Genomic DNA, 57338 nt, shown 5'->3' with positions numbered 1-57338 from the left:
AAAGAAAACCCTTTATCTGGGGGCCTGAGCAACAAAAAGCATTTAATACAATCAAGAAGGCTCTAGTTGAGGCACCTGCTTTAGGACTGCCAGACATAACTAAACCCGTTCTCCTGTATATTCATGAGCAGAAGGGAGTGGCCATCAGAGTTTTAACCCAATCTTGGAATCATGGCATCACCCAATAGCCTGCCTATCAAAGCAACTGGACTCGGCGGCTCAGGATGGCCATCCTGTTTCAAGGCTCTTGCTGCTACAAGTGCTGATAAATTAACTCTGGGAAAGCAGTTAACTGTATGGGTACCACACTCTCTTTTAACACTAATGGAGCAAAGAAGGCGCCATTGGTTGTCAAATCCTAGAATGACCCAATATCAGGGCTTTTATGTAAAAACTCCACATAACCTTAGAAACTATAAACACTCTCAACCCTGCCTCCCTCCTCCCACTGGAAACAGAAGCTCCCCTATCTAACTGTATAGAGACAGTAGATAAAGTATTCTCAAGTAGAACGGATCTTACAGATCGGCCCCTCCAAAATCCAGATGTCAAGTACTTTACAGCTTGTAGCAGCTTTGTAACAGAAGTCAGATGGGCAGGATATGGAGTTGTAACTCTAAATTCAGTGGTAGATGCCCAAAGCCTGCCAACAGGAACCCCAGCCCCCGGAGCAGAGCTAATAGCTTTAACGCAGGCATTGCTGTTAGCAAAAGGTAAAAGAGTCAACATATATACTAATTCAAAGTATGCCTTTGCTATGCTACATGTACATGGGAGCACGTACAAGAAAAAAGGACTCCTAACTGCCCAAGGAACAAGGGTAGGGTATCCAGAAAAAATCCTACAACTTTTAGATGCAGTATGGGATCCTAAGAAAAACAGCTGTTATATATTGCCAAGGCCATCAAAAACGTGGGACCCTAGAGTCAAGAGGCAACAGGAAAGCAAATGCAGAAGCTAGGTGTGCAGCAATGAATACTCCACTTTCCAGCACGGTAGGTAGGAAGGCAGCTACTGCCATGCCTCTCCTCCCAGAACCTTTGCCTAAAGAGAAGCCAAATTACTCCCCAAATGAGAGGACCTGGTTTGCTCAGGAAAACAGAGCTTATACAAAAAAAGGCTGGTGGAGGTTCTCAAACAGAAAATTAGTTTTTCCTGAAGTAATAGCCCTCAGGTTTGTAAAAACAGTTCTACCAAGAAACTCACATGGGAAAACAGCACTAGAAACACTAGTGGGGTGCCACTTCTATGTGCCACTGCTCACTGTCATCTCCCGAGCCGTCTGTAAACAATGCTTAACCTGTGCTCAGAACAACCAACGGCAAGGGTCATTTTGGCCCCTGGGAATTCAAAAAGTGGGAGTAACCCCATGTGAAAACTTGCTTGTAGATTTTACTGAAACGCCCCAAGCAGGAGGCTCTCGGTTTATGCTGGTGCTTGTCTGCACCTACTCCGGGTGGGTAGAAGTTTTCCCCACCTGCACTGAAAAAGCCATGGAGGCAACTCAAGCATTACTAACAGATAGTATTCCTAGGTTTGGGCTGCCTCTGACTCTCAGGTCTGACAATGAACCGGCATTTGTAGCTGAGATTGTTCAAAATCTCTCTCAACTGTTGGAAATCACATACTGCCTACCGTCCCCAGAGTTCGGGGAAGGTAAAGCAAATAAACTGGACACTCAAACAATTCCTAAAGAAACTCTGTCAGGAAACCCACTTACGGTGGGATCAAATCTTGCCCATGGTCCTTCTCCGAGTCAGATGCACCCAACCAAACAGACCTAATATTCACCTTACGAAGTTTTGTTTGGGAAACCACCCCCCACAACCCGGGTAAAAGAAAATCTTTTTTTAAAAAAATAGGAAAAATAAACATTAAGGAGATAAATGCAGGCCCTAGGTAAAGCCATGAAACAAAGCTGGGTACAAAAAAGAAAACCCATAAGTTTAACAATTCCAATCCATTCATTTAAACCCAGAGACTCTGTCTAGGTTAAAAAGTGGAACCCAACCATATTGGGCCCTTTTATTGTAACCTTATCCACCCCCATTGCTGTTAAAGTTGCTAAAGTTGTTCTCTGGATTCATCACAGCCAGTTAAGCAGCAGCCCCAGACAAGTGAACCAGTCAGTCGGATCCAGAATATCCCACCAGGCTAACCTGGAGACATGTCATCGACAAGGACCAGGACCAGCTCGGTCCCGTTCCAGATGCAGACGACCCTGAGAAACTGTCGAGCCCTGCTCTAGTCACACAACCAGAAGCTGACTAGTCAACACGCGGCCGAAGCTCGAGGAAGCTCCACCGGATAAGCAAACATAAACTAAAACCTTAAGCAAAATCTTAAACCTTGTCATTTTAATAATGTTAAGCATCCTCTTACTATGTTGACATTGCTGCAAAGCTTTGCTCCCAGGAGAAAGCATTCCTTGTCCCGTCTTAGTGTAAAAATGTTACCTTTCATTTTGCTCATGTCAGCCCTTATGGTAAATCTACTAAGTGACGAAGTCCTGTATGGGTGTCCTATGTGCACCCACACTACACAAATAGGGAATACACAAGTTAAAACTTTACTATAGCAAACACATTATGAGTGTAAAGGAGCTTCCCTAGGAACTTGCATGTATAATCGAACTACCTATTCAATTTGTAATCCAGGTAATAATAAGTCTTATGTGTGCTAGAACCCCAAACTTTTACCTGGGCTATGGTTTGAGCTCTGTAAAAGAACAGGAAAAGAAACCCTTTACAATCTAACTCGGGTAACCCATTCTCATTAGGGAAGTGTGTCCTTAGATGCCTAACAGGTAGGAAAAACACTTCTTCAAAATAAAAAAAATACTTGTAGCCCCAACTTGTTATAACACCCCTATTAGGAAAGTCCTAATTAGGTGTGCACATGACATAACTGCAAATCCTATAACCCTCAAAAAAAGCAGGCGGTGCTTACTCAAATCCCACTTTGGATTAGTGATGCTATAAGCTGATACAGCTATAATAAATGTACAAATAGGAAACTGAAAAAAACACAGACTGGCCCCCAGAAAAAAATAATTATTATGGCCCAGCCACTTGGGCACCAAAACAGGGCATGGGGATATCACACTCCCATCTATATAATTAACTGCATCATTAGGCTGCAGGCAGTTCTAAAAATCATAACCAGTGAAACATCCAAAGCTTTAAATTTGCTACCTTACAAATTTACAAGCCACATAGATGAGAAATGCCATTTACCAGAAAAAAACTAATATTACATTGTCTTACAGCTTAGCAGAAGAAACAACTTAAGGTAAATAATAGCACTGTTCCTGGAACCACAACACTCTGCAGATCAGGCCCCGGGCCTGTGTTTACTCAAATTCCAACTTTTGAGCTGTTGCCCTGGCTGGCCCTGGGTAGATGACTGGTGAGCTAAAGACAGGTAAGATTCTTCAAAGGAAAGACAACCTAAGACAGGCACAGGCACAAAGGAGCCATCAGGCCTAAAAGATCATTTTGTGCCTCTCATGGCAGGAGAGAAACTCTCAATCCCGTGCTAAAAATTCAACTCAGTGCTGTACGCTTACCATAGCTAACACACCGGCCTCCTGTCCACCAAAAATACAAAGGCGCTCCCAAAAGGGTTGTCTTCAAAAGCTCTGCAACACACCTAAGCCATCGCCCTGACATCCAGCTACAAAAACCAAACAGGCATAAAACTAATAAATAAGCCCATAGGAATACCAAGCGACCTAAACCAAAATTAACTTCCAAATACTAGTGAATGCTGAAAGCAATGCGGTTGTTTCCTATGAAAGAGTTAATAAAAAGCAACAAAGGGGGGAAATGAAGAGGGAAATTAAACAATAACAATGGTAGTCTACAATTGCTGCATAACACAGTTTACTGTGTTGTGTTCAATATAAAATCTAACCCCAGCTCTGCTTAAAATTAACTCCTTAAAACCTATCTTATCTATTCTGCCCACATTCTCAGCAAAGTTCCTAGACATCTCAAGACTCCTGTTTTTCTTGCTGACCAGCTGCAAGGTCACAGGGCAAGATAACACCCAAAGAATGTGTAATGTATTTCTCAAAATGCTATTTTTCAAATGTAACATACATCACAAGACATGTTACAAATTAACTGTTCTTTGTTGTGGCTTCTGCAAACCTGTGTTACATCATCCTGGATATATAAAAAGTATACCATTTTCTTTCTCCTTTGCTCAATCTTGGGATGCTAATCTGCTGAGTCAGTGGCCACCTTAATAAAATCCTCCTGTTTCACCCATTGGTCTCTCTGGTCCCCTGAATATTCTGAAACACCCCAGGTGTGAGTACTGAATCTCCCTCTAAATGCCAGTTTGGAACCCCAGAGAGAAGGTCTCTGTGGGCCCTGCATGAGCTCCCCAAGAGCCCCTCTGAATCTGTCCTTCTGCTAAGCTGCTGTGTCCCCCCTGGAAGTGCCACCACCGATACCATCGCCTGAAGCGGAAAAGTCTGGCTTCCTCTTAATAGGTGCTGGCCAACTAAGGAGCAGAGTCTGATTGGAGCTTGTCACGGCAGCTTCGAGCTGTAGGCTCTTGGGCCATTTGGATTATACTCCAAGTCTCATTCCCAGTCCAGTGCTCCCACACCCAGCAGCTCCCATTCATCTGTCCATGTGCCAAAGAAGGGCCCAGGGCAGTGTGCGGGGCTCAGGGAGGGAGAATGAGGCTCAGGTACATAACTGGGATTCATAACTCATATTTATGCTGAATGTTAGGAGCTGACTTCAATGAAAGAGCATTAGAAAATATATCCTAGCTTTCAAAGAAATATATATCCAAATGTTAAAATCTGTATGCACAGGCATATGAAATAACCATACTTTATTGTTTATTAATAATTTTTGGGAAAGAAATATATATGGAGGGCCAACGACACCAGTTATTTAATTTATGCTCATACTTTAATTTTCGTGACAGAGTCTCACTCTGTCACCAGGCTGGAGTACAATGGCATGATCTCGGCTCACTGCAACTTCCGACTCCCTGGTTCAAGCAATTCTCCCGCCTCAGCCTCCCAAGTAGCTAGGATTACAGGCTCGAGCCACCACGCCCAGCTAACTTTCGTATTTTTAGTGGAGACGGGGTTTCACCATGCTGCCCAGGATGGTGTCAATCTCCTGACCTCATGATCCGCCCACCTCAGTCTTTCAAAGTGCTGGGATTACAGTCGTGAGCTACCGCACCTGGACTATGCTCATATTTCTTTAATAAACTGTGAGGTGTGAGCTTTCTCAATGCAGTGCCGTGTATCAACAACTTTCAGAGTCAATCATGGGTAGCTGTATGGACCTCACCTAGCAGTAGAGGAAAGCAAAATCCAAGACACAGCATTTAGGAAGGTCTAGAAAGTGCCTATTCTGACCGGGTACAGTAGTGGCTCACACCTGTAATCCCAGCACTTTGGGAGGTCGAGGCTGGCAGATAGCTTGAGCTCAGGAGACCAGCCTTAGTAACATGGTGAAACCCTGTCTCTACAAAAAAAAAAATGTAAAAATTAACTGGCTGTCGTGGTGCAAACCTGTAAACCCAGCTACTCAGGAGGCTGAGGTGGGAGGATGACTTCAGCCTGGGAGGCAGAGGTTGCAGTGGGTTGACATGGAACCACTGGACTCCAGCCTGAGTTACAGAGTGACATCCTGGAAAGAAAGGGAAGGGAAAGGAAGAAGGATACGGGAGGGGAAAGGAGGGAAGGGAGAAAGGAGAAAGGGAAGGGGAAAGGAAAAGGAAAGGAGAAAGGAAAAAGGAAAGGAACGGAGAGAAAAAAACAAAAGGAAGGGAAAGGAAGGAGAGAGAGAAAAAGAAAAGAAAGGAAATAAAGGAAAAGGAAAGTAAAGAAAAGGAAAAGGAAAGTAAAGAAAAGGAAAGAGAAAAAGTAAAGGGAAGGGAAGGGAAGAGAAGGGAAAGGGAAAAGAAGCTGATCTAAGTTTCTTTCTTTTTTCAGTCTTCCTTTCTGTCTCTTTTTTCCCTCTTTCTTTCATCCTTTCTTTCTTAGAAAAAGAATCCAAGGAGCCCCACAAAGAGAGATTTCACAGAGAAAGTGGATTTTGTGTTCAATGTTATAATTAAGCTAAGAGGCTACAATTAGGACTCTTAGTAATGAGGAGAAATCCATATGCCTGTTATGTCAAAAATGTAAGTAAGCCAATTACATATTCTAGCACAATAGATCTGTGCTAGAAAGTCAGACAAAATATGAGACCAAGTAACATGAGGCACGACTTTAAACATAAAATGGATGATAAATCTAAACACCCGTTTTCACAGGAAGCAGTTTGACGCAGGGCTGGTATGGATTCATTGTGTCCAATCTTAGGTCTTGGATCCAAAAGGGGGACGTTGCATAATGATATTAGCCTAAATGCTAGTTATTTGTTTTACTTATTTTACTTTTCTGAATCAGCACGTGAAAAACTTAATTGTATTTATAGAAGATATAAAAATAAAACAATTTAAACAAGCGAGAGCTGACAGAATTTGGAGGATAGGTGGGCCAAGGCCATGGAAAGCTGTCAGTGGGGTCTCGGCCACACCACCCTGAACGCGCCCAGTCTCGTCAGATAAGCCAAGTCCAGGGTGATTTTGAGGTCAGCAAGGAGTGTGAGGTTGGTCCAGGAGGAGCCAGTGGGAGAGTGATAAGAAACCAGGTTAGGAGGGCAGCTGGGGTCCAGCCTTTGGGTTTTATTCTGCATGTGATGGAAAACAGTGGAAGCTGAGGGGGCTGGGGAGTCACATGAAGTGGCTCCTGATGGCAGAACAATGAGAAGACCGCTGGGTGCAATGGCTCATGCCTGTAATTCCAGTGCTCTCGGAGGCCGAGAAGGCAGACTGCTTGAGCCCAGAAGTCCAAGATCAGCCTGGGCAACATGGCAAAACCCAGTATCTACTAAAAATACAAAAAATTAGCTGGGTGTGGTGGTGCGTGCCTGTAGTCCCAGCTACTTGGGAGGCTGAAGCAAGAGAATTGCTTGAACCTGGGAGGCGGAGGTTGCAGTGAGCCAAGATTGCACCATTACATTCCAGCCTGAGTGACAACAGGGAAATGTTGTCCATATATATATATATATATGTATAAAATATAGAAATAGGTACTCAATACTCATTCAGATTTAAGTAATCCTGCCTTGTATTTAGGTAATTCCTTCCAGTGTTTTTGTGTGGTGGGTGGACGGGGATAAGACTTCAGGAGGTTAAGAACAACTGTGAGGGGGCAGGGTTTCTAAGGAAGAATAAGGAACAGTTTGCTTGGTGAACTGCCTTGCGGGAGGGGAGCTTAAAAGGGAATGAAACATTTGGTAAACATTGTTTCTAATTCTTTGGGAAGAGTTAGCAGAAACCTTTAAGGTTTCCATTTGTCCCTTCCCTTGTCTTCCCACCCAGCAGCCATAGCCCTTTTCATCTTTAGTCTTTTCTTCTGTTTTTGAGACAAGGTCTCACTCTGTTGTCCAGGCCGCAGTGCAGTGGCGCGGTCATGTCTCACTGCAGCCTCAACCTCTCAAGCTCAAGCAATCCTCCCACCTCAGCGTCCCGAGTAGTTGGGACTAAAGACAGGCACCACCACACCCGGCTAATTTTTGTATTTTCTTTTTGAAAGCAGCTTTAGGTTCACAGAAAAACTGAATACAATGTATAGAGTTCACATATACACCCTGCCTCCACTCATGCACAGTCTTCCCCTCTATCCACATCCCCACCAGACTGGTGTGTTGGTTACAATGGAGGAACCCATGGTGACCTCACACTCACTCAAAGCCCACAGCTGACCCATCCTTGGCATTCCACATCCTATGGGCTTGGGCAGATGGATAACGTCACACACCCACCATTACAGTATCCTTGAGAACAGTGTCGCTGCCCTGAGAACCCTCTGTGCTCTGCCTAGATAATAGATAATATATATTGGCACACACCTCCCAATTAGTTGGGACTACAGGGACACACCACCATGTCTGGATAATTTTTGTATTTTTTGTAGAGATGAGGTTTCACCATGTTGCCCAGGCAGGTCTCAAACTCCTGGATTCTTCCAATATTATATATATATATATATATATGCTGTTTTTTTTTTTTTTTTTTTTTTTTTTTGAGATGCAGGCTGAAGTGCAGCACAGGATCTTAGCTCACTGCAACCTCTGCCTCCCGTCTTCGAGTGATTCTCCTGCCTCAGCTTCCCAAGTTGCTGGGATTACAGGTGCGCACCATGACACCCAGCTAACTTTTGTACTTTTGGCCAGGCTGGTTTCAAACTCCTGACCTTAAGTGATTCACCAGTCTCGGCCTCCCAAAGTGCTTCCATTAAAGGTGTGAGCCACCATGCCTGGCCCATTATATATATTTTAACACAATTTTTAAAATGGAAAAGAATGTGCCTGTTTGTTATTCTTATGTTACTACTATTGTCAATAGATTCTGAATATTAAGTTGAAAAATGACAAGAGTCGGAATCTGAAGCTTCCTGCCGTTACCACACTGTTCTCACCTATGCGGCTTTGTAGGAAGTTTTTGAAATAGGGGATTGTGAGACTTTCAACATGCCTGTGAGCTTTCAAGGTTATTTTGGCTACCCAGGGTCCCCTGATTTTCCATATGAATGTTAGGATGAATTTTTCTTTTTTTTTTTTTTGAGACAAGGTCTCACTCTGTTACCCAGGCTGGAGTGCAGTGGCACAATCATGGCTCATTGCAGCCTCAATCTCCTGGGCTCAAGCGATCCTCCCATCTCAACCTCCCGATTACTTGAGACTACAGGCACACACCACCACGCCTGGATAGTTTTTGTATTTTTTGTAGAGATGGGGTTTCACCATGTTGCCCAAGCAGGTCTCAAACTCCTGGACTCTTGCAATCTGCCTGCCTGTATATGCTGGGATTACAGGCGTAAGCCGTCGTGCCTGGTCAGGTGAAATTAATTTTTAATATTCTCCAAAGCAGCTTTAGGTTCACAGAGAAACTGAGTAGAAAGTATAGAGTTGGCTGGGCATCAGGGCTCAAGCCTGTATTCCCAGCACTTTGGGATGCCAAGGCAGGCGGATCACGAGGTCAGGAGTTCAAGACCAGCCTGGTCAATATGGTAAAACCCAGTCTCTACTAAAAATACAAAAATTAGCCAGGCGTGGTGCCACACGCCTGTAGTCCCAGCTTCCCAGCTCCTTGGGAGGCTGAGGCAGAAGTATCGCTTGAACCCGGGAGGTGGAGGTTGCAGTAAGTTTAGACTGCACCATTGCACTCCAGCCTGGGTGACAAGATCAAAAATCCATCTTAAAAAAAAGAGAGAAAATACAGAGTTCACATATACGCCCTGCCTCTCTTCGTGCACAGCCTCCCCCTCTATCCACATCCCCACCAGATGGGTGTGTTGGTTACAATGGAGGAGCCCATTGTGACCTGACAGTCACTCAAAGCCCACAGCTAACCCACCGTTCGCATTGCACGTCCATTGGGTTTGGACAGATGGATGTCACACATCCACCATTACAGTATCCTTCAGAACAGCATCACTGCCCTAAGAACCCTCTGTGCTCTGCCTAGTCATCTGCCCCACTTTTTTTTTTTTGAGATGGGCTCTCACTCTGTTGCCCAGCTTACTGCAGCCTCCAACTTCTGTGCTCAAGCTATCCTCCCATCTCAGCCTCCCGAGTAGCTGGGACTACAGGCACGTGCCGCCACACCCAGCTAATTTTTGTATTTTCTGTAAAGATGGGTTTCTGCCATATTGCCCAGGCTGGTCTTGAGCACCTGGGCTCAAGACATCCTCCCCTTTTGGCCTCCCAAAGTGCAGGGATTATAGGCATGAGCCATCCGTCTCCAGATTTTTTCTTTTTTTTTTTTTAGACAGAATTTCACTATGTCACCTAGGCCTGAATGCAGTGGACTGATCTCAGTTCACTGCAATCTTTGCCTCCTGGATCCAAATGATTCTCATGCCTCAGCCTCCTGAGGAGCTGGGGTTACAGGTGTGCACCACCACACCCAGCTCATTTTTGCATTTTTAGTAGAGACAAAGTTTTACCGTGTTGGCCAGGCTGGTCTGGAACTGCTGGCCTCATCCACCCACTTCATCCTCCCAAAGTGCTGTGATTACAAGAATGAGCCACTGTGTCCGGCCAACAGTTTCTGATGTTAGACTGACAACACAGGTGTGAATTCCAGCCAGACATTTTACTGACTTTTGCCTTGAGCAAGATACCTGAGCCTCTGTTTTTGATCTAACACATGGGCATCATTTTCGCTACCCCTAGGGTTGTTTTGAGGCTTAGATAGATAATGTGTATGAACAGGCTAGTACATAGTTGGGGTTTAATAAGTAACAATGCCTTCCCTTGATGAGCAGTGTTGGCTACCTCACTAAGACTGGGGGAGTCTGTCCCTCTCAGCAATAATTTCTTGCCTCAGAATTCTGGAGGTTGGCTGGGGATGGTGGCTCACACCTGTAATCCCAGCACTTTGAGGAGCCAAGAAGGAAGGATCACTGGAGGCCAGGAGCTGCCAACTAGCCTGAGCAAAAAGGAGACCTCATCCCTACAAAAAATTAGCTGGGCATGGTGACGTGTGCCTGTAATCCCAGCTACTCAGAAAGCTCAGGTGAGAGGATTGCTTAAGCCCAAGAGTTAGAAGATGGAGTGAAACACCTCAGCACTCCAGCTTGGGTGACAGAAAAAAACCCTGTCTCTTAAAAAAAATAAACTAAAAAAATAATAATAATTCAATCAGTTTTTGAAGTAACCAATATTTTTTAGTCATATTCTACAAAAACCAGCAACAGTAATTAGAGCAATTTTTATTAAACTTACTCGTAATTTTTTGATAAAAGAAAACAGTTCACTCCTACAAAACAAAAATTTTTGAATACACATTTAATAATAGAAATCAAGAAAGAAAATTACAGGTGAAGGTTTATTCTTAATGCTCCAATTCTGCAAGTATGAAAAAGAATGTAATAGTCTATTGTTATACTAACCTAGTAACATTTCTTCCCTGTTTTAATCACATGTGAAGTCTTTAATACTATTCAACCTAAAACACTGCTGATTTTGAATTCTAGTTAATTAAATGATTTCTTAAAGTGACATATAAACAGAAGACATTTCCAAAGGTGGCCATGGCACACAGGTGCATCACAGACGAATACTACAGAACTCCTGAGACTGTCCATCTTTATGATACACAGAATAAAAGTTGATGTTCTTGAAATCAACCCTTAATAGGTTAATAGAATAAATAGGATAAATAGTAAGAAATCAAATGCAACTGACAGAAATATACCAATACATACCGATACATGATACCTAGCGTAGATTCCCTCTGCTTTATTAAACTAACTCTGCCATCATTTCCTCGCTTGTGCTGACTGGACACATTGCAAATTTGAACAACGGCTTCCCAAAGGTCTTTGGCTGTCCGTCTACTTTCTTTAGGGCCTGGAAGCTCTTTGCATGCAGCTGCTAAAAGCTGTCCAAGCTATAACATGAAAAACAAAAAACACAAAAGATAATCTGTAACGTTATGCATATTAGCTCTATTATCAAGGCACACTGGAGGAAAGATGCAACGACTGACTGCCCAGACAGACTAAGCACAGCTATTTTATGCTGTGCATTCTGTACAACTGAGGAATTCAGGGCTCGCTGTCTACTGACAGATCTGAATCTGAGAAAGATCCTCTGGTTCAAGCAGACAAACTTTGTCTCTGAACAATTATAATCTAGTGAAAATGAAAATGAGACAATGCAAACAGACACCTGATTTATCAAGTGCAGAAAAACAAGTTGCTAAATACACATAGTACGATCCCACGTTAGTTACACAGAAAAAAGAAAAGGTGTAATGGAAGGCATACACCAAGATTTTAACTGTAGTAAAAGCCCAGGGGGTGAGATTAAAATAATGCTTAGATTTCTCTCTCTCTCTCTCACAAACACACACACACACACACAGAGCTTTTAATCACTGAAAAAAATTGTTTTAATGAGAAAAATAAGGAAAGGAATAAGGAAACTGAAGTTGCCAGAAATAAGAGATACAGATTTAAAGCAATTTTTCTCTAAGAAAGTTAGTAGTAATTGGGAATGAAGCTACTGTTCATCTGAGGAGGACAGGTAAGTAAGGCAGGACAGGTTACATGAAACGACTGATGTGAATAAAAGCAGCCTCAAGGACCTGAGATGTAGGGAGCACCCAGAAATAAAGAGTAGAAAGGCTAAAAGCAAAAAGCAGAGAAAGACTGACTTACATCAAATTCAGAATTTTTTTTTTTTTTTTTTTTTTTTGAGACAGGGTCTTGCTCTGCACCCAGGCTGGAGTACAGTGGCATGATCTTGGCTCACTGCAACCTCTGCCTCCTAAGCTCAAACAATTCTTGTGCCTCAGCCTCCTGAGTAGCTGGAATTACAGGCATGTGCCACCATGTCCAGCTAATTTCTGTATTTTTGGTAGACATAGGGTTTCACCATGTTAGCCAGGCTGGTCTCGAGCTCCTGGCCTCAAGTGATTCATCCGCCTCAGCCTCTCAAAGTTCTAAGATTACAGGGATGAGCCACAGCACCCAGCCAAATACAGAATTGGGCCCCTTTATCCTTGTTCTTACTAACTTTTACACCCCATGCCTCTTGTAGAGGGTGCAGTAGCGAGCAATTTTGAATTCATCAGGAACCCCTGGTTCCTACTGAAATGGACCTACAAAGTTTTCTAGCGGTCCCTATTGCTTAAGGTGGCTTTTTTAAGGAGGTGGCAAGATTGTGATAAAGACAAAAACTGGCGGTTCTTCCCACATTCTTTTATTATGAAAAATTTTAAACAGAAAAATCAAAAGAATAGTTCAATAAATACCTGACACATTGTGACTATTCTGCCATGCTTGCTTTATATATCTACATAAATTGTTTTGTTAAACCATATTAAACTAAGTTAGGCACAACATTTCATCCCTAAATGCTTCCATATACATCTTCTAAGAACAAGGACATTCTTCTCCATAGCCACAACTCTGTGATCATGAAAATTAACAAGAGTACTGTGGCTTTCCAAAGCTAGTGACAATGACATAAAAACCCTACCTATACTAGGTGAATGGACATGGACCAATAGCCTAGCAGACATTTCAGTCAGCTTGCTCCCCTAACATACTCGTCTCTGACAACTGGGATCACAATACACGCAGCTATTTACTGCAGTGTAATGCCAGGGCTACGGTAGCTCTTAGCTCAAACACTTCTGCTGTTGTCAGTGATCACATGCTTTAGGTCACTAAATTTATTTTTTTATATACTTTATAGCACTTTAGGTCATTAAATTTTATTACATAAGTTTAAAAGAATTTTCAGGGCCGGGCACGGTGGCTCACGACTGTAATCCCAGCACTTTGGGAGGCCGAGGCGGGCAGATCACCTGAGGTCGGGAGTTTGAGACCAGTCTGGCCAACATGGCAAAACCCCATCTCTACTAAAAATACAAAATTAGCCGGACATGGTGGCGCACGCCTGTAATCCCAGCCACCCGCGAGGCTGAGGCAGGAGAATCAATTGAACCTGGGAGGCGGAGGTTGCAGTGAGCTGAGATCATGCCATTGCACTCCAGCCTGGGCAACAAGAGGGAAACTCTGTCTAAAAAAAAAAAAAAAAAAAAAAGAATTTTCAGAGGTGTTAGGCCCCAAACCAATTGAATTCCACAAACATTCCTGAGCACCTACTATGTGCTGGGCATCATGGAAAGCACAACATAAAAATCAAGTGCCCTGAAGCAGCTCATTATTGAGAAGACAAGTGGACAAATAACTTAGTATTCAGCATAAACACAACAAAAGAAGTACCTCAACGGTACAACAGCAGCGCATCAGGACAACAGTACAAAGGCAGCAAAGAGAGGAAGCGAGTCACTCATGTACACAGAAAAGAATATGAGAAAGCATCAGAGAAACCACACGAACAGGCAAAGCTGGGAAGGACATCCAGGCTAAGAAGACAAACATCATGTGCACAGGTGCAGAATGAGAAACATGGCATGGGCATGCTAGTGCTGCCAGCACAGGGCTGGAAGGTCAGGGGGCAGGGGAGCTACACCTGGAGAAGAAGCACGCACACCTTAAGAGGCCTGGCAGGCCACAGGAACAACCTAAGGTTTTAGCCTACACTAGCACCACTGTGACTGCCAACCCCTCCTACTGCTACCTAGACTTTTACCATGAAAGTGCCTATAAATCCTGTGCCCTTCCCATTATGTGGCACTGCCTCCCACTCTGATCCAAGGGGTACACTAGACCATATTATTTGAAAAGGGTGTATTTTAGTCACACGTTTACAAATTTTCTGTTCCTATTTGTGATTACATAATACAAATTCGAGTAAGAAAATATGTAACAGAATAGAAAACATTAAAAGCACCTAATATCCCATTATCCAGAGATAATGGCTGTTAATATCCTTTCAGACTTTTTCCTACATGGGCGTGCGTGTGTGTGTGTGTGTGTGTGTGTGTGTGGCGTGTGTATTCCACACTACATTGGAAGTGTGGAAACTGATCCAAATTGTATTTTGTTCAAAACACAATCCCTCATTCTAAACTTCTTTAATTCCTTTTTCCTTGACATTAACAAGGCAGTGAGGCCAATTATGTATGGAAGGTGGCACACAAAACCCTAACCACCAGATGACATGATGAGACACCTAAGTGACTTTTCTTTAACAAAGTCACCACACATCCTTCCTCTTTTGGACCAGATCAGGGGAACTGCAGGAAGCAGTGAGACAGCCTCTCTCAGAGTTAGGCAACCTACCAAACAATTTCCTGTGTCCTTACACATTGCAGACCCGCAAGCATTCATTACACAATCATATGCCTATCTCTCCTGCTGCACAGCTCCACAGAATTCACTGCCAGAGGTAAAGAGAAAAATTACTACACTGTCTTAGCACTCAACAACAAGCTACAATTCTACATGTAAATGACAGTAACGTTGGAACAAAATGATTCCCTCATCTGATTTTCTTAAGGCTAAGAAAAGACCGTTGGGCATAAGAAGACAAGTGCCCAAGATATTAAGAACTCATATGCCAGAAAGTTCACTAAAGAGATAGGTATGATTCAGGCCAGGCACAGTGGCTATGCCTGTAATTCCAGCACTTTGGGAGGCCCAGGTGGGTGGATCACCTGCGGTCAGGAGTTCGAGACCAGCCATGGCAAAACCCCATCTCTATGGAAAAAAAAAAAAAAAAAAAATAGCCAGGTGTGGTAGTGCACACCTGTCAACCCAGCTACTTAGGAGGCTTAGGCACAAGAATCACTTGAACCTGGAAGGCGCAGGTTGCAGTGAGTCGAGATGGTGCCACTGTACTCCAGCCTGAGCGACAGAGAGGACTCCGTTTCCAAAAAAAAAAAAAAAAAAAAAGATAGATATAATTCAATGTCTGAAATTTCAAAGAAAAGGATAATTCAAGTATGGCAATTTTCCTGAGCAAGTGTAAAGACGACAAAAAGGGGGGTGGGGAAAACTGAAGAAATCAACAAACTCTCAATAAATCCTCAAAGGGTACAAATGAAATGAGCTCAGGTTTTAAAAGGACATACATGAAATATGAAGGAAGAAACAACTAACCAAACACAAATGTTACAAAGTGGTACAGTTTTACAAGAGTTCCCGGATAAACACAGATTTAAAGGATTAAGTATTATTAAAGACAAGTTGGGGCAAATAAGGACAAACAACAAAAGGTAATAGCAACAATTAGAAATAATTAGAAAATCTGAAGGACCAAATACACCCAAAAAGGGAGAGAGGGACTTACTATGTGAAATCCCATGTTTTATTTTTTTAATTATAAGACCAGAAAGTGAGAAAAGTCCACTACTTATTCAGAGTGTGTATAATATTAACATATGAAACATACAATCTTAGCAAATACCTCCAGTTTCTCTTTAGTTTTGGTATTTTCTGTACTCAGAAGCACTTTAGGTTGCAAAGGATATAATTAAAACAACAAAATAAACAACTTACTACTGATTTGCTAAATAAATTATTTCATTACAGGAATAATTACTAATAGCAAACTTGTTAAGAGATTCAGACATATCAAACTTAGAAGGGTAAAATTCTAAAGGAGGGTAAAGTGTTCAAATGGAAACAAGAAGAAGTGCATCCCTGATGGTATCCATCAGTTCTAGAGTATGATTATAGCAACCAAAGCAAAGAAAGTGAATCTCTCACTACCTTAGGATTACACCAATGTGTTGTCTGTCAACTAAATAATCTGTGACTACATGCTCATCAACTATATGGTATTAAAAAATGTATTAGAGCACGACGAAATGCATGAATTATCAAAAACTATCAACCAGCATTTCTCCAATCATTTGTATCATAGAAATTAGACACATGCCCAAAGTAGTGTAAAGTTAAACAAGTATAATAATACTATCCTAATAATCCTTTTATTTAAACATTAATTACCTTCACATATGGATTACTCTGAAGCAAAAATGCAGGAACTTGGAGCGTAAGGTATTCATTTTCCCTCCAGTTTAACATAAAGGCAACACACTCCTCAGCTATAACTTGACGAAGAGGAATATCTAAAAAGCAAAGAAGAAAACAGGTGGAATTACTATCACAACACTAAAGTCAGAACAAAGCAAATACTTGCCCAGAGTTCAACTGAATAAAAAAACTGGCCAGCTATGGTGACTCATACCTGCAATGCCAACACTTTGGGAGGCCAAGGCAGGAGGTTCACTCGAGGCCAGGAGTTTGAGAGCAGCCTGGGCAACAGAGTGAAACCCTGTCTCAAAAACAAACAAAATTTTGAAGAGACAGGGTCTCGCTCTGTCACCCAATATGGCGTACAGTGGTGTGATCATGGATCACTGCAGCCTTGACCTCCCAGGCTCAAGTGATCCTTCCATCTCAACCTCCCCAAGTAGCTGGGACCACAGGTCCCACCACACCTGGCTAATTTTTGCATTTTTGTAGAGATGGGTTCTCATTATGTTGTCCAGGTTGGTCTCGAACTCCTGAGCTCAAGAGATCCACATGCCTCGGCCTCCCAAAGTGCTGAGATTTCAGGTGTGAGCCACCATGCTTGGCGACAAAAAATGTTTTAAAAATTAACCAAGAGTGGTAACATGTGCCTGTATTCGGGAGGCTGAGGCAGGAGGATCTCTGGAGCCCAAAAGTTTCAGGTTACAATGAGCTATGACCATGCCAATGCAGACATCCTGGATGACAGAGCAAGACCCTGTCTCAATCAATCAATCAATAAAATTTGAAAACCAATAGCTACAGAAAAAATAAAAATAAAAAAATACCAACATTTCACACATTTCTGCAAAATTTCCCAACAACAGATTGCATGTTCCCCCCATTAATCAACAAAATCACCGATCGTTAGGAGTCAACATTCCTTTGTGCAAATCTAAGAGTAGACACTTATCTTCCAGAAGTTTATCATTCAAGTGAGCAGACAACAATCACACAAATAAAACAAGTACAAAATAGTATGGAATAAACTTTCAGCACATTTACAGCAAAGTAGGTAAACCATCAAACTGTAATAGAATCTGAGTTGACATATTTATCCTATTTGTTTTGCTGATTAAAATACTCATAAGAGACAAGTTATTCAACAAACATTTACTGCACCAGAAACAATTTTAGGTAAGTAATATGAAAAAAATAACCCAGGCTTATTTTGAACATTACTTCCTTTGAAATAAATAATTGTTAAATATACCCTAATATATTGTGATTTTTTGTGGCTCAAAGTACGTAACATCAGGTTTTAATGTACTTCAGGAAAAAGGCAAAGAAACCAAAATGAATCCTGAATAACAACGTTAAGGCTGAAAATGGGGAGATTTATTAAACGCCTCCTTTTCTAGGGTAACTATATTTCTCAGTTTTTCTAAAAAGATAGGGCCTATGACTATTTATTTAACTCTCAACTTACTCCAAAAGAAAAAAAGATTTGACATAACAAAAAAGATGCATAAGAACACAGCAAAATAAAAATACATTATTTGCATCATCTTCTAAAGAAGGAACAGGCCAGGTGCGGTGACTCACGCCTGTAATCCCAGCTACTAAGGAGGCTGAGGCAGGAGAATCACGTGAACCTATGAGGTGGAGGCTGAAGTGAGCCGAGATCGTGCCACTGTACTCCACCCTGGGTGACAGAGTAAGACTTTGTCTCAAAAAAAAAAAAAAGAAGAAGACAGAAGTGAGATTAGTTCCCCAAATACATGCACATCATTGAGTTCTATACATTTTGCCAAAAGGATTCCTTTCATCATCGGGCACTCTCACTCAAAGCTTCATCACCTGACACTCTGATTAGTAACGCCGGCTGACTAGAGGAATAATTTTTTTTTTTTTTTGAGGTGGAGTCTGGCTCTGTTGCCCAGGCTGAAGTGCAGTGGCACGATCTCGGCTCACTGCAACCTCCACCTCCTGGGCTGAAGCGATTCTTCTGCCTCAACCTCCCGAGTAGCTGGGACAACAGGCACGTGCCACCACACCTGGCTAATTTTTGTATTTTTAGTAGAGATGGGGTTTCACCATATTGATTGGCCAGGCTGGTCTCGAACTCCTGACCTTGTGATCCACCTGCCTCAGCCTCCCAAAGTGCTGGCATTATAGGCACAAGCTACTGTGCCCGGCCTAGAGGAATAATTCTTAAGGGAGAATCAGAATCTAGAAACGGGTCCATGAGTTTGAGACCAGTCTGGGCAACATGGCGAAACTCCGTAACTCCATCGCTACAGAAAAATACAAAAACTAGCCAGTTGTGGTGGTGAACACCTGTAGTCCCAGCTACCAAGGGAGGCTGAGTTGGGAGCCTTGCTTGAGCCCAGGAGGTGGAGACTGCACTCCAGCCAGAGGAATAGAAAGAAGGCCTGGCTCAAAAAAAATTAAAAATTTTAAAATTTTAAAAAAAGGCATCCTACTTAGCTACAAAGGTATTAAAAGTCAAGGTCTCTCTCCAGACATATAACTGGTCTTACAATAAATTTGTAGCCCCCTCATCCTACCTTTTTTTTGAGACAGGGTCTCGCTCTGTCACCCCGGTTGGAGAGCAGTGGTGCCATCTCAGCTCGCTGCGGCCTTGATCTCCCTGGCTCAGACAATTTTCCTAACTCAGCCTCCCTGAGCCTCCATGATAGCTGGGACTCTAGGTACACACTACCATGCCCAGGTTATTTCTGTATTTTTTTGTAGAGACAGTCTCACTATGTTGCCCTGGGTGGTCTCAAACTCCTGGCCTCAAGCTGTGCTCCTGCCTCAGCCTGGGATGAGCTGGAATGATTACAGGGTGAGCAACCACGCCTGGCCCCTTATTTCTATAGTAACTAAAAAGCTGAATTTCTTGTCAGTTAAGATCACTTCTTGTTCCTGATAATAAAGCCAGGTCAACCCATGTAAAAGAGTGCTTCCCCTTCTGTGTTCTACAGAGGGGCATGCATCTAATTCATCCAGAAACCGGCCTTCTATCACTAGGGAATTTTTTTCCTTAAAGGAGAGCAGAAAAGGTGGCAGATGATGCTCTCCATGGAGAGACCATGCCTATCAACCCTGACGCTTTCAGCGGTACTGGAGTACAGAGCTGTGAGAGCATCACAGCCGCGAGGCTATGCCAGACTCAGATAGCTTAGTCCGTAATTGAGGCCTGGTCGAAGTCAAAGACAAGAACTGTACCTGTGGAAAAAGATCATTTTAGTGTTCTTCCTATTTGAAACAATAGCACCTTTCCTTCTTATTTTATTTGTTTTTTTTTTTTGAGACTGAGTTTCAATCTTGTTGCCCAGGCTGGAGAGCAGTGGTAGCGACATCAGCTCACCACAACCTCTGCCTCCTAGGTTCAAGTGATTCTCCTGCCTCAGCCTCCCGAGTAGCTGGAATTACAGGCATGCACCACCACACCCAGCTATTTTTGTATTTTTAGTCGAGACAGGGTTTCTCCATGTTAGCCAGGCTGGTCTCAATCTCCTGGCCTCCAGTGATCTGGCCACCTCGGCCTCCCAAAGTGCTGGGATTACAGGCATAAGCCACCACATCCATACTCCTTCTTATTTTCAGTACTGTTTTTTTTTTTTTTAATTTTCGGTACTGTTTATAAGCACAAGCTACAGGACAAGTTGCTGAACATTTAATAAGTTAGGAGTTTACAAAAATTATATGCAACGCTATCAGTCCTTTACACTCCCTACGCCCAAAAAACTGATGTGAACTACAAACTGTTAAGCTGAAACGGTAATACAAAGACTAATTATTTAAAGGCATTTTCACCCATTTCAAAGAGTAAGCCCTCCCTATCCCCAAAAAACTGATGTGAACTACAAACTGTTAGGCCAAAACGGTAGTACAAAGACTAATTATTTAAAGGCATTTCAACCATTTCAAAGAGTAAGAGCATAGGCTTCAAAGCTGGGCTGACAGAGTAAAGTCATAGTTCTGTCTCTTTCTGTGTGACTGTGGGCAAATTCCTCAACCTCTCTGCACCTCAGTTTCTTAGTTATAAAATAGGGATAAGGAAATAGCAGCTGCTTCATGGAGCTGCTACGAGGACTAAATGAGTTATGCACCTAAAGCTTAGAACAATGCCTAACATGTAGTTAGCACTCAACGAACAGGCTTTAAACATTCTTTCTGATTTTAGAAAAATCCTGTATGGAAAACCTACCTCACCTACCTCCAGCTTTTAAAAAGGAAACGTATATCAGCAGCATGTGTGCTTTAATGCCAGCATATTGTTAGATCAATTCTCATGAAGACATTACAACATTTAAGAGCACCGATGTGTTAAAGGTCAAAGGTGTTCTCTCTATAGGGTACTAAAAAGTTGGGATCTATGACTGCATGACCCTGCTGGAAATTAGACTTGAACTCTCAACCTCAGGTGATCTGCCCACCTTGGCCTCCAAAGTGCTTGGATTACAGGTGTGAGCCACCATGCCTGGCCTCGGAAATTAGACTTTAATTAGAAATTAACCCAAAAGACTCAAGACGGCTGCACTTGTTTCTGTTCCGACACATTACTAGCACCTTCCTTTACAATGCAATTTCACTGTTTATACTATTAAATGTGTACAGTATGATTTAATTGCTCTAAATACTCCTAAAATAGAAAAGAAAGAAGCTGCTTTAACTAAGAAAGATTTATATATGTCATAGATGATCATTTACATGGTAAGCCCCTTTTCATAGTAAGACATTTACAATCAGAATTAATCACCCAAGATCTGTTCCTAAAGTAGACACAGGTGAATTTCTAGCTCACTGGCAATCAGTGTGAGGGCATTTTGTGGCTGTTAACGAGAAAATAAAACTTCAACCTGTACACTCAAGGACATTCTGATTCTTTCAAACACCGGAAAATTGCAATATAGTTTCTCTACTGTGTAGAAGTATCCCCCAAAATTGATGTGTACTTGGAACCTGACAATGTGACCTTATTTGGAAACAGTCTTTGCAGATGTAATTAGATACGAGGAGGTCAGCTGGATTAGGGTGGAACCTAGATCCAATGACCCACCGGTGTCCTTATAAGGAGAGAACACAGACATACACAGGGAGAAGGCCATGTGAAGACAGCAGCGGAGACTGGAGCAATGCAGCCACAAGCCAAAGATTGCTGGGCCACCAGAAGCTAGGAAGACGCAAAGCAGAGTCTTTCTTGGAGCCTCTGGGGGCAGCACAGCCCTGCAGACACTTCGATTTCAGACAGCTGGCCTCCAGAACTGGGAGAGAATACATTTCTGTTGTTTTAAGTCACCCAGTTGGTGGTACCTTGTTACAGAAATCCCAGGGAACGAACAGTTTCCTTCATTTTTCCCAACGTGCTCAAGTGAACACCAAACCCAAATTCTGTTTTAGGAGTGAAATAATTTTTTTTAAAAGATGACAGACTCAAGTGAATGTTATTTTAAATTTTCCCCCACAATTATTTGAGTACTGAGTTTCAGAAATTTGTCTTTGTGAAACAGTCTTACCAGGAAGCCTCATTTCCAGGTAGCCTCGGACCCTACTAATAAGGTCGGATGGCAGTCTCTCTCCTGCCTGCCCTGTCCCAGCTTCGTGTGTATGAATATCCAAAAGCAACATCTCATTCAGCATGACCTGACGAAGCTTTGGTGAGAACTCTGTTACCAACTCCAAACAAGCAGCAAAGAGCTGTCTAGCATGGGAGAAGTCCTAGGAAAAAGAAAAAGAGCAGCCTGGGTCACCTTTCCTTTGGAGCCAAAAAATGTGTGTCTTTATGATGACAGAGCAAAGATTAGAAGGATTAATTCAAATGGTTAACGTTGCTTATCTCAGGTAGTGATGCTAGACTCTCTTTTCCTCATCCCTGTATTATTTAGTCCAATAAATATTAATACATTTGTAATTTTAAAAATCCAATAAACAATATAAAATACATGCTATATTGTTAAACAAGTTTTATAAAAGTTATAAAATAACCAAAGACTTCCATATTTATATGGGTGTAAAATTCTATTACAAGCACCCTTCTCTATCCAACATATTCAGAATTAGATCATAGACCATTCAAGGGTTGCACTTTCTAAGATCTTCGCACACCACCCTACTAGCCTATAAAATTGGCTAACAAATCAAGTAAATTAAATCAGCTATGATCCAAGTCCTTTCCTACTCATCTTACTCACATGTTTCCAAAGACTAGATTCTATTTCTCCACATACTTCACTCCAATCATCTGGCTTCTACCCTCATCTTTACAAAGAAATAGCTCTCATAAGCCAAAGATCGTTTAATCGTCCAATCTACTGAACACTCGTCTGTTATCTTACAGGAATGAAGAGTTGCAACTCGGTGCTATGTATCATCCTTTTCCTGACATTTTCTTTTCCCCTAGCAATTACACCCTCTACATCTGTCTGCTCCTCACACCCATGACACCACTCTTTCCTGGACCTAGTGTTGCATTCTCTAGGGTCTCATGCTCTTTATATTCTCTCTGAGTGATCTTTGGTAACTCCCAAATCTGTAATTCCAGTCCAGACCATTCTCCAAGCTTCAGGCTGTTTCCAACCATAGCCTCAAATTAAAAATGTAAACATAGACTCATTATCTGCTCTGCAAAAATGTGCTTTTGCACATTCACTTGCTGGCATTGCCACCTGTTCTGACTCCCAAACCAGAAGTCTGAGCATCACGCTCAATTCTTTCTCCCTCTCTTGCCTTCGACATTAAATCAGTTACCAATTGCTTCCAGATTTTACCTCCTAAATATTTCGCTAATATGTTTTCTTCTATCCCTTCTAACACTTGTGACACTTACTAGCTGTGTGCCCTTTTCGTGAATAAATGAAATAACAAATGTATATGAAATTGCAGAACAGTCTCTGTGCCCAGTAAATGTTATGTGAGGTGTGGAAGGAGAAAAGCTGCTAACTACATTCCTCTATTAAAACTTTTCAATGGCTTACAATTGTCTCATGATGCACTGCCCAATATGGCAGCCACTAGCTAGATATGGCTGTTCAGCATGTGAAATGTGACCAGTCCAAATTGAGAGATTCTATAAAGTATAAAATACTTACTGGATTTGGAAGACTTACCACATATATTTTTAAAAGAATGCAAAACATCTCAACTTTTTCTATCAATTACAGGTTGAAATGATAGCTTAGACATATTGAGTTAAATAAGTCATTTAAATCAACCTCACTTTATGAAATTATAGATTACATACATGGCCTGCATTATGTTTCTGCTGGACAATGTTGGTCTAGAGCAGCAGTTCTCAAACTTTAGCATGCAACAAAATTACTTCGAGGGCTTATTTTAAAAGATGTTGTGCCCCATCCCAGAATTTGATTCATTAGGTCTAGGATAGGGCCCCAGAATTTGTATTTCCAGCAAGTTCTGGCCATGTTTAGTGGCTCATGCCTGTAATGCTAGCACTTTGGGATGCCGATGTGGAAGGACTGTTTGAGCCCAGTTCAAGACCAGCCTGGGTAATACAGTAAGACTCTGTCTCTACAAAAAATATTTATTTCAAATAAGCTGGGCGTGGTGGCGCATGCCTGTGGTTCCAGCTACTTAGGGGGCTGAGGTGGGAAGATCGCTTAAGCCCAAGAAAGTTGAGGCTGCACTGAGCCGTGATCGTGCCACTACATCCTGGTCTGGGTGACAGGGCAACAGCCTGTCTTAAAATAAAAGTTATCAAATATCACAGATGCTGCTGGTGTGGGGACATAGATAACTTATTTAACTCTCAATTTTAGTTCATTTCTGCCTTCCAAATGCTGTCTTTAACCTTCCTACAGAAGTTAGTGTATCATCAGTCAAGCAACTGCACTATTTTATATGATTTGACATTCCACTTAAGTCTCAACACCCCAGACTGCAAACTCATGTAAAATACACTACAAAAGTAACTTTAAACATTTTGTTTTTTAATCTTGGAACACAATCTTTACTAACTGAATTCTACAAGTAATATCTTTGCATGTTCTCTAAACTTTTAAAAGGCACAGAGCAGTATCCATTTATTTGATCAAGACCATTTTAATTATAAGGGTAAAGGAAAAAGAACAAACCAGAATGTCTGTTCAAATATCCTTTTAGGCCATGATTGTAATTTCAGAGATTAGGAAAAGAATTTCTGGTTCCTGACTTCCTGCTAAAATTAGTAAAGCATATACTTTTTTTTTTTTTTTTTTTTGAGATGGAGTATTGCTCTGCCACCCAGGTTGGAGTGCAGTGACATAATCTCAGCTCATTCTAACCTCCACCTCCCAAGAGATTCTCCTACTTCAGACTGCAGAGTATTTGAGATTACAGGTACCCACCTAATTTTTGTATTTTTAGTAGAGACAGGGTTTCACCATGTTGCCCAGGCTGTCTCGACCTCAGTTGATCTGCCTGCCTCAGCCTCCCAAAGTGCCAGGATTATAGGTGTGAGCCACGGCACCTGGCCATAAAGCATATTCTTCTACCCACCTTGGCCTCCCAAAGTGCTGGATTACAGATGTGAGCCACTGCACCTGGCTCCATAAATGTATATGCTTAACAGGTGTTTGATACACACTTTTACTCACCTTAACAGTACTGCAGTGCAAACCTTTGGCCATAAGAATATAAACCAAATCTCCTGTTAAATTGTCTTTAATTCCCAGGATAACAGCACTATAGACAGAAGGTACTTCCCACTAAAAGAAACAAAAAAATACATATATACACACATACATACACATACACACACACACACACACACACACACACAGAGAAAGCCAAATCTAGATAAGACTCTTTCAATAATCTTTAATCGCACTAAAAAAAATAATTCATAGGTGGTCTCTTAAAGAGAAAGGAAAATGACAGCCATAATATAACGCTGATGAAAATGAACATATTCACTATAATCAGTGCGTAATAAATAATGGATTGGGACTTTCTGAAGGATTACTGTTAGGAAAAAAAGACACACAAAGACTAGGAGTTTTATATATCTTAATTCAGGTAATCCTCACAACAATACTAAGGTGAGTACTATTATGCTACTATTATCATTTTGCAAATGAGGAAACTGAAACACAAGTTAAATAACTTGTTCAAGATTATACAGCTATTTAAGTATGAAGCTGACATTCAAACTAAAGCAGGCAGTTAATCCCAGAATGTCCTATAATAACTATTATGCTATACTTGTACATCTTTAAAATTTTTGGTTTTTGCTTTTTGAGACAGAGTCTCACTCTGTTGGCCATGCTGGAGTGCAGTGGCGTGCTCTCTGCTCACTTCAACCTCTGCCTCCCAGATTCAAGTGATTCTCCTGCCTCAGCCTCCCAAGTAGCTGGAAATACAGGTGCACACCATCATGCCCGGCTAATTTTTATTTTTAGTAGAGACAGGGTTTCACCACATTGGCTAGGCTGGTCTTGAACTCCCGGCCTCAAGTGATCCACCCACCTCAGCTCCTCAGAGTGCTGGGATTACACGAATGAGCCATTGCATCTGCCCTCATCTTAAAAATTCACACTAATAAATAGCATCAATGCTAAAAAAAAGCCCAACTAATTTTTAGAGCAATTTTTTTCCTTTCTCTGTACTTGTATGTTTAAACCCTATTTTAAAAAATACAGGCTGGGCACAGTGGCTCATGCCTATAGTCCCAGCACTTTGGAAGGCTGAGTTGAGTGGATCACCTGAGGGTGGGAGATTGAGATTTCCCTGGAGAAACTCGTCTCTACTAAAAGTACAAAATTAGCCGGGTATGGTGGCACATGCCTGTGATCCCAGCTACTTGGGAGGCTGAGGCAGGATAATCAGCTGAACCTGAGAGGTGGATGCAGTGAGCTGAGATTGTGCCATTGCACTCCAGCCTCGGCAACAAGAGCAAAACTCTGTCTCAAAAAAAAAAAAAAACACCGTATTTCTGGCTGCCTTTTTACTACATCTTCAGCAGGGGAGGAGTAAGTATATAGTTAGTTAGGAGCATTACCATATTGCTTTAATTTCTCCTGTATCTGTAGATTACTTCCTTTCTATCTTTAAGCTATATTCCACTGAAATGGTGCCTTAGAAACTACTTCTATTTGTACTTTCTATGCAGGAAAACTTTCTAATAAATAAACTCAGAAACAGGTAAATAAATTAGCTGGGATTTTTTTAAAGGAACATTTAAAACCAAAAATTTCTATAATGAAGTATTAATGAACTAATTCCAAAGTGTAGGCTTTAGATTTCAAGAGGGTATTAAAAAACCAAAAATAAAATACCCTATACAATACATAGCATGTACTGGCTACAGACTGCATAAATAATATACCATTTACATATATTTACAATTATATTTAAAATGCAGCCAGACACAGTGGCTCATGTCTGTAATCCCAGCACTTTGGGAGACCAAGGCAGGCAGATCACTTGTGGTCAGGAGTTCAAGACCATCCTGGCCAACATGGTGAAACTCCATCTCTACTAAAAATATAAAAATTAGCTAGGCATGGTGACAGGTGCCTACAATCCCAGCTACCTAGCTACCTGGGAGGCTGAGGCAGGAGAATCACTTGAACCTGGGAGGCAGAGGTTGCAATAAACCAAGACAGCGCCACTGCACTCCAGCCTGGGTGACAAAGAGAGACTCCATCTCAAAAACATAACAAAATGCATGTAGATATTTTGTCAACAAATGGAAAATCTCATTTTTAGATGCTACTCAATGGTATCTTTTTGTTTCTGACATTTTCTACTTTCTCTGTCAATGGATGTTTAAAAATGCAATTAAGGTCATGTGAAGGTCTTAAAACTGTTAAGCAAAAGAGGTCCTTATTAAAAAGGTCAGGGAACAGCTTTTCTACTAAATTACCTAAAAAAACAAGGGCAATTTTCGTATCTGGTCTTGACAAAGGTTTTCTTACCTTATTAGACACTGTCCAGAATTGGCGCTCTGAAGTCATACCATGTAATTCAATTAAAATCTGTCTAATCCTCCAAGGATCCACTGACAATATAAGTTGATGCTCTAACCAATGTTGACACTTGCTGAGGCTAAAACAAAGATTTATGTTTCAACAATTTAATTCAAAAATACAGCTATGAGAATGACAATTTACTTAACTTATTATATGTATAAATTAAAAGCTGCTATCATCTTGAGAACTGATCATAGTGTATATTACATATTAACTTTATCCTCACATAGATAACCTAACACAACTTTGTTATATCTACATTTAGTAAGTGCATGCATTTTAAAAATAAAGATAACGAACATATAAACAAGATAAAAATATTAAGTTCATGCAAAGCAACTATGTGGAATATATGAAAAGAGTTAACATATAGGTTCCTACTTTTGAACATAATATATTAACAAAAGTATTTATAAAATGTTAATTTTGAGTAATAAACATTAAGCATGTGTTTTCTGAGAGAAGGGGGCATGTTCTTCCCAGAGACCCAAAAATCATTACCAAAATCCCTAATTACAGCTCATCTATCAGAGGCAGTCTTCAGTAATGCATTTCCAGCAGTTCTGTATGTGTTAACCTTACTCTTTTCCTCTACAACTGGACATTCAACCAGTTTAAATCTAGTGAAGATCAAAGAAGCTAAAATTGTGCTTTTGTAAAACCAACCGAATTCTCTCTCATCTATACTAAATTTTGAAGTTTATGTTTCTTATTTTAAAATAGCACTGTATTTTCTGCTTGTATTTGTAAAGGCAAAAATGGGAAAAAAAAAATCAAACAAATAAGCCAAAAATGGCAATACTGCCAAAGCAGTTCAGCCAGCAGATACTAGCACAGTTATACAGACTGACATGCACGAACGTCTGTCCTCTTTTTGGTCCCAGCATCTCTCACCACTCCTCTCCCCATTTTTGTTGTTACCTGCATGAACATATTGGCAGCAGTGTTGCCTTGGTCTATTCCCCCAGCTAAAATTTTTCATGTATCTAGGCCTGATTCTGCACTAATCATTGGGTCGGCCGAGCTCACACATAACTGAGTATACAGAAATCTGATATGAAAGAGAGGTGAATTTCTATTAATTACCAACCAAAGTGTTAATTACAACAAATAAGAGAGAATCCTCAAATATGTTTCCATGGTAATTTGAATAGAGGGACAAAACATGCCAACATATTAGCTGGCAGACTGGAGAGCTAACCTGGGATATCATAAAATGAAGTTACAGGTTTAATGCACAGATTTACTCTAGGGGATCTCTTCCTCATCTGATCAACAAGTAGCTTTCGTTCTTCATCTTTCAACAATGTAATGAAAAGCTCATGTGAAGAAATCATGAAAACATACTGCAGATCTTCCAATCCCAGACACACATTCCTAGATCAGTAAGAAATACTGTAAAACAAAAAAGTGTGTAATTTAGTTTGAGAAAAACAATCATATCAACGAACTTTAATAAGTCATTTAAAAAGGCAACATTACATAAACTATATAATAATATTTTGAAATAGGTTTTAAAATTTCCCTTCGGTCCTTATTTAAAATTGTGATGTCAATGCCACAATATACAAAAAAGGTAACTATAAAATCCTAACATCTTACATGGCTACACAAAATTGAACTTAATGCGTTCTCAAACCCGTTACTGCCTGGTTGTAAGACACCCAAAACAAAAACAAAAGTAGTAACACACAGGACTAAGTTCACAGTTAAAAAACAAAAAAGAAAATAAAGGTACTTACTTCAGAAGAGCAGCCATGTTTCCTTTCAAAGACTCTGAAGCTTTTTCTAAATTTATTGATCTTGAACATACCTAGGAATTTTAGTAATTTTCATTTGAATATGGGTACTTTAAAAAATGTAGATTATAATTTGAAAAGGTTAGATTTAAAAACAACTGAATTTTTCTTTTTCAATCATATACCAGTGACAGATTTGGTAAGTAACTTAACAGGAGATGAGACCAAGGAGTAAGAATCCATTAAAAAGGGGGAATGGAATCTGACCATTTTAATAACTGCAGGTGTATACACACAGTAAAGAATAACCTCGCTACCATGCTGTACAGTTCTCGCAGAATTTATCAAGTATGTTGCCAAATTATATTAAGTGATAAACCATAGAAATCAGTAGCTCCTGTCAGAAGAGCTGAATAAAATATTTATAAAAACAAAAAGAAAATGGTTGAAAAGAATGACTGATTTATCATGAAAATAGGATTAATGGTTTTATATTCATGAGTAGCTCATGAATAGTTAAAAAGATAACCAAAGTATAAAAAGTAAACAATGCAAACAAAGAAAAGAAACTAGTCATGGTTATATTAGTCATCTACAAATAATATTTTCGCAATATTATTTTGAATTTATTCATTAGATGAGGATGCTTCCCCATGCATTATTCATAAGAAGCCAAAATAGTGTGAAAGTCCATAATCTCAAGAAATTGTTAAATATTTTCTACGTTGACACACACACATAAAATAGAATGTTCATAGAAGTAGTATTCACAGTTGCCAAAAAGTAGAAATAACCTTAAGTCTACCACCTAATGAATGAACACACAAAATCTATGGCACATTCATTCAATGAAGTATTATTCAGCCATAAAAAGGAATGAAGTACTGATACATGCTACAATATTGAAAACATGCTAAGTGAAGGAAGCCAGTAATAAAAGACCATCTATTTCATAGTTCCATTTATATAAAATATCCAGAACAGACAAAACTATAGAGATAGAAAGTAGATTAGTAGCTGCCTCAGGTGGTGGGGGGCTGAGGGAAAACAAGGAGTGAGAGGTAACGAGTAAGAGATTATCTTTTTGGGGTGAAAAAAGTGAAGTGATAATTGCCCAACTCTAGGAATACACTAAAAAGCACTGACTTATACACTTAAAAGGTGTGAACTGTATGGTATGCGAATTATATCTCAATGGAACTGTTTTTAAAAAAAAAACAAAAAACAGGCCAGGCTTGGTAGGTACTTTGGGAGGCCAAGTGGATCACCTGAGGTCAACAGTTCAAGACTACCCTGGCTAACAGGGTGAACCTCATCTCTAATAAAAATACAAAAAAAATTAGCTGGGCGTGGTGGTGTGCGCCTCTAGTCAGCTACTCGGGGAGGCTGAGGCAGGAGAATCACTTGAACCTAGAAGGCGGATGTTGCCAAGTGAGCCAAGACCACACCACTGCTCTCCACCCTGGGTGAAAGAGAGACACTCAATCTCAAAAACACAAAAACAAAAAAAAAGCCTAGTATTTAAAAATTACTGTGTTGAGAAAAAAAAAAAATTTACTATATTCAAATACCATTTTCTGATTAACAAATTAACCTATCAGTAAATAACAATTGAGTATCTTGGAGTATATGAAATATACTTACATTCTAATAATTTTGCTTCTTTGCTGCCACATGTAAGATATTATGGTGAATAATAAATATTTGAGTCTCCTTTTACAAAAGATTATTTATTCACATAATAAGATGCATTGTACATGTGTTATGGAATAATGTAGGGAGCATATGTTAACTTTTGTTAAGCAACAGATTATGTTATGTGAATTTCACTCACTTCAATTTTTAAAAAGAAAAACTTGAACTAGTGGGTATCTGTGTAGATGCTTTAATATTAAAAAGATAAATTCTGACTGTAATCCCAGCACTTTAGGAGGCTGAGGCGGGTGGATCACGAGGTCAAGAGATCGAGACCATCCTGGCCAACATGGTGAAACCCTGCCTCTACCAAAAAAATACAAAAATCAGCTGGGCCCACGTGGTGGTGTGTGCCTGTAGTCCCAGCTACTCAAGAGGCTGAGGCAGGAGAATCGCTTGAACCCAGGAGGCAGAGATTGAAGTGAGCTGAGACTGTGCCACTGCACTCCAGCCTGGCGCCTGGAGACAGAGCAAGACTCTGTCTCAAAAAAAAAAAAAAATCATGAATTTTAATACGAATAAACTGTTGATGAATTGAACATATCCTTAGAAAATGACTTCTTTTTTTTCCTTTTTTTTTTCTACTTAAATTCTGGTGAGGTAGAAAATAACTTCTTAAAACTAACTCTAGAAAAATGAGAATATAGCTCTATAATCACGGATCAAAAACCTTCCCACAAAAAAGTTACCCAGGCCCAGGCTTTACTGGTAATTCTACCCAAAACTGAAAGAAGCAATCACTTCATTTTTACACAAACTTTTCCAGACAATGAAAAAGACAGATGTCTCAACTTACTTACAGGACAAGTATGACCTTGACACCAACATCAAAGGCAAGACAAGAAAGAAAAAAATAAGTGCACTGGCCAGGCATGGTGGCTCACACCTGTAATCCTAGCACTTTGGGAGGCCGAAGTGGGAGGATCACTGGAGGTCAGGAGTTTGAAATCAGCCTGGCCAACACAGTGAAAACCCATCTCTACTAAAAATACAAAAAATATTAGCCAGGCATGGTGGCGGGTGCCTGTAATCTCAGCTACTCTGGAGGTTGAGGCAGGAGAATCACTTGAACCTGGAGAAGGAGGTTGCAGTGAGCCAAGATCGTACCACTACACTCCAGTCTGGATGACAGAGTGAGACTCCATCTCAAAAAATAAAAAATTAAAACATGTGCCTTAATCTCATATGTAAATATAGGGAAAAAAAACAAATATTAGCAAATCAAATCCAGCAATTTCTATTAAAAAAAGATCATGACCTAGTTGGGTTTATTCGAGATATGGAAAGGTGGTTTAACACTTGAAAATCAATTATGCTTTATCACAATAACAGGTAAGAAGAGAGAAATTATGTGATCATTACAATAGACATAGAAAAAACATTTATAGAATCTAAAAATAATTCATTATTTTAAAAACAGGACGTTCAGTGAACTAAGGAAAGAAGGAAACTTCCTTAATCAGATAAGGGATAGCTAAAAGAAAAACCTACAATAAACATCATTCTAAATGGTGAAGTAGTGTAAGTTTCCTTCTGAGACTAGGAGTGAGATGAGGCAGTTCACTATTCATACTTCTGGACACTGTAGGTAACAGCCAACATGTTAAGTAAAAAGACATCAAAACTAAAAGGTTAGAAAAGGAATAAACAAAATGCATTTTTAACAGATGACTGCATGCATAGAAAAATGAAATAATTCATGGATAAATTAATGGAATTTTTAAAAGTTAAGCAAAGTTGTTGGAGACAAAATTATTAGAAAGTTCACTTATACTTCTATATCAATGCACAAACTATTCTCTTTTTTTTTTTTTTTTTTTTTTTTGAGATGCAGTCTGGCTCTGTCATCCAGGCTGGAGTGCTGTGGCACGATCTCAGCCGACTGCAACCTCCACCTCCCAGGTTCAAGTGATTCTCCTTCCTCAGCCTCCTGAGGGCTGGGATTACAGGCACGCTCCACCATGCCCAGCTAATTTTTGCATTTTTTGTAGAGACAGGATTTCATCATGTTGGTCAGGCTGGACTTGAACTCCTGACCTTGTGATCCACCCACCTCGGTCTCGCCAAAGTGCTGGGATTACACGCGTGAGCCACTGAGCTCGGCTGCATAAGCTATTTTCAAGTCTACGTTTAAAGAACTATGAAAAAAAAATTTAAGACTTCTATGTAAAAATGAGAAAGCTCTAAAGGACACTAAAGACTACCTAAAAAGAAATCAAGAGCCATACCCATTCATGGATTAGGACACCCAATAATGTAAAGACGTAAATTCTTGGGGGGTCTTCCTGAGTATACTTTGGCTTGGGAGGCTGTCCATTAATTTTATTATAAAAAAAGTAGCTTAAAAAAAAAGACATCCTTTCTTTCCAAACTCGGTTCTAAATTTAATGTAGTTGCAAACAAAAATTCAACAGATTTGTGAAACTTGACAATCTGAGTCTAATGTATACACATAAAAATACAAAGGACAAGAACGACCAATATGACCTTGAAAACAAGGTAGAAGAACTTGCTCTCGATGGTATCAGGACATAGACATAATGAGGTACGGACAGACAAATAGCAAAGTGGTACAAAACGGCTCAGAAACAGGCCCATACATGTATAGACACTTGGCATACGATACAGATGGCCCTAGAGATTGGTGGAAAAGATTAACCTTTCAATAAATGGTGCTGGAACACTCCCTACTTCACCCTACTTCACACAAAAGCAACTGTAGGTTGATTAAAGACCTAAATGTGAAAGGAAGGCTACGCTACAAAACTTTTAGAAGATATAACACAGAAGAAAATCTTCATGACATGATAGAAAAAAAGCTTTCTTAAACAAGACACAGAAATCACTGTCATAAAGGAAAAATATGGTAAATCTGATATTAAACTTTGGAACAATATAAAGAAAATTCAGCTGGGTGTGGTGGCTCATGCCTGTAATCCCAGGACTTTGGGAAGCCGAGGTGGGTGGATCATTCAGGAGTTTGAGACCAGCTTGGGCAACATGATGAAACTCCATCTTTACCAAAAATACAAAATATTAGCCAGGCATGGTGGCACGCACCTGCAGTCCAGCTACTCAGGAGGCTGAGGTGGGAGGATGGCTTGAACCCAGGAGTTGGAGGTTACAGTGTGCTGAGATCGAATCACTGTACTCCAACTTGGGTGACACAGTGAGATCCTGTCTCAGAATAAAAGAGAGAGAACTAAAAGACAAACGCAGAGAAGATACTTGCAATATTTAAAATTGGTTAAAAAAAAACAGAATAAAGATCTCCCACAAAAAAAAAAAAAAAAAGCTGTTTCCAGAAAAAAAGACAGACAATCTAATAGAAAAATGAGACATAACACAGCTGGGTGCAGCAGCTGATTCCTGTAATCCCAGCACTTTCGCAGGCCAAGGCAGGAGGATCACTTGAGGTCAGGAGTTCAAGACCAGCCTGGCCAACATGGCGAAACCTGTCTCTACTACAAATACAAAAATTAGCCAGGCATGGTGGAGCATGCCTGTAATCCCAGCTACTTGGGAGGCTGAGGCCTGAGAACTGCTTCAACCTGGGAGGCAGAGGTTGCAGCGAGCTGAGATCAAGCCATTGTACTTCAACCTGGGCGACAAGAGCAGAACTCTGTCTCAAAAAAAAGAAAAAAAAAAAAAAAAAAGAGGCATAACACTTGGAAAAGGTACCTCAAAAAACAAAATCCATGAGTAAAAACTAAATGAAGAGTTGTAGAAATGAAAACCTCAATGAGGTACTGTTAGAAAACCACCTCACAGGTGATCTGACAATAGCAAATGTTAACAAGGATACTGAACGATGAGAACACTCAGGCATGCTGGTGGTACAAACCACTTGGATATTAAAGAATAATGTTGCAGATATCTTTTTCCCTAGGTATATACTGTAAACTGGGGCGTATGTGCACCTAGATACATGTACAAGTATGTTCCAAGCAGCAAAAACTATAAACACAAATATTCATCATCCTATGTGTATACAGCCATAAACTATAAAAAACACAAATGTCTCCCATCATAATAATGAAGAAACTGTGGCGTGGTCCATATAATATTCTAACATCTTAAAGCAATGAAAAAAATTGTGTTTACATACAACTTGAATAAATCTCACAAATACAATGTTTAGTGAAAGAAGATAAAGAGCACATATTATATGATTCCATTTATATGAAGTTCAAAACAGGCAAATTAAAGATTGTTCTTTCAGGATGCATACAGAGGGGATACAACTGAAAAGAAAGCAAGAAAATGATGATCACAGAAGTCCAGGGCAGTGGCTGCCTCAAGGGAAGGCAGAGGAGGTTGTAAAGACCACAACAAACGCTTCTAGAGAGCTGGCAACACTGTATCTTTGGAAGTGGTATTACCTGTGCTTTATACATTTCTTTCAATGTCTGTAACATTAAGACTGTTAAGACAGAGGTAGAGTGATGCAGCAGAAACACAGACCCCACAGCACACAGGAGAGACTAGAGGTTTGATTTGGGAGTTCTTAGTAAACAGCTGATGAAACAAATGAGTGAAGCTTTGGAAGTGAATAAAAAATGAGTGAGCCAAAGATAAAAGTTCCATAAACAAACACTAAAGGAAGAGCAAAGAAGAAGTCGATGAAAGACTGAGGAGAATCCAATAAAGATTCTGAAGAAACATGGGGGAGAACTAGAAAAAGAGTTACAGTAGAAGACAAGGCGGAACGGCATAATCTGTCACAAGTGCCAACTGTCGAACACAGAAAGGCAGGGCAGACAGAAAAAAAGGCACTGGATTTGGCAATTAAGAGGTTACTGGTAAGCTTAAAGCAAATTATAAATCAAAAGGGGAAAGAAAAACATGTCCTACCTCAAGAAGAAAGTCTATTTTCTCTTTATGAGGTCTAAGAAATAGCTGGTTGAATTGAACACTAATTGTTCTGCCTTCCAGTATATCACGGACTGTATTACAGGCACACACTTTAAAACAGATTTCATCTAGAGCTTCATTTCTGTAGAACACAAAAGTACATCAACTAGCGTTATTTTTTGTGTAAAAGAAAAGTGTATATTACAAAATTATATTCACAAGAATGAGCCATTTGTTTTTGAGAGGTAAAATTTTAGGATATTCAAGCAATTCAAGCATACTAATAAATATATACCAAATCGTGGGGAGAAAGCAAGCAGACAGGTTTTGAATTTATCAAGGGACAATTTAGTTACATATCAGGCAACAGAATGAAATTCTGCTATACATAATTTTTCCCCCAAGCATTTTTTTTTTTTTGAGACAGACTCTTGCTTTGTCACCCAGGCTGGAGTCCAGTAGTGCAATCTCAGCTCACAGCAACCTCCACCTCTTGGGTTCAAGCAATTCTTGTGCCTCAGCCTCCTGAGTAACTGGGACTACGGGTGTGCACCACCACGCCCAGCTAATTTTTATATTTTTTGGTAGAGACAGGGTTTCACCATGTTGGTCAGGCTGAACTCCTGACCTCAACTGATCTACCCACCTCGGCCTCTCAAAGTGTTAGGATTACAGGCATGAGCCACGGCGCCTGGCCCCTCCAAGCACTTTTAGAATGGACTAGATAGAGGAACACCAGAGTGGCTCCTCTGGCTATGTTTATTTCTCATATATTAACAACATGAAAATAATGTCAGAGTCATAAAAGTAATTCGAAGGTGTGGTTCTGATAAGCCAGAATGCATTGCTATTTTATTCAAAAACCAAAAAGCAATTTTTCAACTTACTCACTTACCCCTGTTGAGCTTTCTGAAAGAGTTCTCTTAGTACTGACTGTCGGAACTGGACAGGTAAACTCAAAGTTAAGTTGTCTTCAATGAAAATCTGTATTACCTCCTAGAACACATACAAAAAGTTGCACCCACTTCAAAAAATCATGGCAAAGTTTTGTTTTTGTTTTGTTTTTTACTTTAAACAAATCTTTCTATAATGGAAAATACAAGTTGAAAAAAAATCACAGAAATATCTTACCTTTTCTTCCTAAATTCTAAAATTTGGTTAAGGGCAAAAACAGCCCTGCTACCCCTTTTTTAAAATTGAAGATCACAAACCAAAAATTAGAGGTAAGAAAAGAATCAATCAGTAAGGGGCAATTCAGCTATGTTATCAGAAAAATATTTTAGGCTGCGCATGCTGCATCACGCCTGTAATCCCAGCACTTTGGGAGGCCAAGGCAGGTGGATCATGAGGTCAGGAATTGAAGACCAGCCAGGCCGACATGGTGAAACCCTGTCCCTAATGAAAATACAAAAATTAGCTGGGTGTCGTGGCGTGTGCCTATAATCCCAGCTACTCTCAAACCCAGGAGGCAGAGGCTGCATTGGGCCGAGATCGAGCCACTGTACTCCAGACTGGGCAACAGAGCAAGACCCCATTTCAAAAAAAAAAAAAAAAATTCTCTCTACTTTAAACACAAGTTCGTAAGACAAAGTAAAAAATACTAATTAACAGCTGGGCATGGTAGCTCATGCCTGTAATCCCAGCACTTTGGGAGGCCCAGGCGGGTGGATCACCTGAGGTCAGGAGTAAGACCAGCCTGACCAATATGGTGAAACCCCATCGCTCTTCTTTTTTTTTTTTTTTTTTTTGACGGAGTTTCCCTCTCGTTACCCAGGGGCTGGAGTGCAATGGCGAGATCTTGGCTCACTGCAACCTCCACCTCCTGGGTTCAAGCAATTCTCCTGCCTCAGCCTCCCGAGTAGCTGGGACGACAGGCATGCGCCACCACATCCAGCTAATTTTCGTATTTTTAGTAGAGACAGGGTTTCACCATGTTGACCAGGATGGTCTCGATCTTTTGACCTCGTGATCCACCTGCCTCAGCCTCCCAAAGTGCTGGGATTATAGGCATGAGCCACTGCGCCCAGCCCCCATCTCTTAAAAAACTAATAATAATTTAAAAATTCAGCTGAAAACATACGCTAAGAAGTGATTCTAATAAATTTAAATGATTTAAAATATATTATCTGTAGACTGCAAAAAAAATACCCATTGTTACAGACTTTTTCTCAGCTCCTTCTCAAGCAATGGAAGAGTAGGAAAGAAAGAAGGGGTGCTAGGGAGAGAAGAGGGAAGGGAGATTTCTGAAAATGAAGCTAATCAGCCACTACCAGGAAAGTACTGACAAAAGTGGTTTCAATACTATGGAGCAAGCACCAGCTTCACCTCCGTAACAAAACACAAGCAAGGCAGAGCTCTACAGGAGCAACACAGCAGCTTCCCAAATGTGAGAAGACACACCTGTTACAGCTGCTCAACTACGACTTCATCAGCACTAAACAAAACTCACATCGTTCATAAAAACACAAGCCCAGCCGGGCGCGGTGGCTCAAGCCTGTAATCCCAGCACTTTGGGAGGCCGAGGCGGGTGGATCACGAGGTCGAGAGATCGAGACCATCCTGGTCAACATTGTGAAACCCCGTCTCTACTAATACAAAAAAATTAGCTGGGCACGGTGGCGCGTGCCTGTAATCCCAGCTACTCAGGAGGCTGAGGCAGGAGAATTGCCTGAACCCAGGAGGCGGAGGTTGCGGTGAGCCGAGATCGCGCCATTGCACTCCAGCCTGGGTAACAAGAGCGAGACTCCGTCTCAAAAAAAAAAAAAAAAAAAAAAAAAAAAAACACAAGCCCATTCGAGAAATACAATTTCTAAGATACTCCTGCATGTGTAAGGGATGAATCTCAGAGTTGCCACAAAACTGTTATTGCCCCCTTCTTAGCTACCCATTACACTATTTTCTGATTTACGTATTTTGGAACTTTATTACAGTCACAGTAACATGTGCCTATCTCTGGGTGATATTCCTAAGGTCTCATTGGCACAGGTCTTACCACTCCAGTGAGGCTTTTTTGTTTTGTTGGGTTTTTCTTTCGTTTCATTTTTGAGGCAGGGTCTTGCTCTGTCACCCAGGCTGGAGTACATTGGTGCTATCATAGCTCACTGCAACCCTGAACTCCTGGGCTCAAGCGATCCTCCTGCCTTGGCCTCCCAAGTGCTAGGATTACAGGTGTGAGCCACCACATCCAGCCAACTTGTTAAAGAATCTGTATTTTATGATAATTGACCTCACCCTTCATAAACCTTCACTAAGGAGATATAACTGAAAGCTCTCTAGTCTTTATTAAATTCACTTGTATATGTATAATTAAACTTCAAGAAAGTTTTTCTTTCCTAGAACAAAGCAATACTTTTTTTAAAAAAGGGCCAAAAATAGGGGAAAGAAGTGCCATCTTGTTTTCTCTCTTCCTCTATTTTCTGTGAAAAACAAAAAATCCCCTAGATAAGAAAACTATAAAGCTGGAATAATACCCAATTGGAGACACAAAACTAAAAGTCAGTTATGGCTTTGTCGTTTCATGATTCCTATTTTGAGTTAAACAACATAAACGAATGCACTGTTTCTTCTTTAGAATGCTTTCCAACAAACACTTTAAAAGCATAATTCTAATTCCCAGTGATTTTCATAATAAAACTGAAGATAAACACCAAGAGCTGGGGGAAGGGAGGCAACAAAAGTCTCAAACGACTCATAAAGGCCTTTTCATGAAACAAACTGAGATGGTGAGTAGGTTCAAGGGCAGGCGGGCTCTGTCTGTAACAGACCATCCAAACCCACCAGAACTGCCATGTTCGCTGTGCTCCCTTTCTCCTTCAGTCTTATTATTTGGAAGGGCTAATAAAGCTGGGCTACAAGCCATACATCCAAAAGACACGAGACTTAATGTTTTGTAAAACTAAAAGCTATTAATATATTAGCAGCCAACAATCCCAGCTGCTAAACAAACACACACAACTAAAGCTGTCTACCTGCAATTTTTTAATGTTAAAAGTTCTGCTTACAAGTATTTCTTACAAAATGTATTTAAAATAGGAAAACTTTATACTTTTAAGAAAAGATAATAACAATGAAAAACTAACATCTGTGTCATGCTTTGCCTTAGAAATTATGAACTATAACTTCTCACTAGATTTTCCTAAGAATCTCAGGAAATGGGATAATTATTACCATTATATTACAGGCAGGTCTGACAGTGTAAATGACTTGCCCCAAGTCGCATAACTGGTAAACTGGTGGTGCCAGGATTCGAACTTAGTTTTGTCTGGCTTCCAAAACTTTTCAACTACACCAGCGCATCCCCCTTATAAATCTTACCTGATAGCTGCCAGATCTCAAACAAATATGGACTTGACTATATGGAGTCAATTGTTGAGATGTACTATCAGAAGAAGGTACAAGAACATCACACGCTTGACAATAGCCAGCTAACCGCTTCTCATCTATGGTACAATGAAGAGATAATGAACCTATCTGTAAAGTAAGAGGTATACACCATTATCCACTCATGTAATTTGAACAATAGTCTAGCACCACCTTAGCATGTTTTAACAGTACACGGAAATGCTAATAAATTGCTAATGAAAAGGAAATGCTCATGAAAAATTCAAAATTGGAGGAACCAAAAAACAAAAAGATTAAAGGTTTAGAACAGGGGTCAAAAAACTGTTGCTATAGGCCAAATCCAGCCTATAGTCTGTTTTTGTTTGTCCTTGGAGCTAAGAACAATTTCTGTGGGCTATAAACGACTCAAAGGGGACAAAAAAATACTAAGAATATGCAATAGAGACTGAATGTGGCCCAGAAAGCCTGGAATATTTAGTAGCTGGCCCTTTACAAAGAAAGTTTGCTGAAGCTTGGTTTAGCGTTTTCAGGCCAATATACAAAGGTGGACACCGTTATCATACCAAGTAGGTATCACAAGACATTAGCAAAGAACAAATGGTGTTAAAATTAAAGACAAGCTTAAAGGATTTAAAAGACATATACCAGACAGAGATTTAAAGGAGAGAGCAGGCTGGGCAAGGTGGCTCACGCCTGTAATCCCAGCACTTTGGAAGGCTGAGGCAGAGAGATCACAAAGTCAGGAGATCAAGGCCATCCTAGCCAACATGGTGAAACCCTGTCTCTACTAAAAATACAAAAATTAGCTAGGTGTGATGGCATGTCCCTGTAATCCCAGCTACTCAGGAGGCTGAGGCAGGAGAATTGCTTGAACCAGGGAGTTGGAGGTTGCAGTGAGCCAAGATCATGCCACTGCATTCCAGCCTGGCAACAGAGTAAGGCTCCGACTCCAAAAAAAAAAAAAAGGAGAGAGCAAAGAAAGAACAGAAATGCTTCTACCCAGAGAATTAAAAAAAAAAGTTTGAAAAAAACATGAAACTTTCAAATTATTGTATCTGAAATGCCACAAAATTAGAAACCTGATGCATTTCCTAGGCAAAGTAAAATGGGGATTTCTAGTGGGTCTAGCTAGAATAACGAAAGCATTTAAACCTCTAGGGCATTTAATCAATATCTCTACTAAGGACAGCAGAGATTGAAGCGGGAATTTTTCCAGGCACCAGGCATACAAAAAAACCTAGTTGAACACTTCACAATTCAGTCATCTGAATCATAAAAATAAAAACACAAATCATAAACACAGTAAAAATGTTTACTCATATTAGGAATTAATGAAAGGCAAGTTTATAAAAGATACCATATTTCACTCATCAAGTTAGAAAAAAAAACTTTTTAAACACTAACTGAAGTGCCCTGAGAGAAATGTACCTGGAAAGTAATTTGGTTTGATAAATTATAGCCTCAAAAAAAAAAAAAATAACCACTGACATGGTAATGCTTGTAGAAACTTAAAAGTATCTGAAATCTGAAGAAAAATTTAGGCTTGAAGATACAAATATCGCGGCTTTATAATAAACAACCTAAACGCCCAAGCATAAGGGAAATGAAGTCAGAGTACTTCCAAATGACACATTTATAATGCCTAGTCAAAGATTTAAGCAAGATACAGAGTATTTACAATGAGCTTAACTGTACAAAAACATATAACTACAAAAAAAAAATGGGAAGAAAATATATTAGATTTGGAAAAGGGGTTATTTTCAGGTTATATTACTACAAATTTTTTAAAACCAGTTTTAGCACTTTCTTGAACATTACAAATAATGAACACATTTTAATTATCCCAAAAATCAAAGCCAAAAAATGTATAGATGTTTTAAAGAACTGCATATTAAGTGCCTATTATGACTGGATTTACCTCTGCAATTAGTTCTTTGGTTCTAAAAAATTTTTCCCTGGCATTTTCATAAACAGCTGAATTTGTGGAGCCTTGCTGGAAGTATGCTGCACCCAAATCATAGCACACCTGAAATAATAATAAACACCAATTTGCTTAACAATTTCTCAGGTACTTAAGAGCTGACAGAACCAAAATTCTCTTTATCTCAGGAAAACAAAGAAAAAAAGACACACAAAAACACATATTCCAAGGAGTGGTGCTACCGTCAATGTTCTTAGTCACAAGCAACATAAACCAATTCTGGTCAATTTAAGCAGAAAACCGATTTACTGAGATTTCAGGTTGCCTACAGAATTGTTAGAAAGGCTAAAGAATCTGACTAGAAAAAAGGGCAAGAGAGGCATGCAGTCAAGATGAGAGCCAACACTGGTCTAATGAAGACACCACTGCAGACAATCTCAACACAAGATTCCACAGCTCCTGTCACCTGTAGCCACCAGGAGCAGACCCTGAAAGCAGCAGCTCCATTCCCGCAAGCGCTGCCCCTGGAAACCAGATTTTACTGTCACTGTTGCCGCTACGTACCACCACAATGGATTCTCCACCGCCCTCAATGCTATGACTTACTAGGACTAGCTCCTGATTCAGTCTAAAAGAAGTGTACCCATCTGTTTTGTAAAACTGATGTGATACGCCTGCCCTTGAGCCAGATAAGGCTAGAGAAAGCTAGTACTGGAGTTTTCAGTTTATTTTATAAGAAGCAGGCTCTGCCTCCTACAAGTCTGAAAAGATCGGAAATTCTTCTAATACAGGAGAGGGAAAAAAAAGCTGGGGAGCCCCTCAAAAGTGAAGGTGGTACACATCTAACATAACATACTGGTTAAATTAAGAAATCTAAACTAGAAAACTTTTCCAGTCGTATGTTTCTATGACAGAAGTTGTATATAAGATGTGGACAATAGGCAAAAAAGAAAAGAATTTATATGTTTTTCCAAAAGCTTTCTTAGATTGACACCTGGAATTACCAAATGCAAAACTCAAAAAAGACTCAGATTATTTAGTTCAACTTGACCATTTTATGGATAAGAATACAAAGGCCCAGAAAGTGACGTGAAAAGCACACAAGTAGTGGCAGTGCCCATGTTTGAACTGAGATTCCTAAACTCCTCAAATTTATTCTACACATGGCTGACAGATCAAGTCTTCTTAATCTGACTGACTTAAAAAGTCTTTGCCAGGTGAGGTGGCTCATGCCTGTAATCCCAGTACTTTGGGAGGCCAAGGTGGGTGGAGGTCAAGAGATGGAAACCATCCTGGCCAACATGGTGAAGCCCTGTCTCTACTAAAAATACAAAAATTAACGGGGCATGGTGGTGCACATCTGTAGTCCCAGCTACTCAGGAGGCTGAGGCAGGACAATCGCTTGAACTCAGAAGGCAAAGGTTGCAGTGAGCCGATATTATGATACTGCACTCCACCCTGGCGACAGAGTGAGACTCCATTTCAAAAAAAAAAAAAAAAAACCCACAAAAAACAAAGTCTTCAATTATTCCGCAAAACAGAAGAAAGTTCAAACTCCTTCCCCTGCTATGTAAGGATCTCTGAATCTGGCCTAATCTCTCTTCCTAAACCTTTCTACCGTACTCTATTTTAATCATACCAGTCTTCTCAATTCCCTATTCACACAAGATCCTAGAAATAAGCTTCATTCGACATCCCTTACTCCTTTTATATCACCAAACCAACCTCTGGCAACAGATACTTACTCCTCTTCCGAACTCCTAAGCCATAATCATGCCTGGTGTTCATCATGAAACCACTCTTTAGTGATAGCTTTATTAATATGGTTCCGTGCAATTCAACGAATCCAGGTTAATTCTTTTTAGCCTCTACAACATTGCTTTACACTATTTAGACCACACATGTTTGGCTGATTTTTTCTTTCTTCCTTTTTTTTTTTTTTTACTGCAACCTCCTCCCCCTGGGTTCAAGCAATTCTCCTGCCTCAGCATCCCAAGTAGCTGGGATTACAGCTAATTTTTGTAGTTTTTGTAGAGACAGGATTTCACCACATTAGCCAGGCTGGTCTCAAAACTCCTAACCTCAGGTGATCCGCCCGCCTCGGCCTCCCTTGGCTGATTTTCGTTCTAGAGAGTTCATCCTATCTGGAGTACAAGGATCCTAAAAGAGCAAAAAATACACACACACACACACACACACACACACACACACACACTTATTATAGTTATGTATAATTCTGCTTTCCAGGCAAAGATGGACTGCAAAATACCAAAAAGATATTTTCAAGTATTACTCTAGTAACTGACTAGCCACTACAATGAGTTTAGAGGTTAAGAGGTGGTCAATAGGTTTATTATAAAAACAAAAAAACCTGATAATGATGCTGCCCTGAAGGGCAGTAAGACCTGGTTTTATTGGGGAAAAAAATAACAATTTTTCTTTTAACTCTCAGGTAAATTTTAATAAAGAACCTACTTTAAATATTATCATGCCAGGAAATGAGTGTTACCATCAATTTGCCTTTCAAAAAACAGGAACTGTCACTCAGCTATGTAAGTAAAAGAACAGTTGATAGTTTACCTAGCACATAAAGATGTTTTACAGAAGTTTTGTTTTCACGTTGTATCATCCACCATATTGTGAAAATCAGAAGTGTTATCAACAACTTTTAAACAAGTTTTGAAAGATCATGAGAAACTATGCACCAGTAACACTACTATATGCAAGGTTCATCAGTGACTTTAAAAGGTTACCACCAAGTATCCTGTAATCCCAGTACTTTGGGGGGCTGAGGTGGGAGGATCCCTTGAGCCCAGGAGTTCGAGACCAGCCTGGGCAACATAGGGAGACTCTATAAATAATGAAAAATTTAAAGAAAAAAAGGTTACCAAGTCTCAATACTTCATTACTCCTACTCCTGCTATAAACTCCAGCTCATCAGGCCTTAAATAAATGATTACCTTCAGCTCTGGAAACAGCTCATCTATTCAGACACCTTCCCAAAACTGTCATAACTATTTTTACACCTTTCCAGAAAAGGAATTAGTGATAAAGAAGCCATGCCAACTCATACGACTGAAGAAAGAGAATACAATTTAGAAGGCATGATTCTAGTAGCACTCTCTAGGAAATTGCTGAATACTTTAATATCTCTATTTTACTCAAGGTTCTATTCTAGAAAGTAAGACACAGAACATTAAAAAAAAAAAAAAGAGAGAGATGTCAAAGAGTTTATAATCCAGTAGGGAAAAAAGAAGACATAAACACATAAAGTAATATCCGACAATAAGCATCAACTGAAAGCTGTGAAATGAATGAGGGGCCCAGAGTTAGAGAAAGTGGGCAAACTTAAGATCCCTGAAAAGCTACACAGTGTCTCCTGAGGTCTAGATTTTTCAAAGTCCAGCACGTTATTAGTTTTCATTTTCTTTTGTTCTGATTACATTTCTCATAATATGAATGAACTGCAAATCAATTATATATAACCGTATTCTCGGTACTTAAACTCTGTCTCCTAAATACAATCAGGAAACTATTTCAGAGACAATAGATCACATAAAATTTCCCTTCCATTTCTTTCAGAAAAATGTCAAATCTTATAAATGTATAAATACAATGCAGCTTTAATAGCATCTTAAGAGACAAAAGCAGAAATAAATTCTAATTAAAAATAGGAGGATAACCTCATACAAGATTTTCCAAAAAAATTGCCATACATTAATTAAATATCAAACGAATACCTGGCACTGCATTTCTTCGGTTCTGACTTTCGATCCAGCAGTAGAACTCTCAGTTTCTCCATTTACCATGCCTGGTTCCATGGCCAATAAATCTAGAGTTCTCATCGTATGGACATAAAGATCCTTGTTTAATTTTAGGGCTGCCTCTAGTACCAAAATAGAATCAGCAGCTTGTTCTTTCAGCTACAAAAATCAATAAACAAATTAAAACACAAAAATAGCAATTGATTATACTAACCAAAAGTATGTATAGTATATTTAGTAGCTCAGTGCACTAAGCTATTAAAACAAATTTAACACAGCAAGAGTACAATTAAATTTGCTGTAATAAAGTTACCTTAAATCAAAGAAAATAAGTTCCTACTGTGAGATTAGAAAATATGAAAAACAGGAAAGACTAGTATATTTTTTTCTGTAGAAAAGTTAATGCTTTAGGCTAGGTGCAGTGGCTCATACCTGTAATCCCAACACCTTGGGAGACCAAGCAAGGTAGGAGGATCATTTGAGGCCAGGAGTTCGAGACCCGCCTAGCCAAAGTGGAGAAATCCCGTTTCAACTAAAACTACAAAAATTAGCTGGGCGTGCTAATGCACACTTGTAATCCTAGCTACTTGTGAGGCTGAGGCACGAGAATTGCTCGAACCCAAGAGGCAGAGGTTGCAGTGAGCTAAGATTGTGCCACTGAACTCCAGCCTGGTGACAGAATAATTCTCTGTCTAAAAAAGAAAGAAAAGCTAATGCTTTGAAGATTTAGCTGGACACAGTGGCTCATGTATGTAATCCCAGCACTTTGGGGGTCTGAGGTGGGTGAATCGCTTGAGTCCAGAAGTTTGAGAACTGACTGAACAACATGGCAAAATCCCATCTCTACAAAAAATACAAAAATTAGCCAAATGTGGTGGCACGTGCCTGTAGTCCCAGATACTGAGAACACTGAGGTGGGAGGATCTCTTGAGGCCAGGAGGTGGAGGTTACAATGAGCCAAGATCAGGCCACTGCACTCCAGCCTGGGCAACAGTCAGACCCTGTCTAAAAAAGATTTGCACTATTCCACTTGATTTATTCAAGAAATGTCCATGTGCTTCAACATGCCAGCCATTTTATTAGGAACTAGATAACAAAATTCCCACATTCCAAAATAATAGAGCATATTTGCTATACAAGCAAATACAGATCGTTTCTTACCTTTTTCTCTCCTTGCCCAGCCCCTATACCTCACATGGTAATCTGGAACACTGTAGGTGTTAATTACAGAGATCATTTCTAAGTTATAGAAACTCTCAGGTTTCTAATTTTCCATTATGTAGATCAATTTAGAAATAACTGCTAGGCCCGGTGCAGTGGCTCACGCCTATAATTCCAACACTTTGGGAGGCCGAGGCAAGCAGATCACTTGAGGTCAGGTGTTTGAGACCAGCCTGGCCAACAGGGTAAAACCCCGTCTCTACTAAAAATACAAAAAATTAGCTGGGCATGGTGGCACAGGCCTATAGTCCCAGCTACTCGGGAGGCTGAGGCTGGAGAATTGCTTCAACCAGGGAGGCAGAGGTTGCAGTGAGCCAAGATCACATCACTGTCACTACAGCCTGGCGACAGAGCAATACACTGTCTCAAAAAAAAATTTAAAATTAAAATTAAAAACTGCTATAACTTATTATAAAAGTAATTTTTAAAATATAAAGTATACATGTTTGTCAGAGTTTTTGGAAAATACAAAAGAATATAAAGACATCACCTGTAAAATCAGTTTCTCATGTCAACTAATATATCATGAAATAGTCAATTTTTAAAATATAAAGTATACATGTTTGTCATAGAGTTTTTGAAAAATACAAAAGAATATAAAGACATCACCTGTAAAATTAGTTTCTCATATCAACTAATGTATCATGAAATTTACAAATAGCGGTAAAGTACTCTACTATTAGAATTGAAAGTCTATGTGTGATTTAGAATAATACCTATATCCTAATAGTAAAAACCTTAATGTCACTGCACTTAAGACCTTCTCAATTCTTGTGTTCCCCCAGATTAGAAGATGCATCTCTGAGGTCCCCAACCCCTAGGCCACGTACTGGTACCAGGAACCAGACTGCACAGCAGGAAGTGAGGAGCAGGTAAGCAAGAGAAGCTTCATCTGTAACCAAGAGAAGCTTCATCTATAAACAAGAGAAGCTTCATCTGTATTCACAGCCGCTCCCCATCGCTCACATTATAGCCTGAGCAACACCTCCTATCAGATCAATGGGGACATCAGATTCTCATCAGAGCACAACCCTATCGTGAACTACACGATAGGTGTGAGAGATCCATGTTGCACGCGACTTGTGAGAATTAATGCCTGATGAGCTGTCACTGTTTCCCACCAGCCCCAGATGGAACCACCTAGCTGCAGGAAAACAAGCTCAGGGTTTCCACTGATTCTAAGTGAGCTGGATAATCATTTCCTTATATATTACAATGTAATAATAATGGAAATAAAGTGCACAATAAATGTAATGTGTTTGAATCATCCTGAAACCACCCCCACCCCGCCCCCCATTCAGTTTCCTGGAAATTGTCTTCCCCAAAACCAGTCCCTGGTGCCAAAAACGTTGGGGACTGCTGCTCTAAAGTTGTTCCTGAAATGTTACCGTGTAACGGATGCCAGTACTTACCACTTTCAAAATGTTTTCTGTTAGCTCTTTTTCCTGTTGCATTTGATTCATACTAAAGAAAAACAATTGAAAACAAAAGTATTAAAAGTAACTCTCAAGACTAAAAAAAAATCTAAAGAGCATCATTCTTGAAAGTCAGGTTCAGTTTAAATAAGACTGTTTTTAATGTTATTTATTTTCATGTTTGGAAAAAAACCTCAACTATTATGATGCTCATTAACTTACCAGTATTTTCTCATTTACTTTGTTTGGGTTTTCTGCTTTTCAGACGGGGTCTGCCTGTCATCCAAGCTGGGGTACAGTGGCACCATCACTGCAACTTCAACCTCCTGGGCTCAAGTAATCCTCCCACCTTAACCTCCCAAAGTGTTAGGATAACAGGTGTGAGCCACAGCACCCAGCCTCATTTACTCAATTTAAGAGCAAAACTTAACAAAAGCTCATTTGTATCAAGTTAGAAACTATGCTCTCTAGCTCCAAATTTGGGTAAGCTGCCACATGGAAATTAAGATCAGGTTTAAAACTCCATCCTTCTCCACTCCCACAGCTTCACTTGACTAGCCTTAAAAATAAAAAATTTAAGCCGGGCATGGTGGATCACACCTGTAAGCCCTGCACTTTGGGAGGCCAAGAAGGGAGGATGACAAGATCAGGAGTTCAAGACCAGCCTGGCCAACATGGTGAAACTCTATCTCTACTAAAAAATACAAAAAAATTAGCCAGGCATGGTGGCGTGTGCCTCTAGTCCCAGCTACTCAGGAGTCTTAGGCAGGAGAATTGCTTGAACCCAGGAGGTGGAGGTTGCAGTCAGCTGAGATCATGCCACTGCACTCCAGCTTGGGCAAAAGAGTGAGATTTCGTCTCAAAAATAAAAATTAAATTAAATTTTAAATTTTAAAAAAGAAAACCTCCAGATACAACCAACTACTATAATTGTACTCTAATATTTACATATGTTAATTTCCCCACATAGAAATGTATCCTCTTCAAGACAATCTAATTAAATGAAAAAAATAGGCTGGGTGCCATGGCTCACACCCGTAATCCCAGCACCTTGGGAGGCCAAGGGAGGTCACCTGAGATCAACACCAGCCTGGCCTACATGGCAAAACCCCACCTCTACTAAAAAATACAAAAATCAGCTGGGTGTGGTGGCGAACACCTGCACTCCCAGCTACTCAGGAGCCTGAGATGGGAGAATCACTTGAACCCAGGAGGCAGAGGCTGCAGTGAGCTGAGATCGTACCAATGCACTTCAGCCTGGGTGACAGAGCGAGTCTCCAACTGAAAAAAACAAAACGAAACAAAAATTCAATGCTTTCAGATAAATGGCACAATTCCCAAAGTGCTTCCCTTCTCAGAGCTCTGTATCTAGCACACTACCTACTCTCTAGTCTCTCTAACTCCTTCAAATAAACCTTCACATACGCCTTCTGCCCTCCTATTCTTATTCTACTTCTTAGAACACGTTATTAAAAACTTGAAAACATTTTTAAAACTCTAATGAAAAAAGTGCCAGGAAGGGTCATAGCTGCCAACTTACACACTTAACTGAGGGGGTCCGGGTTTTGCCTGTTTGACTGGAAAACTACTTTGAACGATCGTCCTAATTGCCCTGAAAAAAAGACAGGAAAAAGAAAATTTAATACATTATAACTGTCATTTCAATTATTTCTTCAAGTACTCCTCAGGTTTGTATAAATTATCTGAAGCATTAAATGGCATGTGGTAAAGCCTTCATAAATCATCCACATTTTTATTAGACTGCTTTTCATCTACACAGTCACAAATTTTCTCCACCATCAGACTCACAGTTCCCAAGATCTGAGAAATCTCTGCAGCAGAACGGGTCCATTAAAAGCATACCCCTAAAAGCCACGGTGCAATAAAAGAGAGGTTGCCCAACACCTTCTGGGTTTATGAAAATATTTACCATCTATTGTAGAGAAGTATAGCCATGGCAGTGGTTGGAGGTAAAGTGGCCAGATCCATGTCTACATGCTTTGTCCCAGGAGGAACTTTACTGATACAGAGTAGTTCATTTAGTAGCATATTCAACACTGGAACAGACAAACTTAAAAGAAGCAAAACGTACATGTTTGCATGTTAACTGTGAAAGAAACACAAAACACATACAACAATTCCATATCCTCACTGAAAATAGCTACATTGTCAAGGAACCACATCTTCGGGTTTACCAATCAAATATGGAAAGATGTTAAGAACTTTTTATTATGAAAAAACTTAAAACATAAATAGGCAGAATATTGCCAGGTGTGGTGGCTCACACCTATAATCCCAGCAATTTGGGAGGCCGAGGCGGGCGGATCACCTGATGTTGGCAGTTCAAGACCAACCTGACCAATATGGAGAAACCCCATCTCTACTAAAAATACAAAACTTAGCCAGGTGTGGTGACACACACCTGTAATCCCAGCTACTCAGGAGGCTGAGGCAGGAGAATCGCTTGAACCTGGGAGGCGAAGGTTTGCAGTGAGCCAGGATCGTGCCATTGCACTCCAGCCTGGGCAACAAGATCAAAACTCCGTCTCAAAAAAAAAAAAAAAAAGAGTAGACAGAATATAACAAACCCCTATGTAACCATCATTTAGCAGTTATCATCTGATGGCCAATCTTATTTCATCTCTACTCTTACCCACTTCCCAAATCATTTTGTCCATAAATATTTCAGAATATATCTCAAAATTCACTCTTAATCACGATATTATTTCACATCTAAAAAATTTAGACTTGCTTACTGAACAGCCTATCAGTGTTCAATTTTCCAGCTGCCTCGCACATGCCATACTTCTTTGTACTCACTGCTATCTGTTGATGTCTCTTCAATCACGTATGGGTTCCCCCCTCAAATTAAAAATACATTTTAAAAAGTCTAATATTTAATACTGAAGAATGTGGTTTAAAAGGGGGGTTTTTGAATACTACTGGTTAGAGTATAAACTCTTTTGGAATGCAATGGGCAATATGTATCTGTCTTAAAAATGTTTATACCACATGATCCAGCAATTTAAGTATCCTAAGGATACAACTCAAAATACAGATAATTTTATGAGCAAAGATATTTCAGGCCTTGTGATTTATAATAGTGAAAAACTACAAATCAACTAATTTACTGTTAATTAAGAAACACAAATTATCCATACAACGGAATCCTCTCCAAAAAATTACAAAGGGGAAATGTTCATAGGGTATGATCACAACTTTAAGCCTATGGAGAGGAAAGAACAAAACTTACATGAAAATGTTTAAAAAAAAAAAAAAAAAAACCTCTCCCTCGCCAATTATTTCCTATTTTCTGAATTTTTCCCAACTCCCTATAAGGTATTTAATTGTGATGAGAAGGGGATGAAAATAAATCATTTCCTAACCACAGGGTTCAAAGTATTTTTAAGCAAATAAGCACTGATTCTGGATCAGCTGTTTTAATAGGAGAGAGTGATTTATGACCAGTAAAATTAACTCAATTATTCAATAGCAAATCATCCATAATACTACACATCTACCATTAATTTTTATTCACTGTCTTCAGATACGAAAGTCAATTGAGAAATTTACAACAGTTTAGGGGTAGATTTTCTCTCGTTACCACATCAAAAGTAATGTTATTCCTGCATATTTTATCAAGAATATATAGTCTTTACTTTATCATTATTTTTTTCCTGAGTCTCACTCTATCACCCAGGCTGGACAACCTCAGCCTCCCAGGTTCAAGCAATTCTCGTGCCTCAGCCTCTCAAGTTGCTGGGATTTCAGGCACCCACCACCACACTTGGCTAGAAATGGGGTTTCATCCTGATGGCCAGGACGGTCTGGAACTCCTGACCTCAAGTAATCTGCCTGCCTTGGCCTCCCAAAGTGCTTGGGATTACAGGCGTGGTGCTACAGCGCCCAGCCTGTAATTTTTAAGAGCCAGTATCATAAAAGCATATATAGAAATAAACTAAGGCATTTAAATACTACATCAGATGAAATTTCACTGAAATTTTACGTACCTTTTCTCTAATATGTCTAAGTCCCACTTCAAATGTGCAGCAACTTTAAGAGCAAGTAGTTTTAAAATACGATTTCTCTTGTTATCAGGCGGAGGTTGAACTTGGTTTTGTTCATTAACTGAAGGTTTGGAAGCCTGTTCCAAAAACTGAACTATAAGTTGAACCGGTGCAGGATCTAGGATTTAAAAGAATATGAATTCTTAAATTTAAGTTTTAATTATGAAGATACAAAAGGATTTTTTTCTGCCCCAAAAGGAGTCCAAACAGCTGTGCTGTTATAATGACTAAGAAATACCATATGTAAAAAGTGTGCTTGGGAGTTAAAGGGGAAGATCAGGAAGAGTGGTAAGGAGGAAGGGTAACAGATCAGTGTGGAAGCAAGCAAAAAAAGCACCTCACAGGGTAGCACATGATAGTTATAGATTTCTGGTTCTGCAAATAACCACTGCCAATTAGAAGAATGAGATACAAGCATTAGAACTATTATTTTGACACTTAATTACGGGGACCTCCATCAAGTTACCTCTGCACCTGTTTCCTCCAATGGAAAATAGAGGATATTACCTACTTCACATGATCATTATGAAGACTGAGTTAAAGGAGGTAACAGATGTGAACAATTAAGCACAGTGCATGGCACCCTGTAAGCACTCAACAAGTATCTTTCAAAACGAATGAATTAGGGCATTATACAGCTGGCAAAACTGCCTAAGTACGCAAACTACTTACACGGTGGTCTCTATCACTTAACGCCAGTCTATGAGACCGAAGAAGCCATATATAGATTTGAATTTAGCAAAATGCTGTCTGAGGAACTTACCTTTCCGTGCCAATACCTTTTTTGAGAATGCCTGGAGTCTTCCTCCTTCCCTAATCACAACCATTTAACTAGGTTATTAATCATTATCATCAGTATAAAAAACCATCTTACAAAAGTGCAGCAGTTCCTGCTTTAAAATATTTTCTTATTTACAACCCGACTTTGGAATAATTAAGAGTCAATAAAATTCCTTCATTGAAAAACAAAATGTTTAGGAACCTAATAACTAGCGTCAGAATCAGCATCCCATAGCCGATTCTCCCCATTTCCCTGAATTTATTCCGCTTGGGGTTCAGTGAAGGAGGGGTCCGGTCAGCCTCCCCGACCCAAGCAACCACAGGACGCGCCTCGCAGGCTCAAAACCCCAACAGTAAAAAGGTAAATCGTAAAAACGACCGAAGGGTTTGGGCTGACAGCGCCAAGCCCGCCCCTCCAGGGGTGGGAGAGCCTTTGTTTCCAGCTTTTCTTTGACCCTCCACCCGCACACGTTTTAGGCAAGCGAAGAGCCCCGCCGGAGCTGGGCTCCCTTGCGCGCCTCCCAGGCCGCAGCTTCGGTAGCCGAGAAGGCGGGGAAGGGAGGGAGGCCGGGCGGACAGCGCCGGTGGCGGCGTCCCGCTCCCCAGGTGCAGACGCCGTGCTCACCCGGGCAGGGCTTGCGCAGATGTTTCTCCAACAGTGACTCCTCCAGCAGGAACTCAAACCAGCAGGTCTGCGGCGGGGTGCAGGGCCGGCTGGAGGTGGCCGCCTCACGGTCCGCCGCCTCCGCGCTCATCCTGCCCCCGCCGCCGCCACCACCAGGGCCGCTTCCCGGCTCCAACCTGACACTTGGATACGGGCCGGGGTCAGCGGTCAGCAGAATCCGGCGGGAGAGAGGCCACGCTCCAAACGCCCCGGAAACTCACACAACCCAAAATGGCGGCGCGGGCTAGCCGGAGCAACGGTCCTGGATCTGCCTCCTCGTGCCACCGCCGCGCCTTCGGACCAATCGTTGTTAGGGTTGGAGAAGGAAGGGGCGTGACTAACCTTCGAACCACGCCTCCTCCCGGTTGCCATAGGAGACGGCAACGCGTGAAGCCGGGTCGCGGGTGGTGGTAGTTCTGTTTCCTGCTAGTTCTCAAGAGAGAAAATGAGACAGCCTCATCTAGGGTTGCAGCGGGCCTCAATATTTTAGTAAAGGCGAATGCGACGGGTTCTATTTGTGACCCAGGCTAAGTTTATCTCCGGTGCTTTCAATTTCCCGGTTCCCATTTCTGAGATTTCCTAGCACCTGGGTCCTCTCCGCAGATGCTCCCGCTGTCCTGCAGTGGGCACGAGCGTCCTGCCCGCTTCCTGGACGATGGCTGCACGCAGTGAGATCCAGCCTTTCTCCTGCTTCTTCTCAGGGCTAGTTCCCGATACGCAGAGCCTAATTAATCCTTTTGATGTCCCCGCTAGAGGCGTTGTTAACCCCATCTTACATTTACCTCCGTTCTGTGATGTTCTTGTATTTTTTATTAACAAACGATTAAAACTGAAAAAAGGTACATTACAGATCGTGACCTGATTAAGAGTGCAACCTCTAGAGTTCACCTTCTAATACTTTGGATAGGCTATTTAACCTCTCTGAATCTTAGTTTCCACATTTGTAAAGCAGGGATAATAATGCCTAATTTTAGAGTTGATCAAAGAATTGAAGCAGAGCTAAAGGATAACGCAGGTAAATGAGATAACACAGGTAAGCTGCGGCTGCTGCTGCTGCTTCTAGACGAAGTTTCAAAAAAAAAAAGTCTCACCATAACCTCTGCTCACCATAACCTCCGCCTCTCGGGTCCAAGCGATTCTCCTGCCTCAGTCTCCCAAGTAGCTGGGATTACAGGCATGCACCACCACGCCTGGCTAATTTTTGTGTTTTCAGTAGAGAGGGGGCTTCGCCATGTTGGTCAGGCTGTTCTCAAACTCCTGACCTCAGGTGATCCACCCGCTCCGACCTCCCAAAATGCTGGGATTACAGGCATGAGCCGCCGGCCAGGTAAGCTTCCTAAACAGGTCCTGAAACCTTGAAACATTAATAAATGTTAGCTAATATCATATAGTGCTTTTAGATGTGCAAATCATTTTCATACACAGTAGTCCCCCTTTATCTACAGTTTTGTGTTTCAGAGTTTCAGCTACCCGCAGTCAAACGAGACTGGAAAATATTAAATGGGAAATTCTAGAAATAAACAACTTATGAGTTTTAAATTGTGTGCTGTTGTCAATAGCATGATGGAATCTCCCACCCTCCATCCGTCGAGGACCATGAGTCATCCCTGTATCCAGTGTATCAACGCTGTCTACACTACCTGCTGTTAGTCACTTAGTATCCTCTCAGTTACTAACTTTATAATCAAGGTATCATAGTGCTTGTGTTCAAGTAACTCTTATTTTACTTCATAATAGCCCCAAAGCACAAGAGCAGTGATGCTGGCATAGGGTTATAATTGTTCTATTTTATTATTAGTTATTATTGTTAATCTCTTACTGTGCCTAATTTATAAATTAAATGTTATCATAGTACGTATATATGGGGAAAAATATACAGAGCTAGGTACCATCCTTGGCTTCAGGCATCCATTAGGAGTATTGGAATGTCTCCCCCTAGGTAAGAGACTACTGTACATGATTCTGATATTCTCTTACAGACACTCCTTTATACACCTTTTAACCAATGAGAAAACTAAGGATTCCAGAATGTCATTTCCCCGAGGTGAGCCAGGCCTTCTGGTGATCATTCCACTGTACTCAGGCTGCTACCAACATTGGATAGAAAGGACACGATCTATACCTTATAATCTTGCCCAAAATGAAGAAGGAAAGTTTGAACATAGTTTTAGGAAAAATAATGAAAATAGTTCCTTCACAAGTAAAAGTAAACAGAATGCTTCAACGGCAACAATTGCTTTGTTCTCCTCCTGTGCAATCCCTTTCCTTGGCTCTGAGCTACCTCTTCCCATCTCTTTCATTCTGGTCTAATGAACTCAGAAGAGTAGAGGGCCCTGTCTCTGGAGTTAGAAACATGGGAGCTGTCCATTCTCCCATTGCTTTTTATGCCTAATTGGTGAATAAAACATGCCACATCTACCACAAAAATATCGAATCTGCCTCTTGTTATTTTTTTAATTTAGGCCCTCATGATTGTATTAGTCTAACTCATGATTGCTAAACTGCGTTCTTCAGAGCCAGAAGAGTTTCTTGGTTGGGAGGAGGTGGGAAGCTGTGTGTATGTGTGTGTGTGTGTGTGTGCGCGCGCGCGCACGCGCGCGCAGAGTCTTGTGCAAACAGGGCTTTGGGTTGAGCACCCTCTATTCAGCCACAGCTTATCTATTTTACATATTGGGTATTAGAAGAACCCATTAATCAACAAATGTTTAAAATGACTACTTTGGACCAGGCAGCATTCGAGATGCTAAGGAGGCAACGGTGAACAAGACAGCAGACCTGGCCTCTGTGTCTGCTCACAGTGTTCACACAGAGCTCACAATGTAATCGGGAAAGCCAGTCATTAAATGTGAATCCTGGCCAGGTGCAGTGGCTCATGCCTATAATCTCAACACTTTGGAATGTTGAGACCGGAGGATCGCAGGAGCCCAGGAGTTGAAGACCAGCCTGAGCAACATAATGAGACTCCCATCTGTATATTTTTTAAAAAGCGAATCCTGAAATTGCTAAATCTTTTTTTCTTTGTTTCAATTTTTGAAATTGCTAAATCCTAACAAAGAGGAAGCATAGGATGTTGTATTTACCAAGGAGTAACCTAGTTTGGAGAGTGAAGGAAAATGGAAGTGGTGAGTTTCAGACTATTAAGCAGAAATCTGAAAAATAAATAGACGTTACCTCAGGTAAACAGGACAGAAGAAGCCGCTGGGGCAGCACTGTGTGTAGGGAAAGCATTCAAGCAGAATTTGCAGCATTCATATAGAGGCCTGAGGAAGGAAAACGCCTGGAATGTTAGGGAAATCAAAACAATTCTGATACAACCAGGACATGGAAAGGAAGGAACAGAATGTCATGGGAAGAGAATGAAGAGGTCAGTAGAGGCTAAGTTTTTGTTTTGGTTTGGTTTGAATTGGTTTGGTTTGGTTTTTTT

The 57338-nt window shown here is 40.4% G+C and overlaps 1 protein-coding gene across 1 annotated transcript; it reads right to left on the bottom strand.

The window, feature by feature from the left end:
* Positions 1–10866: 10866 nt before the first annotated feature.
* LOC135278035 (integrator complex subunit 8-like) lies at positions 10867–54020 on the bottom strand. Its single transcript, XM_064384415.1, is given in 18 exon segments — positions 10867–11487; positions 16469–16590; positions 22003–22204; positions 25078–25188; positions 27400–27506; positions 27509–27529; positions 28655–28830; positions 29196–29266; positions 35742–35883; positions 36637–36737; positions 40056–40211; positions 42001–42108; positions 45744–45926; positions 48401–48452; positions 49944–50015; positions 50334–50474; positions 52414–52588; positions 53876–54020. Coding segments are annotated over 18 exon segments (2322 nt in total). The 5' UTR covers positions 54006–54020; the 3' UTR covers positions 10867–11235.
* Between the last annotated feature and the right edge of the window lie 3318 nt (positions 54021–57338).

This window comes from Aotus nancymaae, unplaced genomic scaffold, assembly GCF_030222135.1.
Source record: "Aotus nancymaae isolate 86718 unplaced genomic scaffold, 86718_ANA_hifiasm-v0.15.2.pri h1tg000036l, whole genome shotgun sequence".
Taxonomy (NCBI): Eukaryota; Metazoa; Chordata; class Mammalia; order Primates; family Aotidae; genus Aotus; species Aotus nancymaae.
Note: the sequence above shows the minus strand (reverse complement) of the source record. Positions and strands in the feature narration are given on the sequence as shown.